The sequence below is a fragment of the Pleurodeles waltl genome, chromosome 8 (genome assembly GCF_031143425.1).
Source record: "Pleurodeles waltl isolate 20211129_DDA chromosome 8, aPleWal1.hap1.20221129, whole genome shotgun sequence".
NCBI classification, from domain to species: domain Eukaryota; kingdom Metazoa; phylum Chordata; class Amphibia; order Caudata; family Salamandridae; genus Pleurodeles; species Pleurodeles waltl.
The window spans coordinates 1270205923-1270278011 of NC_090447.1; positions in this window are offsets into that span (position 1 = coordinate 1270205923).

Here is a 72089-nt window from a genome sequence, read left to right on the forward strand (position 1 = left end):
GTTTTGTGCCTATTTCTTTTAATCAGATTTCTCCTCATCTTTACTTATAGAAGATGAGGAATCTGAATGCGAGGTTTGTGAGATCTGTGCTTCCTGTATTTTCAGAGATTAATTACAGTTCTTCATTCACTGGAAATACTATTTTACTACTGATGGTTCATGGGTTCTTGCTTCTTCAGTCCATGCCCTTAGATTGGTTAATCTATTTTTTCTGGCCTTTCCTGACAAGCCTGGGGCATCGGAGGGGAGTATACTGTTGCGACTGTGGATTCTCAGCTTTCTGGGCACCAGAGAGCTACTGTACCTTGTGTGATACTGTGCTTCCCGGGCTTCCAAAAACACTGCAATTAGCCTGCAGCTGCAGGATGTGAGCCTCATTCACCTGGGTCTGCCTTCCCTCATGCACTTGGCATCCTGGTTTCTGCTCTTCCCCATTCTGGCTTCAAAATACCAGTTACCTGTCTGCGAGTCTGCAGCTGCCATTTAAAACTACTCCACATCTACTCCTGTTCAGATTTTTGTTTGCTTTTCCTTTTCATTAAGGCTGTCCCTTACTTTGTTTCTTCGTGATTTTGCCAATGCATATAGTTTCTATCATATGATGTTTGAATTAATTTGCTTTTCATGTTCTTTTGCTATGTATGGGCTTTTGTCTGGTTGGAGAGCATGTTGTACCATAGCTGTGTTTCTTCTGTTACTTCCTCGCTGCCTCGCTTGCTTATCCTGGCACTTTGCACTTGAAGAATTCATCTTGAACTTTTGATTCCTGAGTTTATTCAGTCCTTTGAAGTCTTCTTTCAGCAAGTATTATTTTGACACATTTGGCCTTTTCACCTGAGAAGATTGCAGCTTCATTAGGGCAATTGCCTACCACATAGTCCAGTGTCTGGTGACATCATGGTTTCGAAAACAGTTGCCCTTTCCTTGGATAGTAGAAGACCCAGATCTAGACTTGTGCTTAAGCATCCAGCCATGAATAGGGTATTCCCTTCAGCCCTCTGTAATCCTGGCTCTCTATAGCCTTCCACCCTGCATCCCTTCAGTACAGAGGTGCTCCTACCTCCTCCCTACAATGTGTGCCCCTTGATTTTTCCCTGCAGCACTCCAGTGTCTGATCAGCCCCATCCCTGCCACTCTTTTACGTACCCCTACTCCTCTACAGCCCCAGTGTACTTCTTCCTCCACTGTACCTCCTGTCTACACCCTGCTTCTTTCATTCATTTTTTTCTCATCCCCTATAATGCCTCCGCCATCTTCAACCAGTGGGCCTGCTCATAAGGTATCACTTTTGGCCACACCATGCACCCATTCTCTATTCTTCCTACAGCAGAAATGCACACACACACTCGGTACTGCTGTTTAAACTTTCTCAGGAACTGCCATAGGCATGCTCCTGTGTAAAAGCAGAGGAGCATCACCCCCCTGCTCAGAAATGTTATTATAATTTTATTTTTCATTCCCTGCTCCCTGGCTGAGTGAGCCGATGCTGCGAGTGTAGGGCGGGGCAGGACTGGGCCATCCTCCATGGACAGCAGGGGGGAGGAGGAGTGGTGTGCACTGTAAAGTGCGCATTTCGGGTTGGCCAGCCATGTCAGGCCGGCCTAACCAAAATGCACACTTACATTTCTCAAACCCAGCTGTGTTACACAGCCAGTTTGGACAAATGGCACAGGCTCCCTGTGCCAGAGCGAGAGTCAGACCAGCCCACTCAGGCCAATCCCCGTGCTGCTGGAAGCCTGTGCCCCAATCACTGCCGGGAAGAGAGGAGTGATGGAGGTGCTCGGCAGTGGGATCACAAGCCTGGTACGTTTTAATTGTTTTATTATTTATTCCCCTAATGCCCCCATTCTCCCCGCCCACCCCACCTCCTGAAACTGACGACAGACACCACTGGTAACCCAGTGCATGTTTGCATGTTCATTGGCTATGCAAATTTGAAAGTGAGCACAGGTGTGACTTTAATGCTGTTCCTCCCAAGCTTTGGTCATTGTTGATTTCCTATTGGATCTCTTTGGTGTATCTTCAACAATATTTTCTGAGATATGTTTGTGATATAATTTATATCCTTTGAAAAGTCATCACTAATGTCAGGAGCAGCATAAGGCAGGAAGAAATTATACTTTGTATAGTTTGCCATAACTGTGGTAGGTGAGTGTTATTGATGTTGCCTTGTAACTAGAAAGTCACTTAAATGTTATTCATAGTACTACGATTTTATTTTTACATAAAGAAATGTTTATTAAATAGGAACATATTTAACTAAAATCTACCTTTGAGAGATTGTTTCTTCTAAAGTATCTTGGGATCCAGCACATTGATAGAGCTTTTCACTGTTCATCAATCATCCATTCTGCAGTCCATCACTTTTTGGAGAACTAGAATTACATGTTTTCTTTTCTGTGAAAACACAGCTTATCAGAAAACAAGCAGATGTGAAAATTGACATTTGACCAGAAATACCAAATTGTACATATGCATATCTATATATAGCACATCCACCTACCTAAACATCAGTTAGTACACTTGTTAGTAATTCACTTTGTATCACATTGTTTTGATGACTTTGAAAATGTAGAAGGCATCTTGACAATCTCTATTGACTGCTATGAATCAAGTTAGTTGTTAATAAGCTCTGTAGGAAAAATAATGCTGATACATAGCTTGATAGGTAAGTTCATTTTTTAAATTTGTTGCCTCTATGTTGTAAAATCATGTATCACTTCAATACATTTCTGTAAAGGGTAAACATGCATTGCTATCCCTTAGAATTTAATTTCAATAGACTCTCGAATTGGAGATTGAATGTTATAATGATATATAAAGTAATGCCACTGTGCCAGTGCCTTGTGTTCTTTTTTGTATAATCAGTTAATAAATGCACTATTTTGACAGATTTTCCATGGTTTGTGTTTTCAAACAGCAAAAACAATTTGAAAACAAATCAAGCTTGAAAATGCTGCTTATAAAGAAAGCACCCATTTTGTTTCTATCCTTTGTACTGATTCTGATATTTTTGTTGCATCCAACACAAATGTATGTATTGGGGGGTCTTCCCAAAAGCAGACCCTCCACTTCCTTAAGGCTTCTTTCACATTGAAATTGGGGATTGGATGGTAGAAAGATATATGCCGTAATGCCACTGTGCCAATGCCTTGTGTTTTTCTTTTGTATATTCAGTTGATGAATTTACTATTTTGACTGATTTTCTGTGGTTTGTGTTTATAAACAGAAAAAACAAATTGATCACTTCAAGGATGAAAATGCTAAATTAAAAGAAAGCGTAAGTTTTGTTTCTATACTTTGAAGTGATTCTGATATTTTTGTTATATCCAGCACAAATTTATGTATAAGTGGTGTCCGCCAAAAGCAGACACTCCACGTCCTTAAGACGTCTGACACATTGAAATTTGGGATTGAATGTTAGAAAGATATATGCAGTAATGCCACTATCCTCATGTCCTTTGATTTTGTTTTGTATATTAAATTAATGAATGTATTATTTTGACTGATTTTCTGTGGTTTTGTTTTACAAACAGCAAGACCAGAGCTAGGGATATTTGCCCTTAAAAACTTTGTACCTGTTTGACAAATGCCTATGAAACTTTTAATGCCTGCTGCCCCCGTTTCATTGTTGTAATACTGAAGGTTTTGTGGCATTTGGTTAAGCGGTGCAAAGAAAAAAGTGGGGTCCCAAAACTGGCTTGAAATCCAATGCATTTTACAAAGATTTTTGTATTTCGTGTAGTGCAAAAATGGCCTTTCACATTGTGGTAAAATTTGGTGACATTAAATAGTAGGGGTCCCTCATGATTCTTTTGGGTACGGCAGGTAAGCAGAGAAAGTACTTAAGTTATAAGGTTTTTAAACTTAGTGATACCTTGTACCACAATACTACTGAAAGCAGCAAAGAAGCCCAAAAAATAAACTAGACTGCTTCTGTAAAGTTTCAGATTTACTACATGAACAACTGAAAGACGCATTTATGGTCACATGATAATGGGAAACTATAAACAACTGCATTGCAAATAGAATACATCTTAATCTACATAGGTTTCCTTGCATGCCGTCATGCTAACAACATAAAACTGGCCGAACAAGCCAAACAAATTCCATCTTTCTTGTGCACTCATTGTGCAACAAGATAAAAAATTGACCTAGCAGTGAGCCACATAAACTACTATTTGGAGAAAATGATAACTAGCCACTAGGAAAAAAATAAATATATGATAGAGATATCTAGTTGCAGATTTCTTACCTTAGAATTTCCCCAGGTGTGGCCAGCCAAGATGGCCACCAAATAGCAGAGCTCCGCGCCTAGCTCACAATTCTCCTTAAAAATTCATAATTAAATCCGAGCCGCCCACAATTGGAGGACTTCCGAGCAACGTCGGGACGAAGGGGCACAGGCTTGAGGGGCTCCCGAGTTTGGGGGGGGCCAACAGAAGACATGTGTGAGCCCGGGGCCTATAGCCGGCTTCAGCCGCGTGGAGCCTGAGGTGCAAGTGGATGGCTGGCAGTGACCGCGGCTCGGCAGTCGCCTGCTGTGAGATGAGAGGATGGCAGGGGGGCATAGCTCTGTATCTGGGGACCTGTGTTTGCTGGGGCCTCCTGCGGCCCAAAACGGGCACAGAAGACAACGGAGTCTGTGGTGCCCCTCCCCCACACAATCAGAACCAGCGGCTGCCAGGCCGCTGGAGGGGGCAGACGGTGGCCGACACGGAGCAAGAGCAAGCGGAGGTTAGGGGGGCCCAGGAGCATGTTAGACGATGGCGGTGGGACAGTGAAGGCACAAGAGGCGAGTGAGGTGTCTGTGTCAGCTGCCCACTCCTGAGAGAACTAGCTGGATCCCTTGGGGGAGCTGGGGGCTGTCCCACCTTAGGAGGGGTCCCGCGGGCGGCTGCGGTGGGCCCGGTAACAACTTAACTGCTGCGCTGAAGGTGATGGGGACCTGAGCTAGAGGGAGAGGCTAGGCCCTATACCCAGAGACTGGGCCATGCAGCTGGGGACGGAGGGGCCGGGGGCTCTGCTGGCGCGAGTGGCGAAGGAGGGCTGGCGGGACGCTGCTGGATTGGAGGGAAGTGACCACTTCAAAGTGGAGGACCAACACCAGACACTGACAGCGGGAGGGTAGAGTAAGAGGGGAAACCCCAGCCAGAGAAACCTAAATGGGCCCTTGAGGGGCCACAAAGATGGGGTCCCCCCCAACATGGTCAGAAACAAAAGACAGCTAACGCAGCAGGATAACAAAATGGAGGAGTTCGCTGTCCCAAGGCAGGCAGGGGGACCCATGACACTGGAAGATGCTGGGGAGGGACTTGAGGCATATGGGGCCTCCCCTAGCGAACCCTCGCTGGGCATCATTATGGCTGCCATTCAAGACCTGAAGGGAACGTTGGAGCCCAGACTTAAGGCAGTAATGGTAGACGTAACTCTCCTGCAGGCAGACCCTAAGAAAGTAGCAGAAAAAGTCACAACTGCTGAGACAGATATTGCCCATTTACAGTCTACATCCAAGAGACTCGAGAACCAGGTACAATTTCTCACCACGGAGCACAAGGCAATTATATCGCTTGGAGGATCAGGAAGGGAGGGCACAGAGAAACAATATCAGAGTGGTGGGAGCGCCAGAAGGGGCAGAGGGCCAGAGTGTTGAGGTCTTTCTGGAGTCCCTAATCACTGACTATCTTTGTCCTAGGAGAATAGCTCAGTTTTTCACCATTGAACGGGCACATAGGGTGCTGGTTCCCCCCACCCCCAAGACTGTGGGCCCCTCTGAGGACAATCATTGCGAGAATTTTCAACAATTGAAATAGAGATTTTATACTGCAGGGTGCTAGATCCCGTGGGGATCTCCAATATAAGGGTGCTGTTGTCTTCTTCTTCCCAGGCTTTACGCTTAGGGTCCAGCGACAATGACAAAGTTTCCAAGAGATCAAAAAAGCACCACTAGACAGTGAACTTAAATACATGATGCTCTATCCGGTGCACCTATGGGTGCTTACGGAGGGCAGAACATGGCACTTTGAAGTGCCGGAGGAGGCCTGGGAGTGGCAGGAGGGGTCCCAAGCCGTGGGCCGCTCCAACCAATGGGGTTACAGAGGAGCACATGGTGGTAGGGGGAATTTGGACCCCCATGCCGCAGCGACAAGAATCCGGAACTGGGGCAACAAGATCTCTGACTAAATAGGTGGCCGGCCCGGAATGGCCCATGGTAGGAAATGCTAAGCCTGGACGCTGATTAAATTTTGTCTTCAACTGAAGGCAGACTGGAGGATGTGCCTCACTGATCCCTGGGCTGAGATGACGGCTGGAGCTACTGGCTGGAATCTGATGGTGGCCTCTAGCGCACTCGGACTGGCTTATGGCCGCTTGACGGGGCCTGGTCAAGACAGGCCGGTGGTATAAAAAATTGATATGTTAAGTGGGCGATTGAATTTGATTGCTAATAGTTAGCTGTGATGGTCAGACTCTGTGGCGCAAGCACACCCACACCACAGTTTGAGTTCCTTAGGGTGACAGGCACTCCGCTGGTTAGGGGCGTGGGCAGTTTAAAGCCTGCTTTGCGGGGTTGTAGGGTGGGGGGAGGTTCTAGTGGAAGAATGTTAAATCAACAGTTAAATGTTATATTATGTTTATTTACTATTACAAAGCAGTACTATGACCTGGGAAACTACCCCGGATAGTGGAATATTTGAAGGATCATGGGGCGGGGAGCCAGGTGCTGCAACCCGCCTAGACCTAGAAGAGTTTCCCAATGGCAGGTACGACGGCGCGCACCCTTAAAGTCCTGACATGGAATGTGACTGGACTGGGCAATCGTATTAAACGCATCATAGTCCTTCAATACCTGCGCAGACATCGCCCAGACCTTATCCTGCTACAGGAAACACATCTTAAAGGGAATCAATACAAGGCCCTAAATAGATTTGGCTATCAGCTAATTGTGCATGTGGGCTACAAAGCGGATTCTATGGGAGTAGGCATCCTGCAAAAACAATCTATACCATTCATGCTGACCCATACCTGGTGGGACACATTGTCTGCCGAGACTGCAGGAGTGCACCCTGGAGGATCTACGGGCACTGTTGGTGAGCCTCCCACCAGCATTACTGATCGTGGAAGACAACATGAATCTTGTGGTTGACCCAGGATTAGACAGAGTTTCACACGCAAGGGTACCGGACACTTCAGTGATGATGGCATCCTTTTTGGACTCATTCGGCCTAGCGGACCTGTGGCGGGAGCGCAACCTGTAGTGAATCCTAGTTTGTTTTAATGGAATAACAGGAGTTAGCTTAGCCGTAGGCTTGTAAACTCGTGCCCCCGTCACCTAGTGACTTTTAACCTACTTAGCGTGCTCTGTCTTAGCTCATTTAATTATTTACAGTATTTCCTCTAAGATGGCTGCCTTGTTTATAGTTAGGCCACTTGTTATGAGTTTTATTATCAGTGTCACTGCGCCAAGGCGTCAAGATCAAGCACAAAAGACAAACAAACAGTATGTGTTCACACTTAGGGATTTTCCCTCTCTATACTTTAGAGGGATTGTTGATATTAATTGCCGTCCCAAGCATGCCTGTTATCTATTGTTTTGAAATACACCTACGTCAGGGGACCTTGTAGATCTGTAAAAATACATCATACTTCAGACAGATAATCCGAGGGATTCCGACCAGAGGGCATCCCCACCATCGCTGATACCGATGCTGCAGTCGTCTTGACACTGACCCAGTCTTTGTGTCCCTACGGAGTCTGAGATAGAGACCTCATTCCAAGGTAATGAGGGTTGGGGGCTCCTCTCATGGACACGGCTTTGGCAGATTAGGTTTAGCAAACCCAGCTCTCCTTTAGGTAGGAGGTTAGGCCTATTCTTATTAGGGTATTAGGGCATATTCCATCTCATATATATATATGTATATATTTCTTTCATATATTGCAAAAATGGTGGGGGTCTTTATAACCATGACTCTCTTCTTCACAATACTGCTGCTTGGTATATTCATTATCCTAATCATTGCAGTTCATGCAACTTATCGCAAATTGCAGTTATGTTAAATAAAAACTATTATAACTTCACTGCATCTGTGTTATTGCCTTTGTTTGTATGAGACATAATGGGCCTGATTACAACTTTGGAGGACGGTGTTAAACCGTCCCAAAAGTGGCGGATATACCACCTACCGTCTTACGAGTTCCATAGGATATAATGGACTCGTAATACGGTAGGTGGTATATCCGCCACTTTTGGGACGGTTTAACACCGTCCTCCAAAGTTGTAATCAGGCCCAATATGTCTGTGAGAAAAGGGTCATTTCCGTTCAACCACGACAACCCTGAGATATCTTACTTTGAGTCCATGCGTAAGCGACTGCTACAAATCACCTTTTACTATTGTGTTTGCTGGGGCCTCCTGCGGCCCAAAACGGGCACAGAAGACAACGGAGTCTGTGGTGCCCCTCCCCCACAAAATCAGAACCAGCGGCTGCCAGGCCGCTGGAGGGGGCAGACGGTGGCCGACACGGAGCAAGAGCAAGCGGAGGTTAGGGGGGCCCAGGAGCATGTTAGACGATGGCGGTGGGACAGTGAAGGCACAAGAGGCGAGTGAGGTGTCTGTGTCAGCTGCCCACTCCTGAGAGAACTAGCTGGATCCCTTGGGGGAGCTGGGGGCTGTCCCACCTTAGGAGGGGTCCCGCGGGCGGCTGCGGTGGGCCCGGTAACAACTTAACTGCTGCGCTGAAGGTGATGGGGACCTGAGCTAGAGGGAGAGGCTAGGCCCTATACCCAGAGACTGGGCCATGCAGCTGGGGACGGAGGGGCCGGGGGCTCTGCTGGCGCGAGTGGCGAAGGAGGGCTGGCGGGACGCTGCTGGATTGGAGGGAAGTGACCACTTCAAAGTGGAGGACCAACACCAGACACTGACAGCGGGAGGGTAGAGTAAGAGGGGAAACCCCAGCCAGAGAAACCTAAATGGGCCCTTGAGGGGCCACAAAGATGGGGTCCCCCCCAACATGGTCAGAAACAAAAGACAGCTAACGCAGCAGGATAACAAAATGGAGGAGTTCGCTGTCCCAAGGCAGGCAGGGGGACCCATGACACTGGAAGATGCTGGGGAGGGACTTGAGGCATATGGGGCCTCCCCTAGCGAACCCTCGCTGGGCATCATTATGGCTGCCATTCAAGACCTGAAGGGAACGTTGGAGCCCAGACTTAAGGCAGTAATGGTAGACGTAACTCTCCTGCAGGCAGACCCTAAGAAAGTAGCAGAAAAAGTCACAACTGCTGAGACAGATATTGCCCATTTACAGTCTACATCCAAGAGACTCGAGAACCAGGTACAATTTCTCACCACGGAGCACAAGGCAATTATATCGCTTGGAGGATCAGGAAGGGAGGGCACAGAGAAACAATATCAGAGTGGTGGGAGCGCCAGAAGGGGCAGAGGGCCAGAGTGTTGAGGTCTTTCTGGAGTCCCTAATCACTGACTATCTTTGTCCTAGGAGAATAGCTCAGTTTTTCACCATTGAACGGGCACATAGGGTGCTGGTTCCCCCCACCCCCAAGACTGTGGGCCCCTCTGAGGACAATCATTGCGAGAATTTTCAACAATTGAAATAGAGATTTTATACTGCAGGGTGCTAGATCCCGTGGGGATCTCCAATATAAGGGTGCTGTTGTCTTCTTCTTCCCAGGCTTTACGCTTAGGGTCCAGCGACAATGACAAAGTTTCCAAGAGATCAAAAAAGCACCACTAGACAGTGAACTTAAATACATGATGCTCTATCCGGTGCACCTATGGGTGCTTACGGAGGGCAGAACATGGCACTTTGAAGTGCCGGAGGAGGCCTGGGAGTGGCAGGAGGGGTCCCAAGCCGTGGGCCGCTCCAACCAATGGGGTTACAGAGGAGCACATGGTGGTAGGGGGAATTTGGACCCCCATGCCGCAGCGACAAGAATCCGGAACTGGGGCAACAAGATCTCTGACTAAATAGGTGGCCGGCCCGGAATGGCCCATGGTAGGAAATGCTAAGCCTGGACGCTGATTAAATTTTGTCTTCAACTGAAGGCAGACTGGAGGATGTGCCTCACTGATCCCTGGGCTGAGATGACGGCTGGAGCTACTGGCTGGAATCTGATGGTGGCCTCTAGCGCACTCGGACTGGCTTATGGCCGCTTGACGGGGCCTGGTCAAGACAGGCCGGTGGTATAAAAAATTGATATGTTAAGTGGGCGATTGAATTTGATTGCTAATAGTTAGCTGTGATGGTCAAACTCTGTGGCGCAAGCACACCCACACCACAGTTTGAGTTCCTTAGGGTGACAGGCACTCCGCTGGTTAGGGGCGTGGGCAGTTTAAAGCCTGCTTTGCGGGGTTGTAGGGTGGGGGGAGGTTCTAGTGGAAGAATGTTAAATCAACAGTTAAATGTTATATTATGTTTATTTACTATTACAAAGCAGTACTATGACCTGGGAAACTACCCCGGATAGTGGAATATTTGAAGGATCATGGGGCGGGGAGCCAGGTGCTGCAACCCGCCTAGACCTAGAAGAGTTTCCCAATGGCAGGTACGACGGCGCGCACCCTTAAAGTCCTGACATGGAATGTGACTGGACTGGGCAATCGTATTAAACGCATCATAGTCCTTCAATACCTGCGCAGACATCGCCCAGACCTTATCCTGCTACAGGAAACACATCTTAAAGGGAATCAATACAAGGCCCTAAATAGATTTGGCTATCAGCTAATTGTGCATGTGGGCTACAAAGCGGATTCTATGGGAGTAGGCATCCTGCAAAAACAATCTATACCATTCATGCTGACCCATACCTGGTGGGACACATTGTCTGCCGAGACTGCAGGAGTGCACCCTGGAGGATCTACGGGCACTGTTGGTGAGCCTCCCACCAGCATTACTGATCGTGGAAGACGACATGAATCTTGTGGTTGACCCAGGATTAGACAGAGTTTCACACGCAAGGGTACCGGACACTTCAGTGATGATGGCATCCTTTTTGGACTCATTCGGCCTAGCGGACCTGTGGCGGGAGCGCAACCTGTAGTGAATCCTAGTTTGTTTTAATGGAATAACAGGAGTTAGCTTAGCCGTAGGCTTGTAAACTCGTGCCCCCGTCACCTAGTGACTTTTAACCTACTTAGCGTGCTCTGTCTTAGCTCATTTAATTATTTACAGTATTTCCTCTAAGATGGCTGCCTTGTTTATAGTTAGGCCACTTGTTATGAGTTTTATTATCAGTGTCACTGCGCCAAGGCGTCAAGATCAAGCACAAAAGACAAACAAACAGTATGTGTTCACACTTAGGGATTTTCCCTCTCTATACTTTAGAGGGATTGTTGATATTAATTGCCGTCCCAAGCATGCCTGTTATCTATTGTTTTGAAATACACCTACGTCAGGGGACCTTGTAGATCTGTAAAAATACATCATACTTCAGACAGATAATCCGAGGGATTCCGACCAGAGGGCATCCCCACCATCGCTGATACCGATGCTGCAGTCGTCTTGACACTGACCCAGTCTTTGTGTCCCTACGGAGTCTGAGATAGAGACCTCATTCCAAGGTAATGAGGGTTGGGGGCTCCTCTCATGGACACGGCTTTGGCAGATTAGGTTTAGCAAACCCAGCTCTCCTTTAGGTAGGAGGTTAGGCCTATTCTTATTAGGGTATTAGGGCATATTCCATCTCATATATATATATGTATATATTTCTTTCATATATTGCAAAAATGGTGGGGGTCTTTATAACCATGACTCTCTTCTTCACAATACTGCTGCTTGGTATATTCATTATCCTAATCATTGCAGTTCATGCAACTTATCGCAAATTGCAGTTATGTTAAATAAAAACTATTATAACTTCACTGCATCTGTGTTATTGCCTTTGTTTGTATGAGACATAATGGGCCTGATTACAACTTTGGAGGACGGTGTTAAACCGTCCCAAAAGTGGCGGATATACCACCTACCGTCTTACGAGTTCCATAGGATATAATGGACTCGTAATACGGTAGGTGGTATATCCGCCACTTTTGGGACGGTTTAACACCGTCCTCCAAAGTTGTAATCAGGCCCAATATGTCTGTGAGAAAAGGGTCATTTCCGTTCAACCACGACAACCCTGAGATATCTTACTTTGAGTCCATGCGTAAGCGACTGCTACAAATCACCTTTTACTATTGTGTTTCTGGTGAGGTACTGCTAGTGAGCCGGTAAAGTTTGGACAACAGTTACAACTAGTTGTAGGAAGAGACTTAGGCCCTCATTCCAACCGCGGCGGTCAATGACCGCCGGGTTGGTGGACCGCGGGAGCACCGCCGACAAGCCGGTGGTGCTCCAATGGGCATTCCGACCGCGGCGGTAAAGCCGCGGTCGGACCGGCAACACTGGCGGTCTCCCGCCAGTGTACCGCCGCCCATTGGAATCCTCCAAGGGGATTCCGACCCCCCCTACCGCCATCCAGTTCCCGGCGGTTCTCCCGCCGGGAACCGGATGGCGGTAGGGGGGGTCGCGGGGCCCCTGGGGGCCCCTGCAGTGCCCATGCCACTGGCATGGGCACTGCAGGGGCCCCCGTAAGAGGGCCCCTAAATGTATTTCACTGTCTGCTGCGCAGACAGTGAAATACGCGACGGGTGCAACTGCACCCGTCGCACAGCTTCCACTCCACCGGCTCGATTCCGAGCCGGCTTCATCATGGAAGCCTCTTTCCCGCTGGGCTGGCGGGCGGCCTGAAGGCGGCCGCCCGCCAGCCCAGCGGGAAAGTCAGAATTACCGCCGCGGTCTTTCGACCGCGGAACGGTATTCTGGCGGCTCCCGCCGGCCGCGCGGTGACCGCGGCGGGCGGGAGTCGGAATGACCCCCTTAGTCACCTACAAACGAAAGTAGTGTCATCCTGAGACCAGCAGTCTTGCTCAGAGCAAGAGTCCAAACTACAACATGGTGCCACCAACGATGGTGTTTAGGCACTAATTTACGGATACCCTGACTATCACTGTCTCACAGACAACAGGTACCGTAATAACCATTATAAGGAGACGTCCGTGGTCTTTGGGAGAATCCTCCTCAGCTGAACAGGTAACACCTAATTCAGCTGTGGGTTGTTCGAGCTCGAACTCATAAAAAGTTAAAACTTCCCCTATTTTTGGTGTTCCGTTTCTCTAAACAACTATGGCTAATACCATAGACATTCCTGCAAATGCTAGACATGCACTTACACAACATTTATTAGCGCATGGCCTTACAGAAGAGGGCGGGGATGTTACGCTGATAATAGAGGCAACTGAAGCATACCAAACAGAAACATTTTACTGTTGGGTCACCTTTCCTGAGGCTGACCAGAGAACGCACACATTTCACACATATGAAATTGCGAACGTACCTGTACGGTACGAAGCATACCAGTATCATGAAATATCGCTCACATATCAAGAGCATCAGAACTGGTTTGAAGGCGCCCTACCACATGTACTACGAAGAGTGAGGCTAGGTCCTTTAAGTAATGAGGGCCCTACATGGCCTATGTTTGCCACATATACACCTCACCCAGGCATACAGAATATGCGGATCGCAGATTTACGAGTACTGTATAATGAATTAGTGGCATTATATAGACGATTGGTTCAGTTCGTAATGCGAACACTGAACACTACACCAGCGCGTCCAGCAATGCCAGTAGCTGGTGGATATCAATTGGCTACTGGGATTAATCCACAAACAGTGCATACTATTATGGGTAAAGTGCCCACGGAACGGGAAAAAATACCGTTCTGGATTGCCCAGAAAACAAATCAGCTGGAAGCTGTGTTCCCCCATACAGGAAAAACATAGACTGCTCACTATGTGCTTGCCGTTTGGGATGGTTCCCTCTGTGGATGAATGTGCCACATGGGGTACAGTCTTCGCTGCCGTTTATACTACCACACATGGTACCCCTGCACTTGCCAATTTACCGGAAGTATTAAAACAAATACAAAATGAGCATGGGGCTGCACCGGCCCTGGATCTGGGGATGAAATTGATGCGTAACTTTGACGCTGTCTCCTCGATAATACTAAGTAATATTAAAGGGGAAGCGGTGGCACTGGCAATACGCCAGCATCTCCGGGAAACTCCAAATGTGGAACAAGAGAGACAGCTACCGAAAATAATTTCCGATACCTATACTAGTATAGGACGGGATAGTTTGGGAGCTAAACCTAAAAAATTGGAATTACCAAGTGCCACCCATAAGGAAGCTACAAAGCAGGCACAAGAGGGCTCTAAAAAGCGCTGAGACAAACAAAAAGATTTCAAAGACAGGAAAAATAAAAGAGCTGATTCTCCACATCCGGAGTACTCCGAAAGGAGGTATAATCTCAGAAATAGGGATAACATTAGAACTCCAGACAGATATACTGATTCACGTCCTTCTCGTTCCTTTCAGGACGCACCGGATAAACGTAGCCAGAGAGGGGGCCGTCAAGATCGACGTCCGGAATACGTGAAAGAAAAAAAAGATTTGCCACAGTCTACCATTAAAAAAGAAGAAAAGACTCCTCAGCAAAAGCCACAATTTAAAAAGAAGAAAGTGGCAGCACTGACAGTTAAAAATGGCAGTAGTATTGAGAACACTGTTGAGGAACAAGAAGTGGGCCGTGACTCTGTTGGACAGCGCAGCAGAGGTCACGATATGTCGCCAGAGTCTGAGAGATCATCTGGATGCGACAGCAACTAGCGATTACATCGCGGTTGAGACAGCGGATGGCCGCGTTCTCCCACCCGATCGGGTTTATGATTTAACAATTCAGATAGAGGGAGACGTGGAATGCATTATTAGTGTGATATTTTGGGATTAACTTACTAGTTAGTTGGCTGAGAGAGACTGGCCACCTGAACATGTCCGCAAGCTCCCACATGGGGAAGATGTCATTTTGCCTTCTTTTTCCGATCTTGTTCCGGAGGCAGACAAAAAAGCCTATGCTGCTGAATGGGCTTTAGCGCAGGCACCTGCTTTATACCGTAATCATGTAGGGTGGGACAAGGACTCTCCTTGTCATGTTATTCCCGTTAGGTCTACACCCCACCCGCAGCCACAAATACCCTGTTAGGCATGAAGCAAAAGCTCCGGTGACAGAGATGCTGTCACAACTTGAGTACCAGGGAGTGATTGAGCCCTGTACATCGGCGATGAATAATCCATTATTTCCCGTTTCAAAACCAGATCATTCATATAGAATAGTGGTTGATTATAGACACTTAAATAGTCATACACGCACATATGGTATAGAAAATTGACACAGCACAGCACTGATAAACAATATAGTGCGTAAAAAATATAAAACTACATTGGATATATCTAATGGGTTTTTCTGCCAGAATTTAGCACATGAAAGTAGGGATCTAAGTGCATTTTCATTTGGCTCTCAGAAACACTTTTTTCGTTTACCCCAAGGCTATAAAAATAGCCCAGGACTGTTTTCAGCCCGTGTAACATCAATTTTGCACGAGCTTGACTTCGATGCATTATCCTATGTGGACGATATTTATCTCACTGACGACACCCTCGACATTCATCTTGCGAGAGTCGATCGGATCATTTTGGGATTTGCAGACCTTGGTTATAAATTTTATTTTAAGAAAAGCAAGATAGCCTTTCTTAGTGTATTGTTCCTGGGATATGAGCTATCAAACGAGGGGAAGAGCCTGGCCCCACACTTCCTAGAAAAGTGTGCTCAATTACATCCTCCGAACACACTTAAGAAATTACAGTCATTACTAGGTTTCTTAAATTTTGGCAGAACATACATTCCAGATTATGCAGAACGCATCAAGCCACTTTATGACTTAATTAAGCTAAATTTTTCTAGCAGACGATGGACGATTGAACACACACACATCCTTAGGGACATACAACGGGACATGTTGGAAGCTAAACACTTATACACACGTGACAATAAAACCAATTTGGTCATCAGAATAATTGCTGGTGCCCTTGGGTTTACTTATGTCACCTTTAATGAGGGTGACACAGTGCCGACAGCATTTAAATCACACTTGTACTCAAATGCTGAAAAACGTTTTGCACCTACAGAGAAGATTCTGACAGCGGTTCAGATGACCGTCATAAAAGAGAGGCCACTTGCCCAGGGGAAACGCATTATTGTTGTCTCCCTGGTGCCGGTCTTAGAGGCTGTCACTAAAGCGAGCGTTCCGAACGCTAAGGCATTACATCAACGCTGGATTCAATGGGCTACGTCTCTGACCGCCACTGATGTTGATTATGTGTTTGACCCCAGGCTTCAGACACAAGAATTTCTCCAGTATGAACAGGAGTACCCCGCTCCTCTACATATCTTGCCACTGGACAGTTATAATACTATCATTTATACTGACGGATCGGCACAACCGGCTGTAGGTACTAAACATCAATACTCAGCAGCTTGCGCAACCGTGTGCGGGATAATGGAAGACGGAGTTTTCCATCCTTACAATACCTACACTCAGACCTTAGGGGACTGCACAGCCCAGTTGGCCGAGCTTAAGGCTCTTCTTCTAGCGCTCGAACATTCTGAGCCAGGAACACAGACTTTGATCGTCTGTGATTCATATTACTGCGTCCAGTCATACAATGAATATCTCAATCATTGGAAACTGAACGGGTTTAGAGATTCTAAAGGGAACACCATTAAACACAAAATGTTGTGGGGAAGGGTGGCTGATCTTAAGGATAAGCTACCAAATGTCCATGTAGTACATACATTAGGACACCAACGTGTAGGAATACACGTTGCCGGCAATACATTGGCTGATGAAGCAGCCAAAGCATCAGTAGCTACGGCTTCTGTGGCTGCAGTGACTCGTTCTCGGACGAGGTTGGATAATGAAATACTGGTTGCCGTTAAAGCTTCGGCTGCAGGCAAGACCTTTCCAAAAGGATACCCTACGAACTATACTTACCATATCAGTGCACAGAATGTTGCTTATGCAACAATTCCTGAAGTTGGTGATCGCGTAATTCCCAATGGAGACCGGAGAGTAGAGCTGATTACAGCCGCACATGAGGGTGTCTCTTCTGCACATGCTGGTATACAGGCCACAATCACAATTCTACAGCAACGATACTGGTGGCCTGGTCTATGCAGACGGACTAAACAGTATGTCCTTTGCTGTGACATTTGTCAGCAGATTAAGGGCTCAAGTATCAAACGCCCTCCGCAGACATCCCTCTTAGTGTCAAACAAGCCACTCCAATGTGTGTACCTGGACCATTGTGGTCCCTTACAGCCTGATGGTGCATACAAATATATTTTAGTGGCTGTGGATTCCTGTTCTAGATTCCTGTGGGTATGGCCACAGCGGTCGGCTGACACCCGGACTGTTATAAAAGATTTGCTGATCTTTATCGGTACATATGCGGTTGCAGCATTCCATTCGGACCAGGGCCCTGCATTTGCCTCTAAAGCTTTCAGGGACACCATGAGAACGATGGGAGTTGAACTCCATTACTCCTCACCATACCATCCAGAGGGAAATTCGGTCTTGGAGAGGCGGAATCGTGATCTAAAGCAGTCCTTAACAGCTCGAGTATTAGGTTCAGGCCGCAGTTGGTTACATCACTTATATGGGGTCCAGAGAGCACTGAATAATCTGCCAAGACGGTCCTTGGGGGGAAAATCTCCATATGAGGTTCTCTTTGGGATACCTATGTATGTCCCTGATCTTGATGCCCCTGGTATGGTGACAGCAGAAACACCATTTGACATAAAAGAACGTCTCACTGTTTTACAGGAGCTTCACCAATTTTGTGATGATTAATCATCTGCGAGTGCTGCCACTTTGGGAATAAGGGAATTGGCAAAAACTTAGACTGGCTGGATTCCTAACGTTGGGGATCTGGTTTGTGAGAAGATCGCTGTGAAAAAAGAGTTTGGTCCATCATACAGGGCACCTGTACTGGTCTTGGGAATAAAAGGAACCAGGACTGTCATCCTTCCACCATTGTCCGGTTCTAAATCAAACAGATTCATCTCCATTGATGACATCAAATTACACCATGTGGCCGATTCTTCACAGAAGACCAGGAGGTCCCTTGGGTAGTTCCCGATCCCCTTTCACTACCCAACAGGACATCCATCTACATAGTGGGATGAATATCACTACTACTGATTATGCAACTATGTCAACTGCTGTTCCAGCCACTTCCTCGACCATGGGGAGGGCGGAAACTGAACTTGTGTTGGTTCCAGTAACAACTTTGGTGACCACCCCGCTTCAGGATTTGGCTGTATTTTACACGAACACTTCCACGACTAATGACGTTGTCTATTAAGAACCTCCACGAACGGTGGATCAGAATTCAGCGGGTCCTGTGTTGGCTATTTCATTGACATTGATGATTTTTCTTCGGATTCATTCTCAACTGTGACTGACGAACTTTCGGAAAGTAGTAAGCTGTATCGATGGCTTAAAAATAACTATTTGATCTACCCATGTCACTATCTATGGTTCTGTTTGACATTTATTGCATTATTTTTATGGATTGGTTTTGTGACTGTTTTCTTTTTACTGATTAATGGTCACTATATTGCTGATCGCTCCTCTGTGGAGCCTGTTGATGAAATTTTAACACCACATCATTCCTCACATAAGGTCCGACGTGATTTGTCCCCTGTCAATATTACAGCTATGCCAATTCCTGATGGGATTGTGTGGGACAAAGTTCCATTCGATATATATACGGGCCTACAGAGATAATTCAAATACCAGACGTGTTCAAAATTTCAATGTCTGATGTTATTACACCTAATGTTGTCTCTGATGATTGGGATGTCCACACAGTTGATTCAATGCTAGCTGAAATGAAGGACTATTCCGCTTTTGGAGGTGATGATGTATATGATTATACAATGAATTATGGGGAAATGTTCTGCTATAACAATTGGGGACATCACTACCTACACCGTGCAACTAGATATCGGCCTCTCTTGAACTATACACAATGGGAACACTGTTCGACACCACAGGTGGGGAGTCTGAAGTATTACAGCAAAACATTTACTTACTTTTCTGGGCATGATACAAAAAAAGCAGAGTTGTATTATTTTAAAATACCTCCGGCACAAATTAGAAAACTTGTGCTAACAGATACGAAATTGATTTATTCAGATCCCTTTGTTTCCCAGCTCTCGATTGAGTGTTACGAATATTGGAAAGATACTATTGATTTGAAAAGTGTATGGGGGACACAAGATTGGCAGATACAGGGTAGGGAGGCTTTGGTTTGAGCTTGCCTGATTCCTGTGCAAATGATTTTCTTAAATGACACTATTGAGCAGACGTCCTGTCTGGGACCTGAACACGCCCAGTATCCCTACTCCGACAAAGTTTAAAGATTGGCAACACTTTCTTAATGTCTCAGAAGACAGGCTAGATGCAATGGTTAAGGCTGGTACCTATAATTCTTCACTTTCCTGTCCCGGCGGGTGTTTGGTTTGGCCCTCCGACACTGATGAGTGTCAAAAGCGTTTCTTAAACTCTTCAGGGGTTTTTTCCATTCACAGGCCTGACCCTCGCTTTCTATCAGGTCAACATACAGGTGTAATTACAACATACAGTGTGGGTAAGCTGTGCCAGCAATGGGTGCAGACAAACACGTTAACAGTGGTTAAGCAACACCTGAACACTCTTTCTGACAGTATAGACTTACAGGATTTCCTGTTAGGTCCTAGGAAACAACGCTCGAAATGGTTTTTATATGCTATGTATAATGAAATTTGGAAACTTTCCCAGATTGAGGCTGCTGCACGTTTAAGGCAACTAGATAAGGAGAATTTGGAAAAAACATTAGCTGTTGTCGACAATGGCATGAACACGCTGTCCAACAGGATTTATTCACTATCAAATATAGTGTTGTCTGCTATTGATATCACTCAGACTGACTTGTCCCGGTTATATCATGGGCAAACACAGCTACGTTCCATCATGCAGCTGGGTTGGACATTACAGACACTGAAAAGTTGCCACATTCCATTGAAGTACATTAATGGGAGTGAACTATTCACTGCTTTTAATTTTTCCAGGGAACAAGTGATAATGGCTAAAAGGGAGGCTCGTTTCACCCTGCTTCAAGTAGAGAAATTAGATATGTTGCCCTTCACAGTAGCAGAGAGTCCTTCAACTATCTGGCTATTGAACGGCATTATTAATTTACCGATTTCAACCTTTCATTTCTCGAGCTGCCTGAAACATCTTGCGGTGGGACGATATGAGCAGCTAGGAGATGGCTTTATTAAAGAAGAGTGGGAATTGCCCTTTGACTATAAATGTCTGAACGGTGAACAGGAGGTCTTTCTTAGCGGAAGTGAATGTGAGACTGCTGTTCGTCATTCTATGATATGCAAACAGGTGTCTCTTCACGATCTTTGCAATGCGGGGGTCGCAAACTTGGCCTGTTTTCTGAAGGGTACTCCCGTCCCCTTGATTCGTCCAGTGTTTCATGTACTTTCCAATGGAAGTTATGTTCTACTGAACTATGAAAGCTGTTGCGGCTTGCGACCTGGAATTGCCTACGCAATCTCAGTCACGAAGGTCGTTATGTGTTGTGGACATGTTTTGTTTCCCCCCACACGAGAGATACAAGTATCTGAAATGTGGCCCCACATAGATACTATTAATATGAACTATGACAAGTTGAGTAGACTAAAGGCGCTATTGTTTCAGAAACAGGTCACCTTGACATCCGCAAAAGAGACGTATGCTCTCCAGATTGCGAGATCATCCGCCGAGATACAATCCCATTAAAATACCGATTTCCCCAAACACTTTGGAGAGTTGGTATCCAGAATACTCAATGCTTCAAGCACCACTGGGATTGTTCATTTCTTTAAGGCTGTCGGGTCTGGTTTTGTGTCCATCTTCCAGACTGTCTTTGGAGTCATGCCATCAGCCATCCATTCTCTCTTTTCAAGTGTGTTTGGTGGCTTTCCAATTATTTTGGCTTTGATTGGCGGACTACTACTGCTATTTCTTCTGATTCGCGGTGGTTGTTTCTTTCCAGCAACACAGAGCAATGGAGCCGCTCCCGCCAACTCCACTGTGCTGTGAGCGCATGGTTCGGATCTTCGGTACACCTTTGCTGGTGAAATTGGAGCTTGACTGGTCGTTGTCATTCCGGCCACTTCTCTGGTGTGTTCAACCGGTCTTACGCTGCATATGGTGCCTCTTTGAGCATCTGCCTATGGTCTGTCTTGCTGTTGCACCGACATCTCCTGTGGACCACGAACTGCTGATGTCCCCGATGAGGGTTCATTCACGGTCATGCCCCTTGAGACTGAGGTTGCTCCGCGAGGCCACCTATGATCCTTCCGTTATAAGATCTAACATGGATGAGGACACTGCAGCAAGTATCGATGCACCGATGAATATGGCTCACTTCTGCTCTGTGGATCAGTTTGTCCGCCCAGCACTAGACTTCACTTCGGACGATGTTGACTCATTTTTGAGGTCCTTGACTGGTGACTTCGATGACATTCTTCAAGATCATGCGTATAACACATAATTTGATGAATTTGCTTACCATTCCCAATTCCAAATTATGCAGTTATATTAGACGTTTGCTGTACTTGTCATGGTTGATATTAACATCTCTGTATGTGTTTTTAGACAGATTTGTTTTAATGTGTTTTCACCCACAACGATTTTTTATTATTAGCTTTTTATTAGCTGGTTTTTTGCCTTTGGCTTTTTAGTTCAGAAGCAGCTTTTTTAGCGTTTGGGTTCCTGTACCTTCATCATACCTGTTACGGCAATGGGGAGGGTGTAGTGAATCCTACTTTGTTTTAATGGGATAACAGGAGTTAGCTTAGCCGTAGGCTTGTAAACTCGTGCCCCCATCACTTAGTGACTTTTAACCTACTGAGCTTGCTCTGTCTTAGCTCATTTAATTAATTATTTCCTCTAAGATGGCTGCCTTGTTTATAGTTAGGCCACTTGTTATGAGTTTTATTATCAGCGTCAAGATCAAGCACAAAAGACAAACAAACAGTATGTGTTCACACTTAGGGATTTTCCCTCTCTATACTTTCGAGGGATTGTTGATATTAATTGCCGTCCCAAGCATGCCTGTTATCTATTGTTTTGAAATACACCTACGTCAGGGGACCTTGTAGATCTGTATAAATACATTACACTTCAGACAGATAATCAGAGGGATTCCGACCAGAGGGCATCGCCACCATCGCTGATACCGATGCTGCAGTCGTCTTGACACTGACCCAGTCTTCGTGTCCCTACGGAGTCTGAGATAGAGACCTCATTCCAAGGTAACGAGGGTTGGGGGCTCCTCTCATGGACACGGCTTTGGCAGATTAGGTTTAGCAAACCCAGCTCTCCTTTAGGTAGGAGGTTAGGCCTATTCTTATTAGGGTATTAGGGCATATTCCATCTCATATATATATATATGTATATATATTTCTTTCATATATATTGCAAAAATGGTGGGGGTCTTTATAACCATGACTCTCTTCTTCACAATACTGTTGCTTGGTATATTCATTATCCTAATCATTGCAGTTCATGCAACTTATCGCAAATTGCAGTTATGTTAAATAAAAACTATTATAACTTCACTGCATCTGTGTTATTGCCTTTGTTTGTATGAGACATAATATATCTGTGAGAAAAGGGTAATTTCCGTTCAACCATGACAACCCTGAGATATCTTACTTTGAGTCCAGCGACTGCTTTGCGTAAGCGACTGCTACAAATCACCTTTTACTATTGTGTTTCTGGTGAGGTACTGCTAGTGAGCCGGTAAGGTTTGGACAACAGTTACAACTAGTTGTAGGAAGAGACTTAGGTGGTCATTCTGACCTCGGCGGTAAAAGGCGCTTACTGCCGGTCAGAAGACCGCCATAACACCGCCGCGGTAAACCGCCACGGTCATTCTGACCGCAACTGGCAAACCGCCAAAAACCCAACATCCACAAAAGTCCGCCACACCAACGGCCAGCGAAAAACTGGCGATGACCAAACTTCCACCGTCACGCCAACAGAAATACGCCCATGCCATTCCGACCCACGAATCCTTTACAAAACACAACCACATTGGACAATTCCAAATACACACACCTGAGACACATACACACACCACTCCCACACATCCAATACAATATGAAACACACACCCACAACACCCACAAACCCCTACGACCAAAGATCACGAACGAAGGCCTGAGAGACAGCACAGAATAGAGAACACCATCACACAGAGGCACACTACACCGTCACCCACACAATATCCACGCACAAAACACCACACACCACCACACTCACCACACTCATCAACACATACACCACCCCACACCTCATCCACACCACCCCATGGCACCCCAAAGACACCCCAGGTTTTCAGACGCTGAACTCAGGGTCATGGTGGAGGAAATAGTTCGGGTAGAGCCCCAGCTCTTTGGGACACAGGTGCAGCACACCAGCATTGCCAGGAAGATGGAGCTATGGCAAAGAATAGTGGACAGGGTCAACGCTGTGGGACAGCATCCACGAAATCGGGACAACATCAGGAAGCGGTGGAACGACCTACGGGGGAAGGTGCGTTCCATGGTATCAAGGCACAACATCGCGGTGCAGAAGACTGGCGGCGGACCCCCACCTACTCCCCCAGAATTTACAGCATGGGAGGAGCAAGTCTTGAACATCCTGCATCCTGAGGGCCTCGCAGGAGTAGCTGGAGGAATGGACTCTGGTAAGTCTCATCTTCATTACTTCATCCCCCCCACCCCACCTGCATGCCAAATCATACCCCCACCCTCACCCCCACCCCCATCACACCAACTCCTTGCAAATGGCTCACCATCACAACCCACCCATCCCAACACCTAGCCCTGCATGCGTCCACAAAGCATGGACACCCATCACCAAAGCATGCCCACTGCACATACTCATCTCCCCCACAAGCCACAGTCACAACAGCCCCCACAAGGGAATGCCAGCACTGGGGTACACGGGCACCCACCCATTGCACGATATGGCACACACAGAAGCAATAACCATACTCTTATACCCCTGCAGGACCCGAACGCCACCACACCGCCCAGGAGGGTCCAGAAATGTCCATCCCACCCCCAGAAGAGGCCCCCAGTGATGATAGCAGCTCTGTCTCCCTGGACCCAGATGACCAGCCCGGCCCATCGGGGACCTCGGGACAGTCTATTCCCCTCACACAGCCACAGGCCACAGCAGACCTAACCCCCTCTGGGAACACCAGCACAGCTCCCACCCAGCAGGCCCATGCCTCTGTCTCCAGGACAAGTCAATCAGCGGTGTGTCCACCACTACAGGGCACCCAGGTTAACCCACCACCCCAACAACAACAGGGACCTGGGGGCAGTGGTAGTGGGCACACGGTCCAGGGGACAGAGGCCCAGGGAAACAGGGGAACTGGGAGGGCAACTGTGCGACAGGGGGGGGGACAGGCCCAGGGAACCCACTCTCCACGAGGCCCTCTCCTCCATCATGGGAGCATACCACCACTCCCAGGAGACGATGGCTACGGTACTGGCCAGGTTCCAGGAGATCCAACTTCTGCAGGAGCAACCGTATATGGGGTTCAGGGAAGAACTCCGAAGCATGAGTTCCGCAATGGGGACCATCGTCGTGGCTCTCAACCAGATTGTCACCACATTGCGGGACCATGTGGCACCACAAAGGGCCCCTGTCACTAGCATGGACCAAGAACAGGCTACCACCTCTGCCGGCGCTAGTGGACAGGAGGCCCGACACAACAACAACAGGCCACCAGAACCCCACCCCCTGCAGAAGGAGAACCACCCCGCAAGCGGGGCCTGAGATCTAGGAAGAAGACAGAGTAGGATGCCAAGACCCCCGCCAGGAAAGGATACCCCCTGATGTCATCCCACTGTCCCACATTGTCACCCTGTCCAACCTTATACTGCCCCTGCTCCATCCTTCCACAGGCATATGGACAATGCACCTGTGAGACTGAAAATCTGGACTCTGCCATGGACATTCCTCCACCATCACCCATCACCGAGTTTCAACCATGTCCCTAAATTGAGCACTTAAATAAAATCACTTATTGCACAAAAATAATCTGGAGTCTGCCTGTATTTTGAACAAATGTATTAGACATAACCGTGCCAAAATGTCCAGTTACATTGTGATGACAACATACCACTGTCACACAACTGTAGTCCATGGGCAAACAAAGCAGAGGTCACGCAGTGGGGCCCACATCTCTGAAATTGGAAGGGAAAGTCACAACTCAGTTAACATACAATGGGGGGAAACTCAGACAGTAGAGAGGCAGGAGACTGTAAGTAAATGTAAAATGCCGGTGTTGATTCTTACCTGTGTGTTATTGAAAATACTGCTGTATCACTGTGTTCCTGTTGTCTGTGTCGTCCTCGTCGTCTTCCTCCTCTTCACTCTCCACAGGCTCCACAGCTGCCACAACACCACCATCTGGACCATCCTCCTGCAGGAAAGGCACCTGGCGTCGCAAAGCCAGGTTGTGAAGCATACAGCAGGCCACAATGATCTGGCGCACCTTCTTTGGTGAGTACATTAGTGACCCACCTGTCATATGCAGGCACCTAAACCTGGCCTTCAGGAGGCCGAAGGTCCGCTCGATCACCCTCCTAGTACGCCCATGGGCCTCATTGTAGCGTTCCTCTGCCCTGGTCCTGGGATTCCTCACTGGGGTCAGTAGCCATGACAGGTTGGGGTAACCAGAGTCACCAATTAGCCACACACGGTGTCTCTGTAGTTGTTCCATCACATAAGGGATGCTGCTATTTCGCATGATGTACGCGTCATGCACTGACCCAGGGAACTTGGCATTTACATGGGAGATGTACTGGTCAGCCAAACAGACCACCTGGACATTCATCGAATGATAACTTTTTCTGTTCCTGTACACCTGTTCACTTTCTCTGGGGGGTACCAAAGCCACATGGGTCCCATCAATGGCACCAATGATGTTGGGAATATGTCCAAGGGCATAGAAATCACCCTTCACTGTAGCCAAATCGCCCACCTCAGGGAAAACAATGTAGCTCCGCATGTATTTCATCAGGGCAGACAACACTCTGGACAACACCTTTGAAAACATAGGCTGAGACATCCCTGATGAAATGGCCACTGTTGTTTGAAATGACCCACTTGCCAAAAAATGGAGTACTGACAGAACCTGCACTAGAGGGGGAATCACTGTGGGTTGGCGGATGGGTGACATCAGGTCTGGCTCCAGCTGGGCACACAGTTCCTGTATAGTGGCTCGGTCAAGCCTGTATGTCAATATGACATGTCTTTCTTCCATTGTCGACAGGTCCACCAGCGGTCTGTACACGGGAAGATTCCTCCATCTCCTCGCAAGTCCCAGCGGACAGTGCCTAGGAAGGACAACAGCGAGCACAGAGTCAATCAACCCACAGGTACGTTCCCACAGCTTGCACAGTACACGATTCTCTATGCAGTGAATGGCTTGTATGAGTGTTGATGCAAGGCCTAGGCATGTGTGACGCAGTAGAATTTAAGCCATGTGGGCCCTTGAAATGGCGGCTGCCTGACCTGTGAAGTGCGACAATGGGATGTGAGGTAAATGCGCTGGCGTGGCACACCGTGGCGGTAGGCGGTCGAAGACCGCGGTGCAAAGCCGCATTGGTTAACATTGAACCCTATGGATTTCAGGAGCCAATGACGATGTGCGCCGGCGGTCGCGGTACGCACCGCCACGGTACGCACCGCCGCGGGCGAGACCGCCATTTTCTATCAGCTTAATCACTCAAGACCTGATCATCCACAGGAGAGGACCTATACTGCAAGTGCTGCTGTGACCTCGGTCTGGAAGAGACAATGGCTGCTGCGACTGGGGAAAGGGCCCCTGCCTTCACTTCTGAAGAATTGGAGAAACTCGTGGATGGGGTCCTCCCCCAGTATGCGCTACTCTACGGTCCTCCAGACCAACAGGTAACCATGCTTTGTGGCCAATGCCTGGGTTGAGTGGGGTGAATGAACGATGGTGGGGAGGGGAGCGAATGAGGCATGCATCAAACGACAGATGAGAGCATGTGCCACATGGCAAGGGTGGGGATGGGGGGCCACTCACATCGAGCATGCAGAAAATTATGATATTTTATTTTCTCCCCCTGTACATGTCACATAGGACAGCGCCCATCAGAAAATCGACATTTGGCGTGCCATCGCCAAGGACGTCCGGACCCTGGGGGTCCACAACAGACGGGGCACCCACTGCCGCAAGAGGTGGGAGGACATCCGCCGCGGGAGCAGGAAGACCGCGGAGGCTCTGCTGGGGATGGCCTCCCAACGTAGGAAGGGTGCCACTCGTCAATTGACCCCCCTGATGTCCCGGATCCTGGCGGTGGCCTACCCCGATTTGGATGGGTGCGTGAGGACAACACAGCAGACACAAGGGGGTGAGTACTAGCACATTCTGCTATCTTAGTGTGCAGTGGAGGTGTCTGGGTGGGGGAGGAGGTCTGTGGGTATCCCTAGGCCAGGGCGATTTCTGTAGGCTAGTCCCAACCGTAAGGCATGGCCCTGTGCCTCCGCCCCCCACCTCTGTAGGGTGCCAATTACAGCTATTCATGGCCCTGTGTCACCTATGTGTGCAGTTGTCGTCCATAGGCTTGTAGGGCAAGTCCCACTGATTGAGTAGTGTAGTCTACCCCAAGTGCGCAACGTAGTGCAGGGGGCTTCTGTGTCTGTCCTCTCCGCCAACTGTGTCGCCAATGCATGCACTCAACATGTCTTTATTTTGCACCCCCCCCCTTTTTTGTTGGTCTTCCTGTTCATGTGTGCATTAGTATCATCAGGCGGAGGAGGCACCTCAGGCCCTGCCCCAGTTACCCCTGCTGCCCTCAGTGAGGAGGTCATTGACCTCCTCAGGACACTCATTGTTGGGCAGTCTACCATTTTGAATGCCATCCAGGGTGTAGAAAGGGAAGTGCACCGGAGCAATGCATACCTGGAGGGCATTCATTCGGGTCAGGCTGCCCATCAACGATCGTTCAACGCTCTGGCCTCAGCACTGACGGCAGCCATTGTCCCTGTCTCCTGCCTCCCTCCTCCAACTTCCTCCACCCAGTCCCACTCCCCTGTTTCTCTGCCTATCCCAGACACACCATCAGACCAGCCTGCACACACCTCAACACCCAAGGGCAGCTCATCCAGACATAAGCGCCACACATCACACAAGCATTCACACAAGCAACAGCCACATGCAGACATGCCAACAGCCACTGCCTCCTCTGTGTCCCCCTCCTCCTCGTCTCCCTCCTCCCTCCCTGTGACGTCTCCACTCACACCTGCATGCACAACATCATCATCCACTACGTCCATCACCAGCACACCCACCAGAACACTCCGCACACGTGCAGTCACCACTCCCACTGCCATTTACACGTCCCCTGTGTCCTCTCCCAGTGTGTCTGTCACCCCCTCTTCCAAACCACACAAACGCAGGCAGCCACCCACCCAACAGCCATCCACCTCACGACAGCCTCCAGCACAAGCACCTGCACCCAAAGACACCAGACTTGACTCACCTACAACCACATCCTCTTCCTCCACTCCCATACCCACTACACCTACCCTTCCCACTGCTCCTAAAAAGTTTTTCCTGTCCAAAATTAACCTCTTTCCATCACCTGACCCACCCCCTCCATCTCGTAAGCACCTCAGCCACCACAACCCCTGGACCTACAAGGACCATAGTCCAGGGATATTGGAGTCCACCACCTTCAAGGGCAGCTACTTCGGCTAGCAGTAAAGGGACAGCCAGCCCACCCCCTGGGAAAAAAATAAGAAAGGCAAGGCCCGGCGCGAGAGGCCAGAGACGGCAGCCTCCAAAGGCACTACCCTGGCACCGTCAGGAAGTGGGGTGCCACCTGGCACATCGACAAAGGGAGGCAAGGGCCACAGAGGAGCAGGGAAGGATGGGAAGGACAGCACGCCCGACAAGTCCGGCAGCAGGCAAGCTGCCCAGGAGGGCCCCACCAGCCCCATTCCAGGGGTGAAGGAGGACACCCACGTGCCCGGGACACCAGCACATGCGGGCCCGCAATCGAAAGTACAGATGTGCACGAAGGGCCCGGCAGCCACATGTCGGGTGGCAAGTGAACTCCATATAATGGCCAGATCTGGTGCCCTGGAGACACATGTCAAGCACCGCTGAACATGGGCCTTCAAGTCAAGCACCGCTGAACATGGGCCTTCAAGTCAAGCACCGCTGAACAGGGCACCGCCGTCTCAAGAACCGCTGAACAGGGCCCTTCAAGTCAAGCACCGCTGAACATGGCCCTTCAAGTCAAGAACCACTGAACATGGCCCTTCAAGTCAAGAACCGCTGAACAGGGCACCGCCGTCTCAAGAACCACTGAACAGGGTCCTTCAAGTCAAGCACCGCTGAACATTGCCCTTCAAGTCAAGAACTGCTGAACATGGCCCTTCAAGTCAAGAACCGCTGAACAGGGCACCACCGTCTCAAGAACCGCTGAACAGGGCACCGCCGTCTCAAGAACCGCTGAACAGTGCCCTTCAAGTCAAGCACCGCTGAACATGGCCCTTCAAGTCAAGAACCGCTGAACATGACCCTTCAAGTCAAGAACCGCTGAACAGGGCACCGCCGTCTCAAGAACCGCTGAACAGGGCACCGCCGTCTCAAGAACCGCTCCGCTGGGCCCTTCATGTCAAGCACCGCTCCGCTGGGCCCTTCCTCTCAAGCACCGCTCTGCTGGGCCCTTCATCTCAAGCACTGCTCCGCTGGCCCTTCCTCTCAAGCACCGCTCCGCTGGGCACCGCCGTCTCTGCACCGCTCCGCTGGGCCCTTCATGTCAAGCACCGCTCCGCTGGGCCCTTCATCTCAAGCCCCGCTCCGCTGGGCCCTTCATCTCAAGCACCGCTCCGCTGGGCCCTTCATCTCAAGCTCCGCTGGGCACCGCCATCTCTGCACCGCTCCGCTGGGCCCTTCATGTCAAGCACCGCTCCGCTGGGCCCTTCCTCTCAAGCACCGCTCCGCTGGGCCCTTCATCTCAAGCACCGCTCTGCTGGGCACCGCCGTCTCTGCACCGCTCCGCTGGGCCCTTCCTGTCAAGCACCGCTCCGCTGGGCCCTTCATCTCAAGCACCGCTCCGCAGGGCCCTTCATCTCAAGCACCGCTGGCCCATTGGCAGAAGGGGCTGGCCCGGATCTGCGTCGGGCAGGGCTGCACGATGCACTCTGGGCACCATGCCTCCTCCAGTACCAGTGGAGTCTGTTATCCACTTGAGAGACTGTGGCTTTGCACTCCCCAGGATGGCACAGTGGGCAACCCACCCACTGTAGAGACATGAGAGACTGTGGCTTTGCACTCCCCAGGATGGCACAGTGGGCAAGCCACCCACTGTAGAGACATGAGAGACTGTGGCTCTGCACTCACCAGGATGGCACAGTGGGCAAGCCACCCACTGTAGAGACATGAGAGACTGTGGCTTTGCACTCCACAGGATGGCACAGTGGGCATGGAGGCCCCTCGTGGATCTGGCGTCGTGGACTCATGTGGCTGAGGTGCCCCCCCTTCCCTTCCCCCTGAGGTGCCTGTAGTTTTGCTATCTGATGCCCCTGCAGTGTTCTCTCCAATGGATTCGGGTCTCCTGTGTGGGCTTTGCCCATGTGTTTGGACCCATTGGCCCACGTACAATGGCAGAGAACAAATTTGGACTGGAAAGTATACATATGTATATATAGTTATAGATGTTCGAAATAATTTTTTACTTAGCCGTACAATATATTTGAATTTCATGATCATTTTATTTTGTCTTTGCATTCTTCCGGGGGGTTTGGGGGTGTCACTCTGAGTTGTTGCTCTGCATTGATGTGTATGTAGTTGTGGGTAAGGGTGAGGGTGGGTGTGTCGCGTATGTGTGTCCCCGTAATTCTTTGCCTCCCCCCTCCCCTGTGTTATAGGTGCAGTACTCACCGGTGTCATCTGCGCCGGCGTTCGTGCTCCTGGTAGAGGAGCAGGAAGACAATAGCTGGTAGGATGTGTTGTTCTGGTTCCATGCTGTCCAGATTCCTCGTGGAGTGTGTAGAGGTGAGCGTTTTCCGTTCGTAATGTCTGTTTCCACCGTGTTTTTATCGGCGGGTCTCCCACCCCGGAAAAGGTGGCGGATTGGTGAGTTGTGATAGGGTGGGCGGTACATTGTCTCCCGCCTGTCTGTTGGCGGTGACCGCCGCGCTGTTTGTCTGTCCCGCCGTGGCGGTCGGAGTGTTAAAGTTGCGGTCTCTGTTGGTGGTTCCCGCCAGGGTCAGAATTCCATTTTTTTTACCGCCTGCCTGTTGGCGGGTTGGCCGCCGCTTTAACACCGACCGCCAGGGTTGGAATGACCCCCTTAGTCACCTACTAACGAAAGTACTGTCATCCTGAGACCAGCAGTCTTGCTCAGAGCAAGAGTCCAAACTACGACAAACCCTGGAAAGCGGCAATTTACATATTGCTCTGCGCCCCATGATACCTCGACGAGGCTGGACTACATACTCACCACACAGGCACACATTGAGAGGTTTAGGGAAGCCACGCATTTCCCGAGTGGGAGTCACACTGCTGGGTCCAATGTGGTCCCAATGCCTGCCGCCTAGACTGGACCCTCGGCACCTGACGGATAAGTCCTTCGGTAATAAAATTAGGGAGAGGGCTACGCAATGCTTTGAGGAAAATCTGGGGTCTGTGGACTCGGCGTGTGTCTTGTAGCGAGGCATTCAAAACTGTAATTAGGGGACATGCACAGGATTTGAAAGGGGGCAAGAAAAAGGAACGTAACTTACAGTGAGGGGAATTAGAGCGAGAAATTGCAGTCCTTGTGGCCCATTATCACACAGAGGGGGAGGTGGAAGGTGGCTTTCAACACCAACTGCGCCTAAAGCAGCAGAAACTGCGTACACTAGCTGAAGAACATGCGCAGGCTTATGTGTTACCGTCCCAGCGCCGACCATATGAGGTGGGCGACAAAGCCAACAAGTTACTGGCTTGGTTAGATACGAGGGACCGTGAACTAACATGGGCCAGAGAGATTCAGAACAAAGATGGCGCCACTCACAGGTCAAATCAGGCTACAGTGGAAGCCTTCGCTACATACTATGAGGGAGTTTATGTCTTGACAACACAAATGACCAGGGAGGATCCTCTGCAAGACATTCAGCTGCCTGAGCTTTCAGAACAAGAAGGCGGAACCATTGGAAGAAAAGGACAAATCTCTGACATGTAAGAAATTACTGTACAACTCCCCAGACCCAATGATACCCTTGCGCGCCAAATGGGAGGCAGACCTGGGAGCACTGGATGATGAAGACTAGGTGGGGGCAAGGCAGAGCCCTAGGGTGGTGGTGATTAAGGCCAGGTTTAGGTTTATCGAGCTGCAGATTCTACACAGGGCATAGTATTCCAGGGTTGTGTTATGCAAAATGGGTAGGGCGCAGACCCAGCAAAGTCTGAGAGGCTGGGGGCAGGAAGCCACCTTCTATCACATTCTATGGGCATGCCCTGTGATACGGGCTTATTGGCAGGGAATCACCGGAGCAATGGCCCGGTCTCTTGGGTAGGAGGTTCCATTGGATCCCAAGCTGTTTTTACTCAACATAGAAGGGGGAGATTTCCTGCTGAAATATCAGGGTGTGTGGTTGGCCATAGTGGCAGAGGTGGCTAAGCGCAATATAGCACAGGGCTAAATTTGGGGCACTGAATCTCCGCCCAGCGTATCGAAGTGGCATACCGATCTGCGGTGCGGAGAGAGTAATTTACCAGAGCAGGGGTTGCCCGAAAAAGTGGGAGAAAATTTAGGGAGGATGGGAAGCCTACAGGAATAGGGAGTGATTCTCTAGGTGGGATTCCACGGGTGGGTGGAGGGTCAGCATATCAACTGTATTTGATTGTCTTTTTTGGTTGATTCCTGATCAGAACATTACACCTTGAATGATTGCCACAAATTGTATTGCGACATACTGTAATGTGCAATGGCTGTTTTGTTGTTCAATAAAAAGATTTAAAAAGAAAAATAATTTTCCCAGGTGTCAGTCTGGATCCGAAGATTTTCCTCAAGCAGTACCCATGTCATGTTAGGTGGTGTCGAGTGTCTGAACCCGTTGTCGTCTGCGCCGGGTATGACGTTGTGGGTCCTATATAGGTGCCACCTGAGCATGCTGATAGCAGTTATTTTCTTTCCACGCCAGCCAGCGCTGAGCAGAAGAAAATGCGACACCAAAGACACTTTTTGACTGATCTTTTCAGACTTTTTGTTGAAGTTTTTTTAGTATTTCTACTCCTGGTGCATCGAGGGATGTCTTAGTATAAGAATGGGTTCAAGCCCTGTAGGTCCTGTCATCGGGGGATGTTCATTACGGATTCGCACCTTGTGTGCCTTTGGTGTCTGGAGTGTGATTATGACCTGAAGTTGTGCTCTGAGCGCTGGGCCATGAATCCGAAGGCTTTGAGGGAGCTAAAGCTGATGTCGACCAAACTCTGTGAAAGTCCCAGTCTCAGCCTTGAGGAAGGTCTTGGGATTGGTTGCAGAGTCAACCCTCTTCATCATCACACTCCAAGTCCTTGGGATGATTGGGTAAGTCAAGGCATAAGAAGAAGTAAAAGAAAGCAAAATCTTCTTTGACTTCACCTCGTCTGTCTGCTGACGAGATGCAGGAGCATCATCGATCCAGGCCTCACTCTGCGAAGGCTGCATCTGGGTTGACTCAGTGCCTCCCCAAGTTTCTGGGAGCCGGAGTGACCCCTGCCCAACCTAAAGAGTTTTATGAGTACATGCACCTAATTTTTGTGCAGTCCAACAACAATGGTATGCTTTGGGCCCCGTGGAGTCAAAAGGGGCCCTTTTGAGTTCCACACCAGTGACTTTGGCTCCTAGGGGCACCCATGGATCCATTCCTGGATCCGGATTGGCATTGATTGTACCACCCTGACCTTCCCCAACGCTGGTCCCAACATTGACGTTTCTGGCAGTGCACCTCATGCTCATTGACGACTCCGACACAGAGCCGAATGGGCATCATACAACGCCGACTCTGGAGCCAACAGTGGCCTTTGCCCCCATTGTCAGATCCTGAGCCTTATTTCTATGCACTTGGTTACAGTGCTAAATGGGAGGGGTCCCTGGACCCTTTGGAATGCCAGCTCCAAGACACCATGGACTGGTGTAAAGACCTGGGTGCAGCCAGTGGACTGAATACTCCCACAAATACTGTCATGCTCTCTCCCCCTACCGTGGCTACGAATGATGGCGCTTCATATTCAATGGTGGTGCAACCTGAGCCAAGCCCAGCACATGGGCTCCTGTGAACAGGACAATTGCCTGCCACCATCGCCCTGCACCGAGTGATCCAGGATTCCTAATGCAACACCCTATCCCTGAGAGCTTGGTTATCAAGCCTCCACCTCCCAGGGTGCATTCTGTTCCGCACCCCTGGATAGGGAATCCAAGAGGCTGGACACACTTGGGAAGAAGATGTTTTCTTCTGCCAACCTAGCATTGCGGTCCGTGAACACTGCATGCCATTTGGGCCATTATTCCCACAGACTGCAGGATATGGTTGTGGAGATGCTGCCATAGGTCCTGGAGGAGGCCCGGGCAGCACTTTCCAAAGCAGTTGCTGATGGGGGAGTTGCAGCAAAAACCACAATCTGATGTGGACTGGACACGACAGACTCACTGGGCAGAGCGGTTTCCTTAACAATGGCTCAGTGGTGTCATGCCTGGCCTGGTTGAAGACATCTGGCTTTTCAGGGGGATGTCCAGGCCAATCTTATGGACATGCCCATTGTTGGCACCTCTCTCTTTGGAAAGAAAGACGACTCTGCAGTAGAACTCTTCAAGTATCTCCATGCTATGGCGAGGTCCTTGGGCCTCACGGTGGCCCCTCGCCCCCCTCAATCTGTTTTTTGCCCCTTTCATGTCTACGGAAGGGGTGCCCCACCATGTCCTTTCCTGTTCAGCGAGATTTGCCATCACCTCCTCTGCTGGTACTCCATTACGTCAGACAGGTGGGTTTTGCAGATAGTCTGAAGGGGGTACTCCCTCCCCTTCATGATTACCCCTCCATCTATGCCCCCATCCTACGATCGGATGAGGGAGGATCACTTGGCTCTTCTCAATGAGGAAGTTACCACTCTCTTGGCCAAGAAAGACATAGAGAGGATCCCTATGCCAGAAGTTGATCTTGGTTGTTATTCCAGCTACTTTGTGGTACCCAAAAAGGACAAGGGCCTCCTCCCTATCCTAGACCTTCGTCCATCAATTATTTCCTCAAGAAGGAGAAGTTCAAAATGCTCACTCTGGCTCAGGTTCCAGGCCCTGAACCCTGAGTTGTACCGTTGGATTAGCAGAACGCTTAATTCCACATTCCCATTCTAGCTGCCCACAGGCTTTACTTGCGGGTCACAGTAGGCCACGAGCACTTTCAGTTCACCAAGCTCCACTTTGGCCTTACCAGTGCCCTTTGGGTGTTCACCAAGGTGATGGTGGTGGTCGCAGCTCACCTGTGCAGAGCAGGGGTTTCAGTCTTCCACTATCTTTGACGACTGGCTGTTGAAGGCGGGCTCACCCCAGGCTGTTGTGTCCCACCTCCAGACTACAGCGGGTCGCATGCATTCACTAGTGTTTACTATAAACGTGTCAAAGTCACACCTGAGTTCCTCTCAGATGCTCCCTTTCATCAGGGCTGTTCTGGACACAGTGCAGTTTCAGGCTCATCCTCCCGAGTGGCAATTCCAGGATCTTCAGCATATGACACAAATGTTTCTTCCTTTGTCCTGAATTTTAGTGAAAATGACCCTGAGGCTGCTGGGCCTAATGGCATCCTTCTGGTAACACATGCCAGATGGCATATGTGGGCTCTGCAGTGGGAATTGAAGTTCCATTTGGTACAGCATAAAGGGAATCTTTCCGACATCGTTCAGATCTTGGAGGGAATTGCACGACTTCTGCAGTGGTGGCTAACAAACCACGGTTGGGCCACAGACAGATCCCTCTCCCTGCCTCAACCAGATCTCACAGTAGTGACAGATGCATCGCTCTTGTTATGGGGTGGCCATCAAGGAGAGGCAGAGATCAGAGGCCTATGGCCTCCGGGGGAGTCTGGGCTCCAAATCAACCTGTTGGAGCTCAGGGTGATCAGACTAGGATTGAAAGCATTTCTTCCCTCTCTCGGGGAGAAGATAGCGCAGGTGTTCACAGAGGACACTACCGCGATATGGTACTGCAACAAGCAGATCAGGGTGGGGTTTATGGACCCTTGGTCATGAGGCTTTGCGCCTCTGAATGTGATTGGAACAACAGGGCATATCCCTGGTGGTTCAGCATCTCGTGGGCTCCCTAAATGCCAGGGCGGACAAACTCAGCCGATAATGCTTGGCCACTCAGGAATGGTGTATCCATCTTGAGGTGGTGCAAAGTTTCTTTCAGCAGTGGGGAGAGCCTTGGTGAGCTCAGTTTGCCTCCACAGAGAACGTGCAATGTCAGCAGTATTACGCGTTGGCGTTTCCAAGGCGCTGACTGGTCAGAGTTGCTTCTCAGCTCGAGTGAAACTCAGGCCTCCTGTATGCCTTTTCCGCCCATACCACCTCTGCCCAGATTTCTTAAGAAGATTAAGAACGACCCTTCCCACGTCACCCTTGTGGCTCAGGACTGGGCACGAAAAATCTGGCATCCTGAGCTATTGTGCATGGACATCGATACCCCGATCAGACTGCCACTTCGGGAGGATCTTCTGTCGCAGCAGCAGGTGAGGGTTCTCCACCCGAGCCTGTCCAGTCTCCCCATTCCTGCGTTGAGATTGAGCGTCAACAGTTGACAGCTTTTGACCTTCCTCCTGAAGTCTGTAACCTAATCTTGGCAGCCATGCATCCCTCTCCCAAAACAGTACATGGCTGTTGTTGGAAGAGATGAGTGGCATGGTGCTCAGATTAGTCTGTTGACCCCCTTTCTGCCCCTCGTTCTGATGTTTTGTTGTTTATCCTTTCTCTGGCCCAGCAGGACTCTGCTATCAGAACTCTCAAAGTTTATCTTTCTTCCATTTCAGCTTTTTTACGGTTGCCTGATCAATCCTCTTTGTTTAAGTCTCCTATTGTAAATAGGTTCCTTAAAGGTCTTACTCATGTTTCTTCTGTCCCCATTCATTATGCCTCAATGGGACTTGAATTTGGTTTTGACATTTCTGATGTGCGCTCCTTTGGAGCCTCTCCACAATTGTCCTCTCAGCTTCTCCCTTTGAAAACAGACTTCCTTCTGGCCATTACCTCTGCCTGCTGGGTGAGTGAGCTGCAGGCATTGTCATCCAAGTCACCCTACCTTTCCATCTATACTGAAAAAGTGGTGCTTCGCACTAGGGCCTCTTTTTTACCAAAAGTGGGCCTGTCCTTTCATGTAGGCCAATCCATCGACCTTGCCTACTTTTTGCGCACCCCCACATCCTTCTAAGGAAGAGGAGAGACTCCAATGCCGGGACCCATAAAAGAGCATTGGCATTCTACCTTGATCATACAAAAAAGTTCTGGGTAGATGATTAACTGTTTTTTGGTTGTGTGGGTGCGAAGAAAGGTCGGGCAATGCAGATGAGGGCCATTTCCAGATGGGTTGTCTTCTGCAACAAAATGTGCTACACACTGGCCAATAAGATACCCCCTGAGGGTTTGTGTGCTCATTCTACCAGAGCTAAAGAAGCGCCCACAACGTTAGCATGTGAAGTTCCAGTCCTTGACATCTGCCAGGTGGCAACATTGGCATCTCTGCACACGTTTACCAAACACTGCTGCCTGGACAGTCAGGTCTGTAGAGACAGTTACTTTCCCCGTTCGGACCTGCAGGATTTTCTAGTATGGTCTTAGCTTGCAGACCCACCTCTGGATGGTATTGCGTGGGTGTCTATTCTAAGGTAAAGAATCTGCAAATAGATGTCTGTATCAGATGGACAAGTTACTTATCTTTGGTAATGCCTTATCTGGTAGAGACAATTTCTATTTGCAGATTCCTTACCGACCCACCCATACTCCCTGCTCTGCAAGCTGATTTCTAGGGACAGGGACTCCCTTTAAGGGCCCTCGTTTTGAGACACCAGTGGTCAGTGTTCTTCATGGTTCTGCGCTTCTGGTGTGGAAAGTCGTGAAAAGAAAATGATTTCAGAGGACTGGGGTGGTACCTGTATAGGACCCGCAACATCATATCTGGCGTGGATGAGGCTGACAGTGGACAAGGAACGGATGAAAGGCACCTAACAGCGTGCAGGGGTATTTCTAGAGAAAAATCTCTGGATCTAGACTGATGCCTGGGGAAATTCCAAGGTAAGGATTCTGCAACTAAATATTGTCTCTACCAGATAAGAAATTAATAAAATTAGGTAACTTGGCCCTCAGTTTTCATACCAATAACAATGATTGCTTTTCACTTAGTTTGGCCTTCCTATGTAGCACAATCCTACTAAAAAAGCAAGGAAGCTCAAAAACGAAAGCAGACTGCATATGTAAGTTTCAAATTCACTACATGAACAACTAAAATACCCATTTATGGTCACATGCTAATGGAAATCTATAAACAAATATACAAAAATATAATACATCTAACTCTACATAGGTTTTCTTTGCATGCTGTCTGGCTCACAAAACAAAACTTTACCCAAAGGGCAAAACAAAAAACATTTTCCTGCAACAAAATGGAAAAGTGACCTAGCAGTAAGCTACACATTACTATATGTAGGACATGATAATAGGCTATTAGTTAAAAATAATCTTAATTTATATAACAACAATGATTGGCATTCCTTCACTTTGGGCTTCATACGTAGCACGATCCTACTAAAAGTAGCAAAGAAGCCCAAAAATAAACTAGACTGCATATGTAAATTGTCAGATTTACTACATGAACAACTAAAAGGCACATTTATGGTCACATAATCATGTAAACCAGTAAGCAATTACATAACAAATACAATAGATAAAAAGTAAGAATTCACATTAAATCTGATTGCCACTCTGTATTTATAGTTAGTATTCCCAAAGAAAGCAATTCCTTGGATATTAGCTCCCTAATAGCTTTCCACCCATTTGGCGAATCACCACAAAAACCTTCCAATCCTTTTCCAAATTTGCAAATTTTGAGATGATGTAAATTTCTGTGGTGAATCCTTAAGAGAGTGCAAAAATAACAAGCATTTTCAATGCAACGGGTCTCGCATTTGTTCGAGTTAGAGCTATTAGCGTTGTAAAGCAAAAAAAAAACGCAGCGCGATCGCACTATGTAAAATGCAGCGTGATCGCGCTGCGTGGAAAATAAACAGATAAAGTAGTCCGAACTCCATGCTGAAAACATCGAGCCTCGTATGTTTTTGGTACTTTACCAGTGCTGTGTAGGTGAGCAAAACACCGGAAGAGGCATGATGTATGCATGCCTTTCACAAATAAAAGCAAGCGGATTTTAAAAGGCAAGCTCACGAACCAATGTAAGTGACTGACGTCGCATGGGCGTGGTTTCAAGCCCAAAGAGAGATTACAGAATGGACAGAGAACTTTGTGCTTGCCCATAAAAAGGAGTCCCAAAGTGCATTCTCCACCAATCCATTTTCTATAGACTATTGTATTTGACGTAGTGTAAAACAGCTGAATGGACTTACATGAAAGTTTATACATTATGGTGCAGAGATGATGCTTTTTGGGTACTGCAATTAAACATGGTAAGTATTTTTTTTAATTATAAGGGATTTAAACTTATTGATATCTGTAACCTCTGTTCTGTCACAGAAGTTCACAAAATGTTGTGAAACTACTGCAGTGTATGACTGTTAACCTAAAAGTTGATGAAAACATATAAATAAATTCCACTGCTATTCCACTAAATAAAGTGATAATAGATCAGTACCTGCTACTTCGCTGTATCTAAAGTCCTTACACAGCCAAAGTGTAGTAAAAACAATATGGCTGCCTTTTCATTTTCTAAAAAGAGCCATTGATCAATTATATACCGGCTTGTCATCGCCATGTACCATGGTATACTGCAAAGTTATCATGAAATACCATGGCTCAAAATATAACTAAGGCCTAGCTGTGTTATTGGATTGCAGTACCCATCTGTCATTCATGGTGTCACATGGGCAATGTAATACTTAAATCAGAATTGCAAAGGAATTCAAGGCTTCTGTTGGAGCTGGCCCTTCTGCAGGGTTAACCCCAGACATTTAGCCTTTTCTCTACACTTTTTGCTGAATTCAGTTTTGTTGGCTTTAGGACTCCGGGCACTTTACTACTACTAACGGGTGCTAAAATGCATGTGCTCTCCACTTAAAATATGGTGACACAGGCTTATCCACAATTGGCATATTTAACTTACCAATATGTCCTTAGTCGAGTGTTCTACACGTGCCCAGTGCATGTAAATTAAATGCTACTAGTTGGCCTGCAGCACTGATTGTTCCACCCACTTTAGTAGCCCATTTAAACATGTCTCTGGCCTGCTATTGCAGAGTCTGTCAAGTTAATCCTCCTGCTAGCCCCAATCATTTATTTTCTAATATATATAAGTCATCTCTATAGTAGGTCCTGGACAGCTCCAAGGGTAGGGTTGAGCGTATTTAGAAGGTTAGACATGTACTTTTTTTAGTTTTACATGTTCAGATGGTGAAAAACTCTTAAATTCATTTTTTACAACTGCAAGGCCTAGCTTTGGATTACCTTAATACATTTTATAAGTCTTATTCCTAATTTGGAAGAGATAGGATCCCCAAATTTGGTTAAATCACAATTTAAAATCACAACTGATGGTGAACTTGGATTTTAAATTGTAATTCTGAAAATGGCACCTTTAGAAAGTTGACATTTTCTTACCTTAAATCATCTAGTGCCTTCTGCCTGTCTATGAATTCACGTTTCTGGGTGGGTAACAGCTGTGCTCTTGTTCATTCCCTCCAGATAGCCACACATATAGAGCTTAGGTGTGGCTGATGAACCAGCAACATCCTGATGGCCCATCCTGAGCAGAATGAGAGGGAAGAGCTGGCCACAGCCCCACACTTACACCTAAATAGGATGTGTCCTGACCCCAAAAAAGGGCTGCTTTAAAGTACACAGAGGTCCTCGCTTCTTGCCCTGGCTCCAGATTCACTACAGGTGGTTAACCTGTAGTGAATCTGGAGCCAGGGCAAGAAGCGAGGACCTCTGTGTACTTTAAAGTCTCTCCCACTTTGCCAGCACTACTGGGTATAAGAGCTGGATTTCTGACCCTATCAACTCAGTACTCTTCTGGACCTGTGGATACTCTACCAGGAAGAAGGGATGCTGTGTTGCAACAAGGAATGCTACTCTGCTGGATTGCTACCCTGGAAGAACTGCATTCTTGATGTTCCGACCTGCTGCCCTCCTGGCCTGGGTGGGAAGGACTGGACCCACAACACTTTAACCCAGTGAATTCAAGGACTTGCTGGTTTTCCTCCTGTTCTTCTGAAGTCTAAAGGACACAAAAGACTTTCAACTCATCACCTACAGCATGTGGACTTTGCTTGTGCAAGTCTTGCCCTGCTAAGTGGTGCCAATTCAGTGTTGGGCCCTTGGAAGTGTGTATAAAGTGCTGCTCCAGTCCAAAATCCATGCACCGATCCCGTTGCACTGCTCCATCAGCACAAACTCATCACTTGTGCTGTGAGGATCAAGGGCACCACATTGCCATCAATGCCAGAACATCACTTTTGCTGTGAGGACCGGAAACACTGCATTGCCAACTGCGCAACGCATCGCTCCTTTTCCTGATGCACCTCCAACTTTGATGCATCGCCTACATACGTGGGATCAACGCCAACACATCGTCTCCTTTTCTCCTCATACCTTGCTCTCAACGTCGACGCAACTCGAAACCAAGGTTCTGTTTTCAGCTGGCCAAGGTTGGCCCTTGTATTTGACCAGCGCTCGATTGCGGTCAGCTTAACTTTTCAGATTTGACCTGATTTAGAGCGATCAGATGGCCCCGGTTGGAGCATTATGCTTCTTCACATTACAACTGAGTTCATTCTGTAAAAGTTCATTTATCAAGTTCTACTAATTGGAATTTTGACATTTTGATCTTATTTTGTTCATGAAATTAAGCTCTAAGTTTTGAACAAATACTTAACATGTTGTCTCTCAAGTTAAGCCTGACTGCTCTGTGCCAAGCTACTGGGGAGTGAGCAGAGGCTAATTTAGTGTGTCTGCTAACTTACCATGACTAGGATTGTGGTTACTGCTTGGACAGGGTGCAAACCTCTGCCAACCAGAAACCCAACTTCTAACACTGGTAATCAGGGATGAGGATAGAATTTGTGTTTATGTCATGCCTTACGGTAACTTGGTGTACACTACCAGTCAATACCTAAGGCTATCACAAGTTTTAAAATCTCCTGTTTTTCTCACTTGGTCACTTTTCTCAATTTGACTCCTGCTTCACCTTCAGGCACCATATATCTATCTATAATAACAGGGATTTTACTTCAAACATGGTGCCTTTCGGCCGACTCCAAGGCCTTGATCTCTTTTTTAGATTTGATGTTACCGCCAGTGTGCTCTGCCGGCTGATGCTTCACCTTCCCTGGGTAGTGGGTCTGTTTTGGAGGGAAGCACCGTTATACATGTTTATATATATATATTTATATATATATATACATTTATATGGCCCGATCGCCACTGTGTGGTTATACTTATGTAATGGGTTCCATGGGAAGAACATTTTTTTGTTGCACTACTAACTTTGGTGCCGTTCGGCGAACCTGTACAAATTAGAAATTCATGCATCTCATCTCTTTCCAGGGAAGTTTTGGAGTGACCCATCAAGAGAGGGAAGAGGAGATAGGGAGCAAAATACTTTGTACCCATTAAGTTTCCTGTCAGAAATTTAGAAAATGCCACAGCCAGAACGGCTGAGTGGAATTACTCCAAATGTAACAGAAAGCTAGATCCTTACTCAGAAAGAGTGTTTTTTGTGATCCAAGATAACTCTGTTGAGATGTGTTTCAGAAGATGCAAAACTTACACACTTCAAGCACAGTGCGATACCTGCATGAGATGTTACACAAAGCCAAAGGCTGTGCATGTCAGGGGAGTACAACTCATGAGTTGGTTGACAGCAGGACCTGGCCACAGACCAAGCCCTATGGCCAAACCCATGACATGCACGGCTGAAGGAGGCAGATCTTTGGCAGCCTGGGGGTGGGGGGGGGGGAATTGTGGCCTTTTCAGGAATGGGTGGGCATTGTGTCTTGCCGCAGGCCAGGCCCTGATGCGAACTCCTTGTCATGAGCAGCAGAAAGCCAATAATAAATCTTCCTTTGGTAGTTAGTTAAAGCCATTCCAAATTAAATGATCAATCACATAGAAACAGTTATTATAATAAATTAGGTTAAAATGTATTCCTTTGTTAAAATTGTTCAATATATTGTAAAAGGCACAGGCTGTTCTGTGCACCTTTCCTCCCAGTTGTATAAAGACAATTGTTATTCAGATGGGAGCTATTGGGCTTCACTGGTACAGGAACTTTCTTAAGACCAGTCTCATTCCACTATTAGGCAGACCATGTTCATTCCTAAGGCTTAGCAATAATTATTTGATGTTTTTCAGAAGCCTACCTTTGTTTTACTCCCTGCTCATAGGGATTTGTTCTGTTACATCCCATTCTCACTCAGCCCCATGAAGAAACATGTTCCGAGAAAATATTTAGCTGAAAATCTTTAATTTGCCCTTATTGTCCCTTTTAATTCCCCTGTTGGAGATCCTCTCTTCTCAGATTAAAATAAAATAATCCAAAGAGCCAACACCTTGTATTGAGTATCGTGGATTGGATAAGATCACCCTAATGACCTTACCCACTTCCACTCATCAAAGGCATTCTTGAGTCTGTTCAAGGTGCTAAATATTTCAGTGATTTTCATCTCTCCGACACTTACTATCTGCTCTGGATAAAGAGAGGTGATGAGTGAAAGCTAGCTTTTCGAACCTTATGAAGCTGTTTCTAGCGGTATAGTTTGATGATATTCTGACCTTCTCTGCTTATCTTCCTGAGCTCCGAGCCCAGGTCTGTTCCATTCTTTAACATCTTAGAGAAAAAACAGTCTGTCCTGAAAAGTAGAGAAGTTTGAGTTTAGCAGAAGAGAAGTAGAAAATCTGGATTATCACCTTGCTGAGAGTGGAATATGTATGAACCCTTTCAAGGACTGTGCCATCTTGGACTTGGTCGGCTTCTAAACCCATCAAGGAGAACCAGAGTACAGATAAAATCATGTTGCCTTTAGGCTCCATCGTCCTAATTCTTGGAAGATTCATCCCAATTTTTTTTTGTCTTCCAGCTGACATCTTTTGTGCCACTTCCTTTTTTTCAGAGTTCTACCCCTCCTCTAGTTATGTTAGATGAGGAACCAGACTACGAATTTAGTAAGATCTGTGATTCCCAGATTTGGCAAAGATCAATAACAGTTCTTTGTTTACTGGAAAGACTATCCTACTACTGAGGCTCTTGGCTTCTTGCTTCTTCAGTCCATGCCTTTAGATTGGTTATCAAAAATTTCTGGCCTTGCCTAACAAGCCTAGAAGGGGGTTTGCTGTAGCGAGTTTAGTGTCTCAACTTTCTGGGCACCCGAGATCTACTGTACATTGCATTATCCTGTTGTTGCCAGACCTCAGAAATTACTGTGAGAAGCCTCAGACTGTGAGTCTCACTCTCCTGTGGCTGCTTTCCCTCATGATCTTGGTATTCTGGTTGATGAAACTCCCTCTTCCAACTCCAAAATAGCAAATACCTGTCTGTAAGTCTGCAGCTGCCTTATGAAGCTTCTCTGCAGCAATTCCAGTTCAGCTTTTCATTCGCTTTTCCTTTCCCTTTTCCTTTTCATCATAGCTGTCCTTTACTTTGTTTCTTTGTGATTTTTACAGTACATCATGGTTTCTGTCACATTATGTTTCAATTAATTTCCATCTCCTGATCCTTTCCTACGTAACAGCTTCAGTCTGGTTGGACATTGTGTTGCAATATAGCCATGTTTTTTTCAATATTTCCTCACTCCCTTACTTTGTGATCCTGACTCTGCTCCTGAAGAATTCCTTTTGGACTTTTGATTCCTGATTTTCTTCAGCCCTTTGAAAACTTCATCTAGAAATTATTTTTTCAGTAACCCTTAGCTCACACACCTCAATGAGCAGAGGTGTGACTTTGTTCTTGTTCCTCCCAAGCTTTGGTCATTGCTAATTTTTATATATGATCTCCTTGGTGATATCTTCAAAAAAATGATCTGAGGAATCTTCGTGATGTCAATGATATATTTTGATCTGCCATCAGGAGTGTCATGAGCAGCATATGGTGGGCAAAAATTATACTTTATGCAGTTTGCCATAACTGGGGTAGTTCAGGGTTATTGATGCTGTCTTGTAACTATAAAATAACTTACATGTTATTCATATTTTGAGTTTATTTTTTAATAATGAAATGTTGACTAAATATTAGCATATGTAACTATAATCTACCTTTGAGAAACAGTTTCTTCTAAAGAGTCTTAGGATCCTGCACATTGATGGATCTAGTTAGTGTTCATCAATCGTCGGTGTATGTCTTTTCTTGTTCACAGAAGACAGAGGCCCTCATTACGACCCTGGCGGTATAGAATCGCCAGGGCCGCGGCACGCGGGAGCACCGCCGACAGGCCGGCGGTGCCCCGCGGGGCATTCTGACCGCGGCGGCTTAGCCGCGGTCAGAGAAGGGAAACCGGCGGTCTCCCGCCGGTTTCCCACTGCCCCCAAGGAATCCTCCAAGCCGGCGCAGCTAGCTGCGCCGGCTTGGGGATTCCGACTCCCCCTCCCGCCATCCAGTTCCTGGCGGTTCTCCCGCCGGGAACCGGATGGCGGGAGGGGGAGTCGCGGGGCCCCCGTAAGAGGGCCCCAAAATGTATTTCACTGTCTGCATAGCAGACAGTGAAATACACGACGGGTGCAGTAGCACCCGTCGCACCTTCCCATTCCGCCGGCTCGATTACGAGCCGGCATCCTCGTGGGAAGGGAGTTTTTCCCTGGGCTGGCGGGCGGTCTTTTGGAGACCGCCCGCCAGCCCAGGGAAAAACTCATAATACCCTCCGCGGTCTTTTGACCGCGGAGCGGTATTATGGAGGGCTGAATTCTGGCGGGCGGCCTCCGCCGCCCGCCAGAATCAGAATGAGGGCCAGAGTCTGCGGAAGAATTCGCTTTTGGACAGAAACACCAAATAGCACACATGCATATCTATATCTAGCACATGGACCTACTTTAACAGCAATTGTCTTACTTGTCAGCAAAGCATTTATGTAACACATTGTGTTTGAGAGCATTTGATAACTTTAAGTTTAGAAGGGGTGTCACCAGACTCCATTGATTGGAATTAATCAGTTTAGCTTTTAATGGGTTATGTAAGAAAAATAATATTAGAATACAATTTGATAGATATGTTCAATTTCTTATTTTTTTGCCACTATGTTGCAAAATAATATATCACTATAATACATTCCTGTAAAGGGTAAAAAGGTGTTGTAACCCCTCAGAATTTAATTGCTATAAACACTCAAATTGGGGATTAAATATCAGTAAGATATATGTAGTACTGTCATTGTGTCATTATTCTGTGTTTTTATTTTGTATAGTTAGTTAATGAATGTTCTTCATGACTGGTTTTCTGTGGTTTGTGTTTACAAACAGCTAACAGAATTTGAACGTCTCAAGGCTGAAAATGCTAAATTAAAAGAAAGCGTAAGTTTTATTTCTATACTTTGTAGTGATTCTGATGTTTTTGTTGCATCCAACACAAATGTATGTATAAGTGGTGTCCTCCAAAAGCAGACCCTCCACGTTCTTAGGACGTCAGACACACTGAAATTGAGGATTGAATGTTAGAAAGATATATGCAGTTATACCACAGTACCCGCGTTCTTTGTTTTTTTTATTTTTTATATTCTGTTACTGAATGTACTATTTTGAGTGATTTTCTGTGGTTTGTTTTTGCAAACAGCAAGAACAATTTGAACAACTTAAAGCTGAGAATGCTGCATTAAAAAAAATGGTAAGTTTTGGTTCTATAATTTGTAGTAATTCTGATGTTTTTATTGCATTCAAGACAAATCTATGTGTAAGTAGTGTTTCCCAAAAGCAGACCCCCCACGTCCTTAAGACATTTGACACACTGAAAAGAGAAAAGAAAAGAGGGCTATTAAATGTGGTGGTAGAGTAAGGTAATGCAGCATAGAGCATGAGACTTCTACACACAGTTGTTCTTATTTATACCAGCTATTTGGAGTGCTGAGTCCACTCCAAATCCATTCCCCTACTTCAGTGACTTTCTGCATGTCTCTGCTCTACATCTGTCCCATTAAAAGTGTGGTTACACCATATCTAGCCAGTTTCTTGTCTATGTGAACAACATATATGATGATATGTATCTATGAACCAGAGAAGAAATCTCACTCTTCCTAATGCTAAGTTGAGCTGAAGTCTTGTACTCATATGCGCCTTGTGAAACGGAAGCTATTCAGTATAGTACAGCATTATATCAACAATCATTCTGTAAAATAAATAGGACTTAGATTAGTGTACCCAATTCACCCAGCTACTTCAAGGCTCTATGTTGACACAAGGCGATGTCGCCATGTTTTTGGTAAATAACAAAAATAGGAGAAAAAAAACCAAGTAACAGTATAAATACCTTTGATGTCATTTGACGAGCCTTCACAAAACTTACCAAAAAAAGGTTCATCCACCTCAGCTCTTCCTGGGAAGTTTCGGGATGACCCATGAAGTGGGGGCAGAGGAAAAAGTGGGGCCCCAAATGCTTTTTCCCCATGCAATTTCCTATAGGAACTTTAGAAAATGCTACAGCTAAAATGACTGAACGGAATTAGACCAAATGTGGCTAAATTGTTAACTAGAAAGTCTGCTTTTTGTGAACTGGTGTAATTCTGTTGAATAGTTTTTGAGAAATTAAGGTCCAGGCGTTATGGGGCATAGTTATGAGAGGCTTGCACCACTGTTGCTTCACTTTTTGTTACGTAGCAGCGGCGCAAACCTCTCACCTACATCTATGAGGCCGGCAAAGCCACCTTACATAGCTTTCAATGGCCTCATGGATATGAAGTGTGGCAAGGCAGCCCAAGTCACTGCCTAGCCTTACTCTGCGACAAGGAGGCGTTCCATGGGCATTGCAGTGGGTTTTCGCATGAAACACACATGGATTTTGATGCTACCCCAGATTCACAAAATCACATAAACCTGTGGAAGCTCCAACATCTTACACCTCCCGAGGTGAGGCATAACAAAAATAAATATTTTTATTTATCCTCGTTTTTTTGAGGAAAATGCGTCTTGAGATTGTTTTTGTTCAGGAAGTTCCCCCTGCATTCACAAAAACAATATTGCATGCAACGGCGGCACCCTTGCACCATTGTGTATAAATGCCTGCATTGGCGCTAGGCTGCCAAAACTGTGCCAGAATTTGGGGAAAGGACAGGAATGCACAGTATTGCATAAATATGGTGCATTTCTGCCCTTTTACTTTGGCATAGGGCAGCGCAGCAAGAAGGCCTGCTGCGCTGCCTTACGCCAAGTCCCCATAAAAATGCCCCTATTTATCTCAAGCACAGTGGCACTCCTGTCGGATTCCCTACACACGGCCTTCAGGAACGCAGCTGACGAGAGGTTGAGCGCAGGACCTGGCCCCAGGTCATGCCCTGTGGCTAAGTGGCGTGCATGCCATGGCTTTGGCAGCATGGGAAGGAGGTGGAGGTTCACCATGCAGGGCGGGTGGGTGCAGTGTCTGGCTGCAGGCCAGGCTCTGCTGCCAATTGCCCACAGTGCATGGCCAAAGGCCAATAATAAATCTTTTTTTAGTAGTTAGTTAAAGCCATTCTAAATTAAACGATCTATCTTGTATAAACTGATGTTGTAATGAATGAGGTTAAATTGCATTCTTTTGTTCAAATTCATCAATATTTTGTAAAAGACACAAGCCAAACAGTTCTGTGCAACTGGCTCTTCAAGGCTTAGGTAGGTCGCAATAGGAAACCACGGTTTTGTCTCTTTCCTCCTTGTGCTCTATAGACAATTTTTTATGTTCAGACAAGAGCTATTGCTCTACTGGTACAGGAACATTCTGAAGACTGGTCGCATTCTACTATTTCTCAGACCATGTCCATCCCTATGGCTTAGCAAGGGTTATTTGACATTCTTCAGATCTCTAGCTATGTGTCACTCCCTGCTCATAGGGTTTTGTAAAATCATGGCTTTTATGTTCTCATCTTAAGATAATGGGCTGAGAAAGGTAAATGAGATATGGGCCTGAGATGTCGAGTTCTTTTTTTTTGAGTTTGCACAACTGGACAACTTTGAGAGCTGAGGAACTGCCTCCGTGGGACTGACAGAGTGGCAAAGTCAAATGATTAACTGCTGGTCACAAATACTCCCAGATCGCACAAAGAAGCCGAGGTCCACAGAAGGCTGTGGAGAGGTCAGCAAATGGCTGTAGAGGGCAGCGGAAGGCAGAGTTGAAGTGAGCACGCCCCTTCCCTTGTGGGTTAGCTGCAAGAGGAGGCTGCGGGACTGTTTATCACCTGTGGAAGCGGCTGGACCAGGTCCCCGTGCGGCTTGCAGTGGTTGATCACCCGTCTGCTCCATTCATGCGCTGCTGCCTTCCTTCATCTCTGTGTTCCCCTTCCATTTTTTATATCTTCTTTTTGCCCTGCAGATTGGGAATTTTATAGCAATCAGCATTCCCAGTCAAGATGTCAAGAATAAGGGAGCTAACCTCTGCTTCTTCTTTCACCCTCCTTCCTGTAGTAGTAATTTATCCCTTTATTATGAGGCAAAAGGTCAGTCGACCATTTGACAACTACTATTTACAGCCTCACAAGCAGCATAATTAGAACAAGTGAGTGCACAGGTGGATCGCATAGTCTTCCCAATTTTACGTCAAAGACTGGATTTCAAATGTTAGGCTTGAATTCAACAGCTTTTGGAACGCATTTTAGGGTAAGAATGAAAGGTTCATTTAAATTCCAACAGGTTATGAGGGATTAAGGTAAAGGTGGCACCAATTAGAAGGATTTTGGTAAACAAATTATTGCATTCATGCTTCAGGTTTTCATATTTTCACCATCGCTATAAAATTATGCCTTAATTTCTATTAATAAAAAACTGGGCGCATCTAGCCTGGAAAACAATAGGAAGTCCCTACTACGTTACGGATAAAGAACTTAGTGCTAAAGAACTATGGAATTATTTAACTCAACCTGAGATTGAAACTAAGGTAGCACAAGACTTGAAAATGTGCTCTGAATTTTCGGCAGCACTGAATGTGACGGCTTAAATACATTAATGAGCAATGCTTAGGTCACCTTGTCATCACCCCATCTGGGGTGCCCTCAGTCATGCCAGGCTATTATATCAAAACTGGAGGAGGTCCCAATTATACTTAAATCAATTATAGAGGTTTTTACAGCAAAGCAACCATGTCGATTGGCTCATCAGGCAAGCAGGTATTTAAAAGGACCAACGAGGCACTCAAACTAATGTAGGTATTACTACTGCAGAAGTGTACTGCACTCCGACTCGGATGTCAGCACAGTTCCGTTTCCAAAGTGAAATGATCTCAGGAAAAGGTGGGCAACATTTTAATCTGCAATACAATGTCCAGAAAAACCTCAAAGTCTGCAAGTTGCCAGTACTGATGTAAGTGTAACTCAAACCAATCACATGGCTCCAATTGTAGTAGAGCATTCTCAGCCAGAGGGTGAACAAAAAATACCATGCAACACTTGACCCTAGGGAAAGATAATGTTGGTACCGTGAAAAAGTGGATACACACCCAGCGAGAACTTCCAATAAATAAATATTACAATGGATCTCAATGAAAAGATGAATTTTGACACACCTGTCAAAAAAGAACCGCAAGATGGGCTGAGAAAATCAAATACAGGGAAAATGAGTGCAGAACTTCCATCAAGAGAGCAACAAAAGCTGTATCCATTGTTTATTAAAAAAACAGCTACATTGGCCCAGAATCAAAAACTGTTTTGTCCAGAGAACCAAGGAAGCTCTTCAGTGCAGCTTGGCAACAAAGAAACTAGCATTCAATTAGGGTCTCAACTAGATGTTGGTCAGTCACAAGAGTATCCAGTACAGAGGCCATTGGTACTGGCCCAATAGAATTTTATACCCTCTGTGTCAGTTATGTCAAGGCACCACTGGGTATAAGAACTAGATCTCTGACCCTACAAACTCAGTACTCTTCTGGACCTGTGGATACTCCACCAGGAACAAGGGCTGCTGTGCTGCTACAGGGACTGCTGCTCTGGAAGAACTGCTTTCTTGCTGTGCTGACCTGCTGCCTTCCTTGCCTGGGTGAGAAGGACTTGACCCACAGCACTTGATCCCAGAACCAAAGTGACTCCAAGGACTTCCTCCTGGTCTTCTGAAGGGACACAAAAGACTTCCCACTCATCACCTACAGCATGTGCACTTTGCTTGCTGCAAGTCTTGCCCTGCTAAGTGGTGTAATCCAGTGTTAGGCCCTTAGAAGTGGGTATAAAGTGCTGCTCCATTGCAAAATCCATGCATCAATGCTGTGCGCTGCTTCATCAGCGCCAACTCATCAGTGCTGCTGCGTGGATCAAGGACACCCCATTGCCATTGACACCAGTGCATCACTGCTGCCATGAGGACCGGGTACACTGCATTGCCAATTGTGCAGCACATCGCCCCCTTTTCTGATACATCTCCGACTTTGATGCATCGCCTACATCTGCAGGATTTAAATCAACACATCATTACCTTTGCTCCTCACACCTTGCTCTCATGTTAGTGAGCCTGATCCTTAATAAGTAAACTTACAATGGGACGCACACAGGTCGATGAACCTTTTGATTCGCATGGAGTATCCTAGCTATGGTTTGACCAATGTTCACAATAATCAATACACAAAAATCAATAACCATTAAGCTAATCAATAATCAACAGTTAATAACATCATACCATGACCTCTCAGTCATGAAGAACCACAACTCAATATATGTTTTAGCAATTTTATTTCCCTATTGGTTATAATACTAAATCATGAGATTAATTCAAACTTTATTCGAATCAAATTAAGATGACTTCATTAGTAACAACCAATAACACAATCTAATCAGAATTTGAGACATGATACATTCTAAAGCACTGCATAAGTCAACATGTGAATCAAAGGTGAAAGCATCAGCTTGAGTAGCAGAGTTCAGCAACTCAGTCTGTCAATCATTTGTCACTGTCTATGTCAATGTCTTAGAATAGGAACCTTGCCTAACCCAGATTAGCATAAGCATGTGGGACTTCATGCGAAAACAGTTAAAACATGAATTTGGAAAACATCTAGCTAAGAGAAAAACTATTTAGACAGCGCATTTGGTACCTAGAAAGAAAAGGCACAAAAAATTAATTCAGTCACATTGTCATATCTACCTGTCCACGGTATGGATCAGCAACAAAGTCAGTGTTCGTCTTCAGATCAGCAATCGATCAGCATCGCATCAGGCTCTCCACTTAGAGAGTATTAGCCCAATAACAGGATCTCAAATCTCTTCTCTCCAATATTGAACAAGGTCTCTCTCCTAACCTCTGTCTCCATCCATCTGAAGTTTTCTCCCTTTGTCACGACATTATATCAAAGTCACCCAGACTATCCCCCGATTCCTGATTGGTCAATTAATCAGATGATTTTCCTTTACTCAATAACCCTTATAATTCAAATCTATGAGTTCTAGCATTACAGAGTTCCCATGTAGTTGATTGGTTCACTTTACGATGTTCTCATCGTCAGGTATCGAAAATGTTGCATCTTCTTCTCCAGTCAGATTCCATCATCTCCTGTCCGTCGGTTCACGCAAAAGATTCTAGCTGAGCAGATTTTATTAAACAATGAGCAGTTCACGGTTAGTTCAGCACATCAACATCTCTACATTGAACGCTAATATTCAGCTTCTGCACGAGGCCTGGCGAGACTAGGCCATGACTTTGGCTAAGTTAACCTCTACAATATAATGCAAAACATAAGTTATAGCTCCCAATATGACATACTGATACATTAATTTTATATATTTACAATGTTCCACATATGTTAGTCTCTTTTTAATAAAATTTGTGAATCTTGGTAGCCACTCTCTGAGGGCACATTTTCAACGTTGCACATTATTTTTCTATGTTAATCATTTTCTAAATTTTTCATTATTCAAAATACATAAACATTAAGAATTTCTAATTAATATATTTGCATTAACACTCTCAAAGTCGACGCAACTCCAAACCAAGGTTTTCAATGGGCCAGTGGTGGCCCCTGTATCTAACCAGCGTTTGTTCCATCATGGTCTGCCTGACTTTTCAGATTTGATCCAGTCTAGAAGGACCAGATAGCCCCGTTTGGTGCTTATGCTTCTTCGTACTACAACTAAGCATATTCTTTAAAAAATCATACATCAAGTTCTAATAATTGGAATGTCGTTTTGGTCTTATTTTGTTCATGGAACTAAGCTCTATTTTTCTAACCAGGTCTTGTATCTTTTTGTGTGGTGTTTTCATCATTTTACTGTTTGAAGTTTTGCACAAATACTTAACACATTGCCTCTTAAGCTAAGCTTGACTGCTCTGTGCCAAGCTACCAGGGGTTGAGCACAATTTGATTTAGGGTGTCTGGTGACTTACTATGACTAGGATTGTGGTTCCTGCTCGGACAAGGTGCATACCTCTGCCAAGCAGAACCCCAATTTCTAACACTGGAGATCAGTGATGACGATAGAATTTGTGTTTGTGCCATGCCTTACGGAAACTTGGTGTACACTACCATTTCATACCTAAGACCATTACAAGTTTTAAATTCTTCTGTTTCTCACAGTTGGTCATTTTTTAAAATTTGACTCCTGCTTCACCTTCAGACACCAGATATATATATATATATATATACTGTATATATTTGCATATAATTATATAATTATATATAAATATGGAGGGATTCCCACTGTGTGGTTATACTTATGTAATGGGTTCCCTGGGAAGATAATTTTTTGTTAGACTAATAACTTTGGTGCCATTTGGCAGATCTTCACAAAAGAGAAGTTCATACATCTCATCTCTTTGCAAGGATGTTTTGGAGTGATCCATCAAGAGGGGGCAGAGGAGAAGAGAGTGGGCACATAATACTTTGTACCCATAAACTTTCCTCTTGTAAATTTAGAAAAAGCCACAGCCAAAATGGATGAGTGGAATTACACCAAATGTGGCAGATAGCTAGATCTTTACTCACAAAGAGTGCTTTTGTGATTTAATATAATTCTGTTGAGGTGTTTTTGAGAAGATGCTAACTTTATACATTTCAAGCACAGTGGGATACTGGCATGATATGTTACACAAAGTCAGAGGCTCTGCATGGCATGGGGATACTGCCCATGAGTGGTTTGACAGCAGGACCTGGCCGCAGACCAGGCCCTCTGGCCTACCCTATGGCGTGCACGGCCAAAGGAGGCAAATCGTTGGCAGCCTGGGGGTAGCTTTGGCCTTGCAGGGAGGGATGGGCATAGTGTGTTGTCACAGGTCAGGCCATAATGCCAATTCTCTGCCATATGCAGCAGAAAGTCAATAATAAATCTTCCTTTGGTGGTTAGTTATTCCCATTCCAAATTAATTGATCAATCCCGTAAAAACAGTTATTGTAATAAATTAGGTTAAAATGTATTCCTTTGTTAAAATTTGTCAATATATTGTAAAAGACACCAGCAGTTCTGTGCACCTTTACTCCCATTGGGATAGAGACAATTGTTATTCAGATGGGAGTTATTGGGCTCCACTGGTGCAGGAACTTTCTGAAGACCAGTCTCCTTCCACTATTACTCAGATGATGTCCATTTCTATGGCTTAGCAAGAATTATTTGATGTTTTTCAGAAGCCTACCTCTGTTTCACCCCCTACTCATTGGTATTTGTATTGTAATATCCCAATCTCACTCAGCCCCATAATTCCTTACGACTGGAAATTGTATCTTTCCCAGCACAAGAAGCAGGCTCTGAGAAAATATTTAGCTGAAAATCTTCTATATGCCCTTATTGTCCAGTCTACTACCCCTGTTGGAGCCCAGCACTTCTTAGATTAAAAATAAAATTACAAAGAGCCGACACCTTGTATTGAGTTTTGTGGATTGGATAAGATCACCCTAATGACCATACCCACTTCCACTTATCAAAGGCATTCTTGAGTCTGCTCAAGGTGCTAAATATTTCTCTAAATGTCATCTCTCCAAAACTTATTGTCTGCTCTGGATAAAGAGGGGTGATGAGTAGAAGCAAGCTTTTCGAACCTCATGAACTTGTTTCTTTTGATATAGTTTGATGATTTTCAGGCCGTCTCTACTTTCTTTCCTCGGCATCGACTCCAGGTGTGTACTGTTCTTCAACATCTCAGGGAAAACAGTCTGTCCTGAAAAGTAGAGAAGTTTGAGTTTGACAGAAGAGAAGCAGAAAAATGTGCCTTTCTGAGAGTCTTAGACTTGGTCGGCCTCCAAGCCCTTTAAGGAGAACCAGAGAACAGATAAATCCTGTAGCACTTAGACTCCATTGTCTTAATTCTTGGAAGATTCATCCAACTTTTCATTTGTTCCAGCTGACATCTTTTGTGCCTCTTCCTTTTTTTCCCCTCTCCGCTAGTTACAGTAGATGAGGACTCAGACTATGAAGTTTATGGGATCTGTGATTCCCAGATTTGACAAAGGTCAATACAGTTCTTAGTACACTGGAAAGGCTATCCTACTACTGAAGGCTCTTGGCTTTTTGCTTCTTCAGTCCTTGCCTATAGATTGGTTCATCAAATTTTTCTGGCTTTGCCTAACAAGCCTGGAAGTGGGTTTACTGGAGTGACTTTAGTGTCTCAACGTTCTGGGCACCTGAGTTCTACTGTATGTTGCATGATCCTGCTGTTCCCAGACCTCAAAAATGATTGCAAGAAGCCTCTCTCTGTGAGTCTCACTCACCTGGGGCTACCTTCCCTCATGCACTTGGTATCCTGGTTGTTTTGACTACCCCCTCTAACTTCAAAATAGCAAGTACCTGTCTACAAGTCTGCAGTTGCCTTATGAAGCTACTCTGCAGCTATTCCAGTTCAGGTTTCCTTTCCCTTTTCATCATGGCAGTCTTTTACTTCTTTTTTTTGTGATTTTCACAGTCCATTATGGTTTCTGTCACGTAATGTTTGAATTAATTTCCATCTCTTGTTCCTTTCCTATGTAACAGCTTCAATCTGATTGGACAGTGTGTTGCAAAAGAGCCATGTTTCTTCAGATGTCTTCAGATGTCTCCTCACTCCCTTACTTTGTGATCCTGACTCTTTGCTCCTGAAAAGTTCTTTTTGGAGTTTTATTTGCTGATTTTCTTCAGCCCTTTGAAAACTTCATCTAGAATAGATTTGTTAAGTAACCCCTAGCTTACACACCTCATTGTATATGTTCTTTTGGTTCTGAAAAGCTGGGAATGAGCACAGGTGTGACTTTGTTCTAGTTCCTTCAAAACTGTGGTCAATTGCTAATTTTATACATTATCTCCTGGGTGGTACCTTCAAAAATATTATCTGAGGTATCTTTGTGATGCCATTGACATATGTAATCAGTAGTGTCATGAGCATCATACGACAGGCAAAAATTATACTTTGTGCAGTTTGCCATAACTGGGATAGTTCAAGGTTATTGATGTTGTCTTGTAACTATAAAATCACTTACATGTTATTCATATATTGAGTTTATTTTTTTAATAAAGAAATGTTGATTAAATATTAGCATATTTACCCATAATCTACCTTTGAGGGACTGTTTCTTCTAAAGTGTCTTGGGATCCTGCAAATTGATAGATCTAGTCAGTATTCATCAATCATCCTTTCTGTTGTCCATCACGTATTAGAGAACTAGAATTACAGATTTTCCTTTTGGAGAAAACACAGCTTAATTCTTGAGAAAGGGACAGAAATAGCTAATCTTGTTAGCAATGTATGTCTCTACTTGTTAACAGAAGACATGCGGTCTGTGAAAAATTAGCATTTGACCCAAAACACCAAATAACACATGCATCTCTATATCTAGCACATGCACCTTCTTTAACAGAAATTGTCTTACTGGTCAGCAAAGCATTTTGTAACACATTGTGTTTGAGAGCATTTGATAACTTTGAAAGTTTAGAAGGAGTGTCACCAGACTCTAGTGACTGGTATAAATCAGTTTAGCTTTTAATGGGTTATGTAGGAACCATAACCTTGGAATACAGCATGAAAGATGTGTTCAGTTTCTTATTTTGTTGCCACTATGTTGCAAAATAATGTATCACTTCAATACATTCCTGCAAAGGGTAAATATGTGTTGTAATCCCTCAGAATTTCATTGCAACAAACACTCAAATTGGGGATTAAATGTCAGGAAGATATATGCAGTAATGTCACTGTGCTATTTTTCCTGTGTTTTTCTTTTGTATAAATAGTTAATGAATGTTGTATCATGACTTTTTTTCTGTGGTTTGTGTTTACAAACAGGAAAACGATTTTGAATACCTCAAAGCTGAAATTGATGGATTAGAAGAAATCGTAAGTTTTGGCGCTATACTTTGTAGTGATTCTGATGCTTCCGTTGCATCCATCACAAATGTATGTATGTGGTGTCCTCCAAAACCAGACCCTCCATGTCCTTAAAATGTCTGACACCTTGAAATTGGGGATTGAATGTTAGAAAGATATTTGCAGTAATGCCACTGTCCCCGTGTTCTTTGTTTTTGTTTTGTATATTCAGTTGATGAATGTACTATATTGATTGATTTTCTGTGGTTTATTTTTACACACAGCAAGATGAATGTGAAAACCTGAGGGCTGAGAATTCTAAATTAAAAGAAGTCGTAAGTTTTGCTTCTATACTTTGTAGTCATTCCTATATTTTAGTTGCATTGAAGACAAACTTATTTGTAAGAAGTGTTCCCCAAAAGCAGGACCTCCCCATGTCCTTAAGACATTTGACACATTGAAAAGAGAAAAGAAAAGAGGGCTATTAAATGTGGTGATAGAGTAAGGAAATGCAACCTAGAGCATAAGAGACTGCTACACAGTTGTTATTATTTATATCAGCTATTTGTAGTGCTGAGTCCACTCAAAAACCATCCCCTTACTTCAGAGACTTTCTGCATGTCTCTGCTCTACATCTGTCCCATTTAAAGTGTGGTTATATCATATCTAGCCACTTTCTCTCCTGTGTGAACAACAAATATGATGCTATGTATCTATTAACCAGAGAAGAAATTTCACTCTGTCAGTTTGCAAAACAAAGCTATTCAGTATAGTATAGCTTTGATATCAGCAATCATATGGTATCCAATTCACCCAGCTACTTCAAGGGACTATGTTGACTTATGGAGATTTCCCCTTGTTTTTAGTATTTAACAAAACTGAGAGAAAGAAAACTAGTAACAGTATACATTTTTGTTTCGCTAAACTTTTGTGACGTTTGACGAACATTCACAAAACGTACTTAAAAAATGTTCATCCACCTCAGCTCTTTCCTGGGAAGTTTTAGAGTGACCCATGAAGTGGGGGCAGAGGTAAAAGTGGGGCCCAAATTGCTTTTCCCCATGCAATTTCCTGTAGGAACTTTAGAAATTGCTACAGCTGAAATGACTGAACGGAATTACACCAATGTGACAAAAAGCTACATATTTACCTAGAAAGCGTGCCTTTTGTGAACTGGTGTCATTCTAGTGAGTAGTTTTTGAGAAATTAAAGTCGAGACTTTATGGGGCATAGTTATGAAAGGCTTGTGCCACTGTTGCGTCACTTTTTCTTACGCAGCGGCAGCGCAAACCTCTCACCTTTATCTATGAGGCAGCGTAAAGCCACTTTCCATAGCCTTCAATGGCCTCATAGATACGGAGTGAGGCAAGGCAGCGTAAGTCACTGCCTTGCCTTACTCTGTGCCCGGGAGGCGAACCAGGGGCGTTGCATTGAGGCTTCTCACGCAACACCCATGGATTTTGATGCTGCCCCAGATTCACAAAATCACATAGACCTGGGGAAGTGCCAAAACTTTACGCCTCCTGAGATGAGGTGTAACTAGGAGAAATAATTTTATTTTTCCTCTGTTTTTCCTTTTCCCATGTATTCTGTATGCATTCTGCAGCACCCATAGAAAGAGGAAAACACCTCTCAAGATTGTGTTGGTACAGGAAGGTTCCCACACATGCACAAAAACAATCCTGCCTGCAACAGTGGCATCCTAGCACCATGATGCTTGTGTTGGTGCTAGGCTGCCAAAACTGTGCCAGCACAGAGGGAAAGGACAAGAATGCACAGTATTGTATAAATACAGTGCTTCCTGCCCTTTTAATTTGGCATAGGGCAGTGCAGCAAGAAGACCTGCTGCTCTGCCCTACCCCAATTCCCCATAAATATGCCCCTATATATCTCAAGCACAGTTGCCCTTCTGTAGGATACACTACACACGGCCTTCAGGGATGTAGCCGATGAGGGGTTGAGCGCAGGACCTGTTGTTAACCTTGTGGTGTGCACGTCATGGCCTTGGCAGCCTGTGGAGGAAGGGTAAGTTGGCCATGCAGGGAAGGTGTGTGCAGTGTCTGGCAGTGCAGGGGCCCTGAGGGGTGCCCTGGTACACCCCTTCCACCAGCCTTTCCCTGGCGGGCAAACCAGCCAGGGAAAGGCTGGAGGCTGAGGAATCATTATCCGAGTGGCAGCACCGCTCCTTTAAGGAAAACGGCTGGAAAATGAAAAAAAAAAAAACTGCTTTAGTGAAAAAGCAGTCACAGACATGGAAGTCTGCTGACTTCAGCAGGCCACCATCCCTGTGAGTGCAGGGACTCACTATGGGGTAGCAAAATGCGACCCACCTCATTAATATTGATGAGGTGGGTCTTTGCGACCCCATAGCAAGTCGCAGACGGTGTCTGAGACACCGTTCTGCATTCAAATTTGCGATTTGGAAATTGCGAGTCGCACCGACTCGCAATTTCCGAATTGCAAATTTGGACCTTCCTACATCTGGCCCTTAATGCTTTCTAGCACATAGAAGCAACTAGCGCTCAAAGGGTTAAAAAAGGTTACACTGGAAAGGAACAAAGTCCAGAGTTCAGGCACCCACAAGGTAACACTGTCACACTTACTTTCAGAAGTGTTTAATTCAGGAAAGTGGTCCACAGCACCAGCCAAGGGTTCAGAGGCTCTGGTGTGCCTCTTGGGGTCTGGGACTACAACTCCCACAATGCACCTCTTCAACTTATGGAGTTGCTCCAAACATTTCCAAACTTCCGGATCTTCTTCCAGAGGTCCTTTTTGTGTCCTTGAAGTGCCCACAACTTGATCCAAGGTTCCAGAAGCTCTGAGTTGCTCCTTGGGAGTTGGGACTACAAATCCCAGAATGCAACTGGTCAGAATCCTCAAATGGCCACTGGACGCTGGTCAGCTGGGCTCTGCTTGCAGGACTTGACACAGGGGACTCTGGGCAGCTCCTTTGTACCTGTAGCAAACAGGTAGCCCCTTCTTGAAGCAGTAGAAGACAGGTAAAGTCCTTTTAATGGTGAAGCCCAAGTGTGCAGCTGGTGCAGTCCTCCAGAGTGCAGTGTCCAGGTGCAGGTCAGGGGTCCAGCAGGGCTGTCCTTCTTCTCCTGTAGTTCTTCCTTGTTGGAATCTGATAGGGATCTGAGGTGTGGGTGCAGGTCAGCCAGTTTTATCCCTGCTCCTGGGTGAAAAACAGGGGGAGTCCTGGTTCTCTAGTCAGGTGCAGGGTCCTTCCCCCTGTGATGACCACTTCCTGGGAAGTGTGGCAAAAATCAATCCCAGGGAGCAACATTCCTCAAAAATCCATCATGGCTGAAAGTGATTTTTGGAGGTTACATCTGGCTGAGCCCACCCACTGGTGTGGCTAAAAATCCTAAACACACCCCTCTCCTGTCCTCTCCTAATCTAATCAAGTGGGCACAGAATTGTCTGGGTTTGCTGGACGTGGGGGTGTTGCTGGGTTGCTCTAAATGTCCTTCTCTGCCTTTGAAGACCAGTTTGGCAGCCCTCCCCCTTCCTGCCTCACCGTCTGCTGAAGGGAGATCCCCCAGGCACATCTCTTTGTGTGAAGCCAGGATACTTCACACCTCATCAAGGCAGCCTGGCCAGGCTGCCAGAGGCTGGCCAATCAGAGCACAGCAGCAAAAACACTGCAGGGCTGAAGGTGGCAACTTTTCAGGTAAAGTTTTAAACTCTTTATCTGAACAAGTTATATTAAATCCAACAACTGGAAGTTATGGGATTTATTATAACAATTAATTTGATACCAAACGTCTTGTATCTGTTGCTTAAGGGGACTTTTAAAATTAACAAAAAGTCTCCCCTTTCTAGCCTATGGAGACCATTCACTACAATGAGGGAAAAACGAATTTGGCTGTTTTACCTCACCAAGGGCTTATAAAACTATTTTTATAAGGTCCCTGCTTAAAGTTACATGGCACCCAGACCTAGGGGCACACTTTAGGGGTGACTTATATGTACAAATAAGGTAGTTTAAGACTTTGGAACCACTTTTAATTCCAAAGTTGAATTTGCATGTAACTTTAATTTAAAAGCAGCCAGCAAGGCAGGTCTGCCTTTAAAATGACACTGGGCACCTCAGTAGTGCACCTATGGGGCACTACCTATGCTGGGGGCCCTAAACCTCCATGCCCTACCATATACAAGGGACTTATAGGTAGGTTGACTTAGCCAATTATAATTAGCCTAATTTGCATGCTGATTTTACACAGAGCACAGGCCCTAGGACTGGTTAGCAGTACCCAGGGCACACCCAGAGTCAGGAAAACACCAGCAAAAAGTGGAAAATGGGGACAAAAAGTTAGGGGGCCTCTGCAATCTGCCCTGTTCTCTCACACTAGTCTCTTTCCACTATTTCTCAAACCAGATCCATTCCTATGACTTAGCAGCGGGTCCTTGACATTCTTCAGATCTCCCTGCTCATAGGGATTTGTAAAATCATGCCTTTTATGGTCTCATCTTAGTGTAATGGACTGAGAAAGTAAATGAGATATGGGCCTGCGATGTCAAGCTCCTTCTTTTTGAGTTTGCACAAGTACACAACTTTGAGGACTGAGGAGCTGCCTATTTTGGATTGACAGAATGGCAGAGTAAAGTCATTAAATGCAGGTCACTAACACCCCCTGACTGCACAAAGGAGCAGAGGTCCACAGAAGGCTGTGGAGAGGTCAGCAAAAGGATGTGGAGGGCAGCAGAAGAAAGTGGTGAAGTGAGCACACCACCTCCCCTGTGGGTTAGCTGCAAGAGGAGGCTGCAGGCCTGTTTATCACCTGTGGAAGAGGCTGGACCAGGTCCCCGTGCGGCTTGCAGTGGTTGACCACCCGTCTAATCCATTCATGCGCAGCTGCCTTCCCTCCTCTCTGTGTACCCCTTCCATTTTTTATATCTCCTTTTTGCCCTGCAGATTGGGAATTTTATAGCAATCAGCATTCCCAGTAGAAAATATCAAGAACAAGCAAGCTAACCTCTGCTTCTTCTTTCTTCGCTCCTTCCTATAGCAGTAATTTATCCCTTTATTATGGGGCAAAAGGTCAGTCGCTCATTTGACAACTACTATTTACAGCCTCACCAGCAGCATAATTATAACAAGTGAGTGCACTGGTCAGATCGCATAGTCTTCCCATTTTTACCTCAAAGTCTGGATTTCAAATGTTAAGCTTGAGTTCAACAGCTTTTGGAAGGAGTTTTAGGGTAAGAGCAAAAGTTAATTTAAATTCCAACAGGGTAAGTGGGATTAAGGTAAAGGTGGCACCAATTAGAAGGATTTTGGTATACAAATTATTGCATTGATGCTTCAGGTTTTCATACTTTCACCATCGCTTTAAAATGATGCTTTAATTTCAATTAAGAAAAAATTGTGGGCATCTAGCCTGAAAAACAATTGGAAGTCCCTACTACGTTACGGATAAAGCACATATAGAACTTAGTGCTAAAGAACCATGGAATTACTTAACGCAACCAGAGATTGAGACTAATGTAGCACAAGACTAGAAAATTTGCTCTGCTAACTGGTATGAATTTTCTGCAGCAGTGAATGTGACGGCTTAAATACATTAATCAGCAATGATTACGTTATCTTGCCATCACCCCAACCGGTGTGCTCTCAGTCATGCCAGGCCATTATATTAAAACTGGAGGAGGTCCCAACTATATTAGAATCATTGTTTATAATGTGGCCGGCGGGGTTCCGGGTTCGCTGGCGGTCAATGTTTTGACCGCCAGCATTAACACGGCGGTTGTTACCACCGTGTTCATAATGACCACCTAAATCTCTGACCCTCCAAACTCAGGACTGTTCTGGACGTGTGGATACTCTACCAGGAACAAGGGCTGCTGTGCTGCTACAGGGACTGCTACTCAGCTGGATTGCTGCTCTGGAAGAACTGCTATCTTGCTGTGCTGACCTGCTGCCTTCCTTGCCTGAGTGAGAAGGACTTGACCCACAGCACTTGAACCCAGAACCAAAGTGACTCCAAGGACTTCCTCCTGTTCTTCCGAAGTCTCAGGGACACAGAAAGACTTCTCATCACCTACAGCACATGGACTTTGCTTGCTGCAAGTCTTGCCCTTCTAAGTGGTGCAATCCAGTGTTGGGCCCTTGGAAGTGGGTATAAAGTGCTGCTCCAGTGCAAAATCCATGCATTAATGCTGTGCGCTCCTTCATCAGCGCCAACTCATCACTGCTGCTGCAAGGATCAAGGACACCGCATTGCCATTGACACCGGTACATCACTGCTGCCATGAGGACCGGGTACACTGCATTGCCAACTGTGCAACGCATCGCCCCCTTTTCTGATACATCTCCGACTTTGATGCATCACCTACATCTTCAGGATCTACATCAACACATCGTCTCCTTTGCTCCTCACACCTTGCTCTCAACGTCGACGCAACTCCAAAAAAGGTTTTCAATGGGCCAGTGGTGCCCCCTGTATCTGACCAGCGCTCCATCATGGTCTGCCTGAATTTTCAGATTTGTCCTGGTCTAGCACAACCAGATAGCTCCAGTTGGCACTTACGCTTTTTCGTACTACAACTAAGTTCATTCTTTAAAAATTCATATATCAATATGTACTAATTGGAATGTCGTTTTGGTCTTATTTTGTTCATAGAACTAAGCTCTATTTTTCTAACCATGTCTTGTATCTTTTTGTGTGGTGTTTTCACCATATTACTGTTTTGCACAAATACTTAACACATTGCCTCTTAAGTCAAGCCACAACTTTGGCTAAGTTAACCTCTACAATATAATGCAAAACATAAGTTATAGCTCCCAATATGACATACTAATACATTAATTTTATATATTTACAATGTTCCACATATGTTAGTCTCTTTTTAATAAAATTTGTGAATCTTTGTAGCAACTCTCTGAGGGCACATTTTCAAACATGCACATTATTTTTCTATGTTAATCATTTTCTACAATTTTCATTATTCAAAATACATAAACATTAATTATTAATTTCTAATTCATATATTTGTATTAACACTCTCAAAGTCGACACAACTCCAAACCAAGGTTTTCAATGGGCCAGTGGTGGCCCCTGTATCTTACCAGCGTTCCATCATAGTCTGCATGACTTTTCAGATTTGACCAAGTCTAGCATGACCAGATAGCCCCGTTTGGCGCATATGCTTGTTCGTACTACAACTAAGCTTATTCTTTAAAAATTCATACATCAAGTTCTACTAATTGGGATGTCGTTTTGGTCTTATTTTGTTCATGGAACTAAGCTTTATTTTTCTAACCAGGTCTTGTATCTTTTTGTGTGGTGTTTTCATCATTTTACTGTTTGAAGTTTTGCACAAATACTTAACACATTGCCTCTTAAGTTAAGCCTGACTGCTCTGTGCCAAGCTACCAGGAGTTGAGCACAGTTTAATTTAGGGTGTCTGGTGACTTATTATGACTAGGATTGTGGTTCCTGCTTGGACAAGATGCGTACCTCTGCCAAGCAGAACCCCAATTTCTAACATTGGAGATCAGTGATGATGATAGAATTTGTGTTTGTGACGTGCCTTACGGTAACTTAGTGTACACTACCATTTGATACCTAAGACCATTTCAAGTTTTAAATTCTTCTGTTTCTCTCAGTTGGTCATTTTTCTAAATTTGACTCTTGCTTCACCTTCAGACACCATATATATATATATATATAAATATGGGGTGATTCCCACTGTGTTGTTATACTTATGTAATGGGTTCCATGGGAAGATAATTTTTTGTTAGACTAATAACGTTGGTGCCATTTGGCAGATCTTCTCAAAAGAGAAGTTCACACAACTCTCTTTGCAGGGATGTTTTGGAGTGATCCATCAAGAGGGGGCAGAGGAGAAGAGAGCGGGTACATAATACTTTGTACCCATGAACTTTCCTCTTGTAAACTGAGAAAAAGCCACAGCCAAAATGGATGAGTGGAATTACACCAAATGTGGCAGATAGCTAGATCTTTACTCAGAAAGAGTGCTTTTGTGATTTAATATCATTCTGTTAAGGTGTTTTTGAGAAGATGATAACTTTATACATTTCAAGCACAGTGGGATACTGGCATGATATGTTACACAAAATCAAAGGCTCTGCATGGCATGGGGGTACTGCCCATGAGTGGATTGACAGCAGGACCTGGCTGCAGACCAGGCCCTATGGCCAACCCCATGGCGTGCACGGCCAAAGGAGGCAAAGTGTTGGCAGCCTGGGGGTGGCCTTGGCCTTCCAGGAAGGGATGGGCATAGTATGTTGTCACAGGCCAGGACCTGATGCCAATTCTCCGCTGTTAGAAATGGGGTCTTTGGTTGGCAGTCAGGTTACCCCCTGTCCAAACAAGGACCCTCACTCTAGTCACGGTAAGTCACACACAATCCAAATTATCCTGTGCCCACCCTCTGGTAGCTTGGCACTGAGCAGTCAGGCTTAACTTAGAAGGCAATGTGTAAAATATTTGTGCAATAAATCATACAATAACACAATATAGCACCACAAAAATACACCACACAGTGCTTAGAAAAATATATAATATTTATCTGGGTATTTGTAGGTCAAAACTATAAAAGATGCAATAAGAAATTGTAGAGATATCACTGAAAAGTGATATGAAGTGTCTTAATTCTTTAAAAAAAAAAAAAGTCTCTTTCAAGCACAAAGTACCTGGTTTGGAGTGGAAAATCTCCGCAAAGGGCCGCAGAGTAGGAGATGTGTGGAAAAAGGGTGTGTGCGTCGGTTTCGCCCCTTCATACACGGACTTGAGTCGTTATTTTTTATGCGGGGAAGACGTGGATGCGGACAGTCTCCTTCTGTGGGTCACGGGATTACCAGATGTCCCGGGTCTGTGCGTGGAATCCTGGGCTTGTTATCCGGCTGCGCGTTGTTCCGGTGGGCTGGGCGTGGAATTTTCTCCCTCGCGACAGGCGTCGCGTCTATTTTCTCTCTGGATGTCGAGCGGCGTTGTCCAGGCGGGCCGTGCGTCGAAGTTCCGGTCGCACCGTAGGCGTCGATCTTTTCCTTGCGGGGTTGAGCGGCGTCTTTCCAGATCGGCGTGCGGTGAATTTTTCACCGCGGAGCAAGCTGTGCGTCCAATTTTTCGGCGCACAAGGAGTCCAGTTAAAAGAAAGAAGTCCTTTTGGTCCTGAGACTTCAGGGAACAGGAGGCAAGCTCTATCCAAGCCCTTGGAGAGCACTTCTGCAGCAAGACAAGAGTTCAGCAAGGCAGCAGGCCAACAGCAAGGCAGCAGTCCTTTGTAGAAGGCAGTCAGGTGAGTCCTTTGAGCAGCCAGGCAGTTCTTCTTGGCAGGATGCAGGTTCTGGTTCAGGTTTCTTCTCCAGCAAGTGTCTGAGGTGGTAGGGCAGAGGCCCTGTTTTATACCCAAATGTGCCTTTGAAGTGGGGGAGACTTCAAAGAGTGGCTTAGAAGTGCACCAGGTCCCCTTTCAGTTCAATCCTGTCTGCCAGGGTACCAGTAGGGGATGTGGCAGTCCTATGTGTCAGAGCAGGCCCTACACCCTCCCAGCCCAGGAAGACCCATTCAAAATGCAGATGTATGCAAGTGAGGCTGAGTACCCTGTGTTTGGGGTGTGTCTGAGTGAATGCACAAGGAGCTGTCAACTAAACCTAGCCAGACGTGGATTGTAAGGCACAGAAAGATTTAAGTTCAGAGAAATGCTCACTTTCTAAAAGTGGCATTTCTAAAATAGTAATATCAAATCCAACTTCACCAGTCAGCAGGATTTTGTATTACCATTCTGGCCATACTAAATATGACCTTCCTACTCCCTTCAGATCAGCAGCTACCACTTCAACAATGTATGGGGGCAGCCCAATGTTAGCCTATGAAGGGAGCAGGCCTCAGAGTAGTGTAAAACGAATTTAGGAGTTTTACACTACCAGGACATGTAAACTACATAGGTACATGTCCTGCCTTTAACCCACACCGCACCCTGCTCTATAGGTTACCTAAAGCACACATTAGAGGTGACTTATGTGTAGAAAAAGGGGAGTTTTAGGCTTGGCAAGTACTTTTAAATGCCAAGTCGAATTGGCAGTGAAACTGCACACACAGGCCTTGCGATCGCAGGCCTGAGACAAGGTAAAGGGGCTACTGGAGTGGGTGGCACAATCAGTGCTGCAGGCCCACTAGTAGCATGCAATCTACAGGCCCTAGGCACATACAGTGCACATTACTAGGGACTTATAAGTAAATTAAATAGTCCAATTGGGTATGATCCAAAGTTACCATGTTTAAAGGGAGAGAGCATATGCACTTTAGCACTGGTTAGCAGTGGTAAAGTGCGCAGAGTCTAAAAGCCAGCAAAAACAGTCCAAAACGTGGAGGGAGGCAGTCAAAAAGTTAGAGGTGACCTCCCTAAGGAATGTCAGGTCTATCATCTGCCATATGCAGCAGAAAGTCAATAATAAATCTTCCTTTGGTAGTTAGTTATACCCATTCCAAATTAATTGATCAATCCTGTATAAACAGTTATTATAATAAATTAGGTTAAAATGTATTCCTTTGTTAAAATTGGTCAATATATTGTAAAAGATACAAGCAGTTCTGTGCACCTTTCCTCCCATTGGGATAGGGATAATTGTTATTCAGATGGGAGCTATTGGGCTCCACTGGTACAGGAACTTTCTGAAGACCAGCCTCATTCCACTATTACTCAGACAATGTCCATTCCTATGGCTTAGCAAGAATTATTTGATGTTTTTCTGAAGCCTACCTCTGTTTCACTCCCTACTCATATGGATTTGTACTGTAATATCCCAATCTCATTTAGCCCCATAATTCCTCATAGCTGAAAATGTATCTTTCTCAGCACAAGAAGCAGGGCCCGAGAAAATATTTAGCTGAAAATCTTCTATATGAAACACCTTGTATTGAATATCGTCGATTGGATAAGATCACCCTAATTACCTTACCCACTTCCACTCATCAAAGGCCTTCTTGAGTCTGTTCAAGGTGCTAAATATTTCACTAAATGTCATCTGTCCAACACTTACTGTCTGCTCTGGATAAAGGGGGGTGATGAGTGAAAGCTAGCTTTTCGAACCTCATGATCTTGTTTTATGTGATATAGTTTGATGACATTATGACTGTCTCTACTTTCCTTCCTGGGCATCAACTCCAGGTCTGTTCTGTTTTTCAACATCTCAGGGGAAACAGTCTGTCCTGAAAAGTAGAGAAGTTTGAGTTTGACAGAAGAGAAGCAGAAAAAACTGCCTTTCTGAGAGTGTAATATCTATGGACCCTTTCAAGAACTGTGTCATCTTGGGCTTGGTTGGCTTCCAAGCCCTTTAAGGAGAACCAGAGAACGGATAAATCCTGTTGCCCTTAGACTCCATCGTCCTAATTCTTGGAAGATTCATCCAACCTTTCATTTGTTCCAGCTGACATCTTTTGTGCTTCTTACTTTTTTTCACCCCTCCGCTAGTTACAGTAGATGAGGAATCAGACTATAAAGTTTATGAGATCTGTGATTCCCAGATTTCACAAAGTTCAATACAGTTCTTAGTACACTGGAAAGCCTATCCTACTACTGAAGGCTCTTGGCTTTTTGCTTCTTCAGTCCATGGCTATAGAGTGGTTCATCAATTTTTTCTGGCTTTGCCTAACAAGCCTGGAAGTGGGTTTATAGTAGCGACTTTAGTGTCTCAACTTTCTGGGCACCTGAGGTCTACTGTATGTTGCATTATCCTGCAGTTCCGGGACCTAAAAAATGATTGCAAGAAGCCTCTCTCTGCGAGTCTCACTCACCCTGGGCTGCGTTCCCTCATGCTCTTCGTATCCTGGTTGCTTCTACTACCCCCTCCAACTCCAAAACAGCAAGTACCTGTCTGCAAGTCTGCAGCTGCCTTATGAAGCTACTCTGCAGCTATTCCAGTTCAGGTTTTCATTCGCTTTTCCTTTCCCTTTTCATCATGGCAGTCTTTTACTTTTTTCTTTGTGATTTTCACAGTACATTATGGTTTCTGTCATGTGATGTTTGAATTAATTTCCATCTCTTGTTCCTTTCCTACGTAAGAGCTTCAATCTGATTGGACAGTGTGTTGCAATATAGCCATGTTTCTTCAGATGTCTCCTCACTCCCTTACTTTGTGATACTGACTCTTTGCTCCTGAAAAGTTCCTTTTGGAGTTTTATTAGCTGATTTTCTTCAGCCCTTTGAAAACGTCATCTAGAAAGGATTTTTTTTAGTAACCCCTAGCTTACACACCTCATTGTATATGTTCTTTTAGTTCTGAAAAGTTGGAAATGAGCACAGGTGTGACTTTGTTACTGTTCCTCCCAAACTGTGGTCATTGCTAATTTTATACATTATCTCCTGGGGGATATCTTCAAAAATATTATCTGAGGTATCTTTGTGATGCCATTGATATATTTTGATGTGTCATCAGTAGTGTCATGAGCAGCATATAACAGGCAAAAGTTATACAATAAATGGGGTAGTTCAGGGTTATTGATGTTGTCTTGTAACTATAAAATCACTTACATGTTATTCATATATTGAGTTTATGTTTTTTTAATGAAGTAATGTTGATTAAATAGCATATATAACTGTAATCTACCTTTGAGGGACTGTTTCTTCTAAAGTGTCTTAGGATCCTGCAAATTGATAGATCTAGTCAGTATTCATCAATAATCCGTTCTGTTGTCCATCACGTTTTGGCGAACTAGAGTTACAGATTTTCCTTTCAGAAAAAAACACAGCTTAATTCTTGAGAAAGGGACAGAAATAGTTAATCTGTTAGCAATGTATGTCTCTACTTCTTAACAGAAGACATGCGGTCTGTGGAAAAATTTGCATTTGACTAGAAACACCAAATAGCACATATGCATATCTATATCTTGCACATGCACCTACTATAACAGCAATTGTCTTACTGATCAGCAAAGCATTTTGTAACACATTGTGTTTGAGAGCATTTGATAACTTTGAAAGTTTAGAAGGAGTGTCACCAGACTCTAGTGACTGGTATAAATCAGTTTAGCTTTTAATGGGTTATGTATGAAAAATAACCTTGGAATACAGCATGATAGATGTGTTCAGTTTCTTATTTTGTTGCCACTATGTTGCAAAATAATGTATCACTTCAATACATTCCTGCAAAGGGTAAATATGTAGTGTACTCCCTCAGAATTTCATTGCAACAAACACTCAAATTGGGGATTAAATGTCAGGAGGATATATGCAGTAATGTCACTGTGCTATTGTCCTGTGTTTTTGTTTTGTATAGTTAGTTAATGAATGTTGTTTCATTACTTTTTTTTCTGTGGTTTGTGTTTACAAACAGCACAAAGATATTGAATACCTCAAAGCTGAAATTGATGCATTAGAAGAAATGGTAAGTTTTGGTGCTATACTTTATAGTGATTCTGATGCTTTTGTTGTATCCAGCACAAATGTATGTATGTGGTGTCCTCCAAAACCAGACCCTCCATGTCCTTAGGATGTCTGAGACATTGAAATTGGGGACTGAATGTTAGAAAGATATTTGCAGTAATGCCACTGTCCACGTGTTCTTTCTTTTTGTTTTGTATATTCAGTTGATCAATGTACTATATTGATTGAGTTTCTGTGGTTTGTTTTTACAAACAGCAAGAACAATGTGATCACCTTAAGGTTGAGAATTCTACATTAAAAGAAATCGTAAGTTTTGTTTCTATACACTGTAGTCATTCTGATGTTTTTGTTGCATTCAGGACAAACCTATGTGTAAGTAGTGTTCCCCAAAAGAAGACCCCCCCCATGTCCTTAAGACATTTGACAAATTGAAAAGAGAAAAGAAAAGAGGGGAATTAAATGTGGTGGTAGAGTAAGGTAATGCAGCCTAGAGCATAAAAGACCTCTACACAGTTGTTCTTATTTATTCCAGCTATTTGCAGTGCTGAGTCCACTAAAAACTAATTCCCTAACTTCAATGGCTTTCTTCATGTCTCTGCTCTACAGCTGTCCCATTTTTATATCATATCTAGCCACGCTCTCATCTGTGTGAACAACAAATATGATGCTATGTATCTATTAGCCAAAGAAAAAATCTCACTCCGTCGGTTTGCATAGTGAAGATATTCAGTATAGTATAGCTTTGATATCAACAATCATTTGGTAAAATAAATGTGACTTAGATTAGTGTATTCAATTCACCCATATACTTCAAGGGATTATGTTGATTTCTGGAGATGTCCCCTTGTTTTTAGTATCTAACAAAACTAAGAGAAAGAAAACTAGTAACAGTATAAATGTTTGTTTCGATAATCACTTTGGTGCCGTTTGACGAACATTCACAAAACGAACTTAAAAAAATGTTCATCCACCTCATCTCTTTCCTGGGAAGTTTCAGGGTGACCCATGAAGTGGGGGCAGAGGTAAAAGTGGGGCCAAAAAATGCTTTTTCCCCCATGCAATTTCCTGTAGGAACTTTAGAAAACGCTACAGCTA